A 72,089-nucleotide genomic window follows, 5' to 3' on the forward strand; every position below is an offset into this window, starting at 1 on the left:
AAGATGGGCACATATGTTAGCTAAGGGCCAATCTTCCTCAGCAAAAAGAGGAAGATTGGTGGCAGATGATAGCTCAGAGCTAATCTTCCTCAAACAAAACTACTCTCTTAAAAAATTTCAAGTATACAATACAGTATCATTAACTATAATCACTATGCTGTACAATAGGACCCAAAGGTTATTTGTCTTATAACTACAAGTTTGTACCCTTTGACAAGCATTTCCCTATTCCCCCCCCACCTTCTTCCAAACATCCCAGGAGGGAGTATACCAGTTCTACGCAAAATCTTCCAGACTTTTAAAGAGGAAGGAATACTGTCCAACTCACTTTATGTAGCCAACATTATCCTGATACCAAAACCAGATAAAGACATTACAAGAAAAAAGAACTATAAACCAATATCCCTCATGAAAATAGATGGAAAAATTCTTCACAATTTTTGAACAAACAACTTATCATGAATTGAGTGAAAAAACAAAATATATCATGACCAAGTGGGGTTTAACCCAGGAATGCAAAGTTGACTTAATGTTAAAATCAATTAATATAGTTTACCATATCAACAAACTAAAGAAAAAATAATCATTTTAATATATATATAAAAACATTCGATGCACAAAGATTCATTCAGTACAATAACTCTCAACAAACAAGGAATAAAAGGGAATTCTTTCCACCTGATAAAGAGTATCTACAAAAACCCTACAGTTGACATTATATTTCAGGATGCAAGACTGAATGCTTTTACCCTAAGATCTGGAATGAAGCAACAATGTTTACCTACCACTTCTATTGGAGGTCCTAGACAGTACCGTAAGGCAAAAGAAAAAATCAAACATGCAGATTGGAAAAGAAGTAAAACTGTCTTTATTTTCAAGTGCATAATTGTCTAAGAAAACCCTGAGGAATCTACAAATAAAAGCTACTAGAACTTTTAAGTGAGTCTAGCAACATTGCAGATACGAGGTCAATATGCAAAAATTAGTTACATTTCTATGTCTAGCAAGAAATGGTCAAACTGAAATTTAAAGTACCATTTTCAATAACGTAAACATGGATTTTCTAGGAATAAATTTGAGAAAAGATATTCAGGACTATACACTGAGAAGTGTAAAACATTGCTGACAGAAATCCAAGATTACCTTAATAAATGGAGAGAGATACTGGTTCATGGATCGGAAGACTCAGTTGTCATTTTTCCTCAAATTGACCTGTAGATTTGAGAGAATCTCAATGAAAATCTCAATAGGTTCTTTTGAAGAAATACATTAGTCAACCCTAAAATGAATATGGAACTACAAAGGATATAGAATAGCCAAAACAACTTGGAAATAGAAGAGCAAAGTAGAAGGACTAAAACTACTTGATTCCAAGCTTATCATAAAGAGACAGTAATCCAGACAACGTGGTATTGGAATAGTCACAGGCCAGCGGAACACCATAGAGAGTTCAGAAGTAGACTCACAAATTTATGGACAATAGATTTTTAAAGTAACAGTTTTATTAAGATATAATTCACATACAATACAATTCACGCATTTTAAATGTACGATTAAATGGTTTTTCGTATATTCAGAGAGTTGCGCAACCATCATTACTATTTAATTTTAGAAAATTTAGGTCACCCACAAAAGAAACCCTGTATCAATTAGCAGTCACTCCCCATTTCCTCCTGAATCCTCCTACCCTGGCCCTAGGCAGCCACCAATCTACTTTCTGTTTCAATGGACTCGCCTATTCTAGACATTTCACATAAATGGTATCATACAATATGTGGTCTTTTGTGACTGGATTCTTCACTTAGTTTAATGCTTTCAATGTTGTAGCATGTATCATTTCTTTTCCTTGCTTAGTAATATTTCATTGTATGGATATACCACCTTTTTGGTTATTTATTCATGAGTTGATGGACATTTGCTTCCCCTTTGGGGCTTTTACAAATCATTCTGCTATGAGCATTTGTTTACAAGTTTTTGCGAGGACATACGTTTTCAGTTATCTTGGTTATATACTTGGGAGTGAAATTGCTGAGTAACTTTATGCTTAACCTTTTGAAGAACTGCCAGACTTTGGAAAATATCCCAAGCAGTTGCACTATTTTACATTCCCAACAGCATGAATGTTCCAATTTTTCTACACCCTAGCCAACACTTACCTGTCTTTGGTGATTATGGCCATCCAAGCAGATGTGAAGTGGTATCTCATTTGGTTTTAATTTGCATTTCCCTATTAGTTAATTATGTTGAGTATTTTTTCATGTGTTTATTGGCCATTTGTATATCTTCTTTGGAGAAATGTCTATTCAAATCTGAGAAACCATTGCCTAATCCAAGGTCACAAAGATTTAAATCTACGTAGTCTTGTAAGAGTTTATAGGTTTAGCTCTTGCATTTAGCTCTTTGATCCATTTGAGTAAATTTTTGTATATGGTATGAGATAGCTGTACAACTTCATTCTTTTTATGTGGCTATCCTGTGGACAAATGATTTTTGACAAAGAAGCCAAGAGAATTCAAAGAGGAAATGATCATCTTTTCAATAAATGGTGATAGGAAATTGGAGAGCCATATACGCAAAAAAAAGTCTTAATCGTTGTTTCACACCATATGGAAATATTAGTTCAAAATGGATCATAATAAGTGTCTAAATATAAGAGCCAAAATTATAAATTTTCTAGAAGAAAATATAGGAGAAAATCTTAGTGATGTTGGGTTAAGCAAAAATTTCTTAAATAAAGCATAAACTAAAATAAAAGGCATAAACTATAAAAGAAAAGTCAATAAATTTGACTTCATGAAAATTAAAAATTTTTGTTCCTTAAAAGACACATAAGAAAATAGACGATCCAGCCACAGATTGAGAGAAAGTGTTTTCAAAACACGTATCTGACAAAGTAACTGTATCTAGAATAGACATAAAATTCTTACAACTCAATAATAATAAGAGAATCCAGTTTATCACATGGGCAAAAGATTTGATCAGATGTTTAAACTAACTATTTTGGAAAACATTTTGGCAGGTTCTTAAACAGTCAAGACTTCACCTTCCAGTTGATTCAGTACTCCCACTCCTAGAGAAATGTGAACATACATGCACATGAAAACTTGTACAAGATTCTTTATAGCAGCTTTATTTGTAATAGCCCCAAACCGCAAACAACTCAAAAGCCCATCAGCGGGGGAACAGATAAACAAATTGCGTTATATCTATATAATGGGTGCTACTTAGCAATAAAAGAAATGACAACTGATACAACAACATGGATGAATCTCTAAACAGTGATGCTGAGAGAAAGAAGTGTTAGAAAATGCAAACAAATCTATTGTGACAAAATAATCAGAGGTCTCCTGGGGATGGGGCACAGAGGGAAGAGACAGGGATAGACTACAAAGGAGCAAGAGAAGTTTTGTGTGTGATGGATATGTTCCTTATTTTGATCGTGGTTATAGTTTGAGTAGTATATAACAAGACAAAACTTATCAAATTGTACACTTTAGGTATGTGCAGTTCATTGTACATCACATATCTTAAAACATCGGAAAGAAACAATATATGGTACTTTAATGTGTTTTCACATATAAATGAATTTATCCGTTTTCTTGTTGATGAGTGTCTAGGTTGTTCTCAGTTTTCAATTTAGAAAGAGCGCTGCAGTTAATATTCTTATATGTCTCTCTGTGTACGTACATGTGAGGGTTTCCAAAGTAGGCCCCCAGAGTAGAGTTGCTGGGTCATAGCTATGCACATCTGCCACTTTACTGGATCTTCCCAAATTGTTCTTCAGGGTCATTTCCTTTTATACCACACACCATTAGCAGTGTACGCAATTTAAGCTTGTTCCAATCTTTCCAATATCATGGATCTAAAGTAATAAATTGTTTTAATTTGTACTTCTTTAATTATTAGAAAAGTTGGGCACTTCCTTGTAAATGCTAGTCATTTGAATTTCTGGATACTGACTAAAATTTGGTGGGAGGAATAATGGAGGAACCACCTGAATTTTCTCCCAAATGTAGCCAATTACTTTAATATCATTTGCTGAAAAATTATCATTTTCCACTGATTTGAAATGCCACCTCTAATATGTACTTATTTCTCCCGTGTGCTTTTTTTTTTTCCTGGAGTTTTAATTCTGTTCTAGAAATAAATCTGAGTAACTAAGGGCATTCAGTAAATGACCTGATCTGCTTATCCTTTCCTACATTGGTAATTTACTCTTGCAATTTTTGTAATTCTAGATGATGTTGATGAGGAGGAAAAAAATTTTTTCCTTTACTTTCTCAGGTTCAATAACTGGGGTCTTGCAAATTGAACTGACAAAAGACAGATTAACAGGAGAAAAAGGTTTATTTCATATGCATATGGTGGAGGGGCCTCAGAAATGACATGAAAATCCTAAAGAGGCAGACTGTTACCATTTTCACAAAGGGAAATAAATTTGTGAAGAAATGACAAGACAAAGGAAAAGAGGTTTGAGCTTCTAAGGGTGGTAAATTGTGAGGAGGTAAATATAGGGGGAAACTAAGGAAAGATAAAGGTTATTTATTAAAATTTGTTTGTGCAGGCTCATGTTGGTGCCGATTTTCTGTCTTCTTCATAGCCATAAAACTCCCTTAGGAGAAGAGACTTATGGCAGCCCTCAGTTTTTAGAAGTTTCTGCTCTTAGTCAGATAAAGAATCTCCAAGAAGGCTTCTTTCTGTATCTGTTGATTCTCAATGGCCTTACCTCAAAATAATCCATATGGCATATTTTGGGTGGTGCATTCTAATCCCCTTCAATAAACTGCCAATTACTCTATTTCTTTTTTAACATTCCTGGATACTCCTACATGTTTATGAATTTTAGAATTAGTTTTTAAGATTAAAAGAATTTCCAGAACTAAAAGAAACAACTGGGTTCAAGCAGAACAAGAATTAATAACCTGGGACTGAATAAGCTGAGAAGGATAGTTACAATTTTTACGACTTCTTGTTTGAAACATTTCTGGTTCTTTGGTGTTTTGTTTTTCCAGATTTAAGGAAACTTTTTCTCTTAAGCTACCTATGATTTACAATTGGTAAAGTATACCTTTGTAAACAAAAAGGAAACATTTACTTTTTCTCCCTGTATGATCCCTCCAGAATTTAGAAACTCAAGTGTTCTTTTCATGGCAATACAGTAAGTTACTTGCATAATTTCAATAAGAATCTGTTCTCCTTCTAACAGGGTACAATTGAAAACATTGGCTATGTTACCAAGGCTTTGACTGGAATGTCATAGTTGAGAGAGAGATGCATAGATTCAGACATGACCAGACAGCTGTAAGGAACTGCCTGAAACTTGGCTCGGCTTCCTGGCCTCAGAGGCTTTGAAAGAGTCAAATCTGAGATTCCTTATAAAAAGTTCCAGCAAAGCAGTCTTAAAAGAGCTTATGTGGTCAATCACCATTCTTGCTACACTCATGTAAATAATCAGGCCAAGTTTAATACAAACAAATTAGTTTTACTCTGATTATCTTTGGTAAAAAATGGGGTAATTGTAGAGAGAAAAATTATGTTTGCACCTTTGTAGATATTTAGATTCTAACCCTGTTAATTGTCTTTGAGGTTTTGTTATATACCTGTAAACTGAACTGGATCCTAAATTCTTCTAATTTTCTCAAATATCTGGCTACCACTCTCCAACCGAATGTTTCCTATTGCCTCCCATCCTTCTGATTTGGAATCACTGAGACCAAAGACTGTCCTTGAATCTCCTTGGAAAGGAATATACTAGGTCTTCCTCCCGACCCAGATGGCAGCCAAACCTCCAGGACTTAAACCTTGGCTACACATCTCACAGTGGAAGAAAGCTCCTCCTGACCTCTGGTCCTTTACAAACACTGAAGACCTCTGAATCAAACTGATGAGCAGGAGAAGCAGCTGACATTGACGTAGACTGCTTCCACCCAAGACACCAGATCAAGATTTCCCATTTTAACTAAACATGAAACACTGTCTTCCTCTCTTTCTTTCCTTTACTCTGGCATTGGCCTGGCAAGATAATGCCACCATCATATCTCCCAAGCCATTACTAAGGGAGAGCAACCTTTCAGACAGCTGGATTCATCATCAAAAACTCCAATCTGTTCATGATGCTGGAACCCATGAACAATGCCACCTGAGCAGTAATGGTTTACGCCCCAACAGGATTTAATTTCATCGGTGGTGGTGATCATTCTCCTTGGACCTATAAATGCTTAGATGGCTAACACATAACTGGGCAATGCCCCTTAGGTTATCTAACTGTGCCACTCAACTGTTCTCAAATAGGCTAAGACACTTCATTGGTCAACTCCCCTAATCATCCAATTCGAAAAGACCTGCCAGGAGGCCTTCATGATTCAGGATGTGCTTCTTTCGGCAGGTCCCTACTTCCTTTGTTAGGAGTGAGTACAAATGAGGCTGTGATCAGAAATCCCTCCTTAACTCTTGAAAGTATTGCAGAATTCGCTGCTAAAGCAATAGCTGCCCAATGAAAATCTCCAGACTCTCAGCTCAAAGTAGTTCTTGATAATATGACAGCCCTTGATCATTTGTTAGCTGAGCAAGGATGTGTCTGTGCTGTGGCCACCACCCGCTGCACCTGGATTAACACTTCTGGGGAAGCTGAAATTTAGTTACATAAAATCACTGAGTGCGCCACTTGGCTTAAAAAGGTGACTCCTTCAACAGAGTATTTCTTTCACTTATTGGATTTTGATTGGTTTGGGTCTTGGGGACCATGGCTCTGAAGTGCACTCCAGACATGGGAATTATCCTACCAGTAACAGTCATAGTAATCTCCCTGATGCACTGTATTCTCTCAAAAGCTTTAAATGCGTGTTTGCAGCTGCTAACCATCAAGCAAATGAATGTGAAGTCGTGACCTGTGAATACCACAGGATTCGGCAGAAAACCTCATGACCTGTGACTATAACACGGAGAAACAGTAAAAGCTGCGAGACCAACAGAGCGGTAGCTGAGAGTGGCACTAATGCCTTAAATTTTGATCACATCTTTCAAGTTATGCTAAGAGTCTCATGCAAAGGGGGAGAACTGTTAAAAAAGAAAAAACAGGAACAAAATGGTGTCACTTGTGCTAAGTCCCACATCAATAAATCAAGACTTAATTGCACTTTCAGTCTCTCACAGGAATGTGACCTTTAACTAGTCAATCTGGAATTACCTGGTCGGCATGAGTGAGTAATCTGCCTCATAGATCCCCACACTACTCTTCCCCAAAGGAAGGTGATCTTGCCCGAATCTGCTCTTTGCTAGAAACTTCCTTTATTCCGTCCCTTCTGCCCCTAACAGCCTTCCACTTTGCATAGCTCCTTGGACCTCCCTTCTATTTGCTAGCTGGGATGCTGCTCAATTCATGAATTGTTGGATAGAGCCAATTCGATCTTCAAATTTACTCAGTTGGCTTTTGCTTTAAACACCTTAGCATCATCATCCTCTGAAAATAATGCTAATTTTGTCTTTTTTCTATTACTATATTTCTTTCTTTCTCTTATCTGGGGGACAAAGAGATTAATTAGAACACTAAGGTTCCTTAGAGGATGTAAGACTTCGGTGAATCTTGCAGGAATAGCAGCATTTGGACTGGCTAAGAGGGGAGGATGACAGAAATATAGCCACGCATTGCTCAATGATGGGGATACATTCTGAGAAATGTGTTAGGCAGTTTCATCATTGAGCGTACTTACACAATTCATCATAGAGTGTACTCACACAAACCTAGATGGTATAGACTACTACACACCTAGGCTATATGGTACTAATCTTACGGGACCACCCTCCTATATGCCCTCCGTCCTTGACCCAAACGCTGTTATGCTGTGCATGTCTCTAGATAAAATTGAGCTGTCCTACTCCCAACTAACGGAAGTCAGTTGATAGAACCGCTGGTGGCACCTGGAACTCTACATATTACATCACAGAAAAACTCAGACTAGTAGTGTCTTGGAACATGTTTTGTTCATAGTAAGTGTGAAAATAAAGGAAAACCTCTTTTAAAATGGAGTCATGAAACCCTGAAGGGGGACCTCTCACGTACATACCACTCACTGCTGCCTGCCTAACTGGCAGGAAGATGGACGATAAGAATTATTTTAACCAGGCCTATTTGTATAAAATTCTCTCAGTCCCAACTTCTTATCCGTGATGATAAGAATGTAACTTTTCTGCTGGTGCAACGGAGGACATCTTCACCTAGGAATTTCATCTCCTGCTTTTAAGAAAAGGAAGGAAGATCCGTCCCTGCCGCAGCGACAACGCATTGTCACAACCTTACACTCTTGTTCTTCTCCAATGAACTTTTATTCTAAATAACCCTCCTTAATTTCCTCCTAACACCTAATAAAAACTAACTTTCCCCTTGTCTCTTCCAACTTGCCTATGGTTCACCATAGTTTGCACGTCCAGAATTGCAATTCCTCGGCTATTCCCAAATAAACTCATTTTTTGAGCTTGCCCCCCAGACAGCTTCATTTAGGTTGACATAACAGCTAAAGATAGTTTTAGTCTCTATTAACATCACAACCAAATACTTAAATCACAACCAAGTACTTAAAAGCCTGACATAATTGTAGACTCATAAGTGAAATGTCACATTATCATTTTCAATAAATCAGCATCAATTTAACATTTCGGAGAGCCCCCCAAATTCTCAGCACTCAAATCCAAGACAAGAAAGATAAAAAACAGTACGACTGCATTCTGGTTATCCTATGAATTAAAGTGGAGTGAGTGTGAGTGAGTGTGTGTGTGTGTGTGTGTGTGTTTTAAAGCCTTTTGTTCACCAGCTTCTTTCCCTATCTTACACTGTACTCCCTAAGGACTGTGTATATCATTTAACTTTCTCCATTGAACGATAAACTTCAGAAGGTCTGGCCATTTTGGTTCTACGGGGTTTCTATCTCTTGCGCTTTCCCAGATCATACCATGTATTTAATATGCATTGACCCACCTGTGCAGAAAAGGGACCGTCTAGTCTCATGCTTAAATCAGTACTATGTCACTATCCATCGATCAATAAGTTGTGCATTCTCGGTGACAACTGAATGTTTTCTCTTTCAGCTGAAGTTTAAAGGAGGAGGGGAGTCGACTCCAAAACTGCACACTGGTGTAGCCCCAAACGGAAATACAGCGAAAGCTCGAGCGACCTCTCCCAGCGCAAACGAGTCCACCCCAGCTTCAGGAAACGAAGGAGTATGTGGGGTTGCGGATGACTGGCTTTGGGGCTCATTCTTTTCACTACAGCGCCCCAGGAGCGGAAGGCAAGCCCAGGCTCCAGGGACCACGCAGTCCCGCTGGGGCTGAGAGCGTCTCCCCCAGGGTGTCCCGGACGCCCGGCAGGAAAGAGCGCCGCCGGGCCGCCGACACCTGAGCGCGCGCCCGGTGGGGCGGGCCGGGAGCCCTCTCTCCCTTCCGCCTGCGACGCGCGTTGTCGGTCGAGCCGGTGTATGTGCGGTAATAACACGTCTGCCCCGCTTCCCGCCATCATCCCCGCCGCCCGGAAGGCCACTGCTGCGGTGAGTGGCGGCAGCCGGGGCTCGGAGGGGACCCTCGGCCCGCTGCTCACCACTGCCCTTCGCGCAGGGTTGGCGTCGCTGACCGCCTGGCGGCCGGTGGGTGGGTTCCCTCCGCCGGGTCCGGGGTGGGCTGGGTGGGGTGGGGTGGGGTGGGGTGGGGTGGTCGGTGTCGGGAGGGCTCCGGGGCTGCGGCCGGGCCGGAGGATCAGCGCGCCCGCCCCCGTCAGCCCCGAGCCCTCTGCATTGCGGAGCGAGTCCCCAGCTTGTAGGGACCGGCGTTAGCGGCCAGGCACCCTAACTCGAGGTGGCTCCGTTGCTCGTTTCTCTCTTGTTTGTGGGTGAGGGAAGTCTGAAGTCCTCAAGAAAATGACTTTATTTTCTTACCTTGCACTCGTGTCCTGAATTAAAGAAGTTTGAAGATTGGCAACTTATGACATCACAGGGTGCTGTTTTTTAGAAAACCGTGTACGAGGAGCTCAAATGTCTTTTTAACCCCGGAAGCTCCTTTTTGTGATGGAAAAAGTCTACAGTTTACATGAGACTTGCATGGTTTGACTTGAAACAAACTATTTTTCCTAGAATGTTATTTGCACTTAAGAATGTCTAACTGGGACCTCTTTAAGTGCTAAGGCCGCACATTAATTATCTTCGGAACTACAGTGAGAGAAATTAAGTATTTTTCCCACTGAAGAGAGCTCTATGGAGTTTGATTTGCTGAAGGTAGTGTTCTGAAATTCTGGCATCCAGAATTGACCAACGCTAGTGTGTATCAATTCTGTGTGGGTTTATTTGGGCATTGTTTATTAATTTTTTCTCTTGTAGGTGATTTTCCTTCATGGATTGGGAGATACAGGGTAGGTACCATTATTTTTAATAACAGTAATGAAATGGGGTCATGCAACTCTACTTACATGATCAAAGGTTTAATGTTAATGAACTCTAGGATTGTATGAAAAAAGATTGCTAGTGATATTTCTTACAGTCCAGTAATATGATAGAATCTTTTCTTTTTTAAAAACCTCCAGAATTTCCTCTCATCATCGTGAATTCGTCATTTTTCAACTCCTGTTTCTGGAACGTATTAAAATTGCAAACGCCTCCTTGAGTTGCTGTGGGCATTGGATACCAGAGATGGGTGGAATGTTTGTAGAGAGTGTGCAACTGAGAGCTTTCCGGAGGAGTTAAAATTTCAGGGCAAGTTGAGGAGAACAACTGGTTGATTTTGATAAGAGCAATAATCGCAATGTGAGGTATACGGCATTCTGAATGAAAGCTTAATTATGCCCTTAAGAGAAAAAATCAGTTCAAGGGTCGGGGAGGCAACTCAAAGATTTATTTGGCAGTTTATCAAACACATTTTGTTGTGCTAACTTGAGATGTACAATTTATCTTTCAGTCAGGCTTTTCCTATATTGTGAAGTGTTTGTTTTTAATTTAAATTGTGATTATCTGTTTGAAACTTAGGTAAAACTGTAACAAAATTGCAGAATTAGAGGAAAACTGAAGATAAACAAATTTTGAGTAGGTGGTCAAATAAACTATTAAATAAACTATTAAATCTTCTTTATAAGGGTGTGTTGGGCTAGATTAATTCTTCAAAGTGATTCCTGATATTCTTTTATGCCCTTTAAGTAGAGGTACATGACAACACGGAAAAGACTGTAGGACTCTTTCTGGCAATGAGGTAGTCCTATGAAAATGATAGACTTATATTTTACTATTTATTTTCCTGAACAGGTTTAGAGAAGCTCTCTTTTATAATCAAACCCTTCTTGATACTGAGAGCCGGGGAGGAACTTGCTACCCTGTCACTTGCCCAATAAAGAGAGCTTCTAGGCCTGAAGAATCAGTCCAAGAAAAAAAACTTCAGTGTAGAAAGCTTCTCTGTGGGCCCCCATTTTGACATATTCTGTAGACTGAAGTTAAGAGTGAAAATGAACAATGTGAGATTAAAAATACCAAGAGCATCCAGGACATCTTGACCGAGAATTAAGTTTACATACAAAATTAGCTGGCCAGCCCCATGGCCGATTGGTTAAGTTCACGTGCTCCGCTCCGGTGACTCAGGGTTCACCGGTTCCGATCCTGGGCGCAGACCTGCACGCTGCTCATCAAGCCATTCTGTGGCAGCATCCCACGTGGAAGAACTAGAATGACTTACAACAATTCAGGCGTGAGGAGGGGAGAAGTCCTAAGGCTCTGACATTCATACCGTGTCCCTGGTTCCATTCTAAGCTAGGAAATGCTAACTCTTATGAGGTTCATGTAGAAGAGTGAGCTTCGGGTCTTTTCTCTCAAAATTCTATGACGAGACTAACCAAAGGTGGGAATTCTAATGAGGGAACTTGGCTGAACTTTAGGCTTTGAACACTGAATCTAGGATATCGCTGAGAGTGTAAGTACATGAAGTGGATTAAGTGACGGAGTGATGGCCATAGTGAAGATTAACTGGGCTCCGAAATAGGAGAGAAATCACTGAACACGAGGCTCAACTTATGTCCTATCTACGGAAAGCCCATTAAGGGAAGATCAATTTTAGAAAATGTTAAAGAACAACCAGGTTTAAATTTAGTACCAATACTGAATACTCATTGATTTTAAAGAAAAATATATATGCATATGCTATAATGCTAGTACCCCATTTTAAATAGAAAAATTACCATACCTGACTCACCTTCTCTTCACTGAAAGAGAAATTACTAATCTTAAAAATGAAACTGTCTAATTGCCATTATATTTACATTTCTCTACATTTTATCGGTGCCAAAACATTTAAAATATATCCTTCTAGAAAATAAATATACTACAGAAGATAAAACTAGTTGAAAACACAACCATGTAACGTTTTAAGGCACTGCATTCCATTAGACAGAACCCAAAGTGAACTGAGTACAAAGACACAATGTGAAGTTTATACGTGAGACTCTTCCCTTCTCTCCGATTTTGGACTCCAGTGTTAATCTACATGAAGTCAGCTCCCTAGCTACACAAAACATAACTTCTCAGGATTTATTTGAATTGTTATAAGCAGGTAATTAAGTAAACTAAAAGAAGTCTAACTGAAAATTCAATGTGCAAGTAAGCCGAGATACACTTGATAAGGATTCCATATGCTAATGGCCTTGGTGCCACGCCAGCTCTTTCCTCTGAAGTTCTCAGATTTCATCAATCTTTGTGGACTGGCAGCTCAGCAGCTCCCTCACCTTCACTGAGCCACAAACACGTCTGGGCCATCTGTGTCCTGAAGACAGGGGAGGACATATCAGCATTTCCCCTTCCCCAGGAATTCAGTTGACATTCTTTAGTAAAATACACAAAAGAACAGATTGCGCTTCATCTATAGGGCAATTTCACATTTCGCAAAGCTGTATGGTGCACAAATCTCATCCATACACATCTGAGGTCGTCAATTCATCATCTCATTATAGCAAGAAAGAACAAACATTCAACAAATATATATTGAGTGCCTAGCATACGAAAGGAAGGACACTGATATGAACCCATTCTTTGCCCTCATATTCTATTAGAAGCCATGTGACATATACGCAAAGGAACTCACACAAGGCCAAATAGGATCACGTGTGTGATACACACCAAGATCTAGAGCAGTATAATAAGCAAGAGATCCTACTCCCAAGTAGAATAGCTGGCTAAAATAGTAGAAATGTTATTTCAGCTAAACCTTGAAGAAACTAAAACCGTTTTTGTCTTCTGTTGAAGAAGCAGATAGGAAGAGTTAAACATCTCAAGTAGAAGGAAGGGATTAGGCAAAGCCAAAAACACACACAGTGAGTGTGCAAGGCCGTGAGCAGTCCAGACAGCGACAGCACTGGCTGTCTACTGCACAGCAACTTAAAACAAAGGCAAATGACCAGCCCGGACCAGACCACAGAAGGCTCTGACTTCAAAGCTGGGATTTATCCAGTAGCGTCAGTGGGGAGTCACCAAAACACAGCACCGCTTAAGGAAGGTTAATTTTTCAGTACACAGGACATAGTATAGGTCGAGAAAGCCTCGAGACAGAAAAAGTACATTCTAATAGTTTAACTGATAAAGCCCAGAACTAGAATGATGTCAGTAAGCGGGAGTGCAAGGTGATTTAATAAGTATCTTAAAGTGATCTAGAAAAGTATCTTATAGTGATCTACAGAAGATGAAACAGAAATGAGGAAATTTATGCAAATATAAATTAAAAGGAAAAATCTTCATCAGAAAGCTCATTCGAACAAGTACCTTGTAACCAACGGAGACAGGGGATGGGGTCTTTCTTAAAGAAGAATTCAAAAATCACCCAATTGGGACGGACAGTTTAAGGGCTCATTCTTCTGGAGACAGATTTCGTTTACTCATTCAACAAACACTTATTGCAAGCCTACTGTGTACCAGAAAGCATCGTTAATTCCCTCAAGAACAAAGCAAACAACAGAACAAGCAGGGGATTCACTGTTGGCCCTTAAGAAAGGCATCATCTCTGTCCTCTCTGAAAGAACTGGGACTTGTTCCACTGGAGAAAGAAAATGAGCCTCGAATTTCTTCCCATAGTCAGGTTTCAAGACTCACAAGACATAGCAGGTGTTCAGACTACAATAATGAGATATGTTATTCCCAAATCTTAAAGCACATGCTGCCTATGCAAATTCAACAACATCCAACTCCACAAAGATTTTCAAATATGCAATTCCACTTAGACTATCAACTCTTATCCAAATTCTCAACTAGCTGTTCCTTGACTAAAAAGTTACCTGTAACTTGATCTTCAGTGTTACCCATAAAAAATTATTAGCCCAGCAAGAAACTCCCAAAAGAAAGTCCCCGCTCTGACTGAAACAGTCTCTGCTGTGGTTTAAAAAGAAGAAAAAAAAAACACACTTGCAAGAAAGAAATCGAAACACTCCAATACTCTTTAAGAACAAGAACAAAACAAATCAATAGCAGCCCTCTGATGACACCTGGTGGCCGCTTCTCACAGGAAGTTTCTTTCAGCATTTTAAAGAAATTATTCCAGGAAACGTTAACAGTTCTCAACCACTTCACATGCTATCTTGACTATGGGCAGCACACATGAAGTCTCTCCCCTCATTTCCCTCCTTTTTGTTCCAGTTTTCACTTATTTTGTTCCAGTCTTCACTTCTCTTTTCATCTCTTCTCTCTTTTCTAACCAGTAGACATTAAGGCAGCTTGAGCTTGCTTTCTGTCTCTTTCTCACACCCTCTCTCACTCACTCACACACACACACACACACACACTCACACTCACAGACATCCTCTCTCACTGGTACAAGGCCACCCACACAGGAAACCACCTTCTCCCTGCCTCCGTCCCACGCCATCTCACCCTTCACCCCTCCTAGACTTACCCAAATTAGTGGTGCAAGCAGTGTGCAGTTAGCACGTGTTGGCACCAGGCCCATGGTAAAGTCACAACAGGGGATAGTGTGCAGCATGGCTGGCGTGCACACACGTGCATTTATAAAAGCTCCCAATGCTCTTTTGCCCTTTCCCTTTGAGGAGGTCAAAAAAGGACGAACTCCAGAAGTTGTGGAGATCCTACAGCACAGTCTCCTCCTGGAAGGGCAAGGTAGGACACGTAAGACTTCCTACAAGCCTATTGCGAGCTGAGCAAGACAGGAATAAACGGAAATTAGCGGACTGCTCAGATCTCTTTCTTAATCTACCATTTTCAATTGGACCTTTTATCGAAAGTATATGTCTTATACGATTACCTGATTTAATAAAGTACCACCAAGTCCATATATAGTCTGTTCAGGAGAAAACTGTAGTATTCGTTGTCGTTACAAAACACCATGTGCATAACCTAAGGGGAACCAAAGGGAGCTGTGCTTTATGTAATCCTCCTCTCACCACACTCTCCCATCAGAAACATCACTTTGTAACAGAGACCACAAAATAAAGTATCTGATCCTACAAAGAAAGAAATCACTCTTCTATGAAAATGCTAACAGTCACAAGTTGAATAACTTCTTCCATGACAAAAGAGTAAAATTTAACACCCTAAAAACCATTTATTGGTAACATCAGAAGCAATTTTACCACAAATGGATGTGTAACATAGTTGTTTATTCACAATGGGATCAGCTCCTGAACACTCGGGTCCAGCCAAACCCACCTCCATCAACGTGCCAGGGACAGGCTGCATTGCATTCCTAAGGGTAAGTCTGTTAACTCTACCTTCCCCCACTAGGAAAATGCCTGTGGCGATTCAGAATGAGTCCACAAATTCTCTGACACTCCCTTCAAAAGGTGGAGCCTAATTCCCTCCCCTTGGTGTGGGCTGGCCTTGGTGACCAAGTGCTTGCAAGGGACAGAAAACAGTGGCAGTGAGGGTTTTCGGCTCTGGAGACACAGTCACAGAGGTGCCGGTATCCTGCTTGCCCCCTCTCTTGATCACTCCGCCCAGGGAAGTGGGGGACCTGTCGCAAGAACACTTCTGCAGCCTGTGCACATGGAGGCCCAGGGGGCAAGGAACCGAAGCCTCCTACCAAGAGCCAAAGAGGAACTGGGGCCTCCTGCCAACAGCCATGGGAGTGAGCTGCCTGGAGAGCAGCTCCTCCAGCCCCAGGCAAGCCTTCAGATGATTGCAGCCCCTACAAAATCCTGACTGCAGCCACGACCAACTGGGTAATGAGCCTACTCCACACCCTGACCCACAGAAACTGGGGGATAATAAATGCTTATTTGCTTTAAGCCACTAAGTTCTGACATAATTTGTTACACATCGGTAGATAACTAATATAATGCCCTCTCTCTCCTTTGCACCTTGGCAAGAGTAGATAGGGCTCAAGTTCACCCCTCGTTTGTATATATTTTACATAGATTTCCTTTCCTATACCCTCCAACCTTTAACAAGAATGTTCTATACTATCACAATAGTATTAAGGTACACGGGAGGAGGTCCACGAAGTATACTGGTTGAAGAGAAGAATTCCCATCAAACTTCTGAAAGATTTCAAAACTTAATAAACTGACATTTACATTTATGCCTCTCCCACTACCAAAACCAGACTTGACACGGCTTACAATGAAAAACTGGGATACTAAAATCAAGAATTATTAAAGAGCTAACTAACAAAGACATGAGGTAGAGAGTTTCAAATTTAGATTTGTATGGAATAAAAGAAATGTCTTCATGTTTCCTGAAAAACCTCATTTTGGATGAAGGCATTCATTCTTATTGGCCCCTAGAATCATTTATAGCAAACAACTTGCCTCAAAGATAACAGCAGCCATGAGTTCCTGTCCAGCTAAGCTCAGAAATGTTAGCAACCTCTATTTCTACTCTTCCCCAAACCTGATGGGGCAGCCCATGCAGTAAACACCTATACAGCCACATGCCACTGGGGCTGAATGAGTCACAATCCTTTTGGCCACACAGAATACAAAACTTCCTCACCCTCACCTAGCAGGAGGCATTCAAACTTCGGAGATGTAGGGGCCTCTGGTCACAGGACTCACATCTGATTAAGTTCCACCTCCAAAGCATCTCACATGCCATGTCTAGCCTACTTCTAAAAATAACCTTCCCCAGCCAGAGTCCAAGGACAAACCCAAGACAAGCTAGAACTATGTGCTCTTAAGCCCAAATGGTCAGAGTAAATAAAACTATCGACAGAGAGAAAAAAATTCGCACTCAAGTCAGAAGAGAATACTGTTCCTATTCCAGGGGATACCCATGTTCTGTTTCAAATACCTAATTTGATTCTGCCTGCAAGTTAAAAATTAGAATATTTGCTTAGTGCTTAAGTTAGAGCTAAAACAATCATTAAAAAGCCATACTAATAGGGATCAAGCCATGGTGACTGTAACAGAATAAACAGACCTCACCCCTTTCATTATCAAAGAGTCTCCCCTTCCCAACACTACTCGTGAGGATGTAGTAACAGCAACATAACGTGACAAGTCATGGGACAAAAATAAACTGTAACATTAGCCCAGTTTTCTTACTTGGCTGTTTCTTTTATTAAAATGTTCCTACACTTCAAGTACTATTTTCCAAATACATTAAATTGATCCAGTAATAAAGTCAATTTTATGGCGATCTTAACCACCTCTGACAAAGCTATCTTGTGTAGTAGGAAAGATTTTACACAAAAAGTTAAAATCCAATATATCTCCTTTCAAAATGTATTTTTAAAATTAATGCTTTGTTAATATTTCCATCTAATTGTTTTGATTTTTCTCAAAAGGAAGAAAATTCTTATTGGAACAGGAAAACAGCATAAAAAAAGGAAAATTCTATGAGTAAAACAGAAAATGAAAAATTTCAATGCCATTAAAAGCAGACACACACGATCATTCGTGTCGTATGCCATTTGAAAAGGTTGTTTTATCATCAATGTAACTAATCACAATGAAACCATCTCTTACAACTAAAGACATTATAACGAATTTTCTTCACAGCTACAGAGAGACGGGATTTGCTGTTTCACATCAAATAGAACAGGCTACATAAATTCTTCTTCCTATTTATTGTAAAATATAATTTCATCTATAACATCAGTCATGAAATATTAAAACAAACAACAGACTTTATATCCTTTTCTTAATTTAGTTTGAACGGTCTATTCGCTCAAAAAGGGGGGAGGTTTGCAATCACACACATCTCTAGACTCTTTCACCATCTCAGCAGGTTCTCTCTATAAACGTTATGCCATTCATTCGAGAATGCTATCATTTTTCTGTAACTTTCCTGATCCCCTTTTCCTTAGTTTTCACCTAGCAAAACTGCATTTCCATTTTCAAGTTTTCCCTCTAAATTCTCCTTCTGAATTCCATTTTGCTGCTTTTCACTAAAGCTCTGTCAGTGTCTCTCACATCTCACTGTCAATTAATTGTTCTAAGTGAGAAAAGGGCAAAAAATCTCCAAAGTTTAAACGATTGTTCTTTGACTATTTTAACATACTCCTGTTTTAACTGATCTAACACAAATTACAAAATTAACTCATCTGAAGTTCTATCACTTTTCCTTTATTTACCTTGCCTGCTTTTACTATCCTGCCTGCTGGTATAGGGTGTTAATGATTCAAATCATAAAAAATGGGTAAAGGAAGTCAGGAGCGAAAACAGGACTATATATGAAGTTAGACTCTTCAAAAGGAAAACCAAAAAGACTAAGTTTCAATGTGCTCACTGTCTATAGTGTATAAGACTCATCTACAAAGTTCTGGAACACCTGAAATAAGCAACTTGCTTTTCAACTTTAAACACAGATGTTTTAGAACAAATTTAAAGTATTAATTTATACACCAAGGGACAAACTTACCAAAATGACGGAAGAAGTTAACATTTAAATTATATATAAATCCAATGGTTTAGGCAAATTCTAGAACTTTAAAACCATTTGAGAGGGGAGAGAAGCAGCACGTGGGTACTTCCTCAGCTACCAAGGATCGCCAGGGCACCCCTCCAACAAAGTACTCTTTCCTGCTGACACTGATAGGAAATGTCCCCAGGACAACATCTTACATACTCTCAAGTGAACAAAAAGATATGGGCAAATAAAAGGAGAAGAAGAGGAAAATGCGAAAAACTTCCCTACTGGAATTCTTTCCTCAATACCTGAAATTTAAGTCACTAATCTAACAACGCTTCCCCGGGGCCGGTCAAGCCTCATTATCTTCTTCACCCTCGGATCACGGGATTATCAAATTCTTTCTCTACCACAAGTATCAGTATTTTCCAAGATTTTTGTATCTTAATGTCACGGTCATTAGCACTTCCTTAGGCCCATTCCTCACTAACTTTAGAAGCACATCCTGCTTAACACTGTTCAAAAATTATTTAAATACACTGTTTTCGTTGTCCCTCAGTCACAAACAAATGTAGATATTAATCAAATAGAATACTAATCTGTGATAGGAAAAAGCTGTAACCAAAGCCCTGTTAGACACAGTACGTCCGCTAGTTCCTGTGACTGCATCTATTTCTATTAGAATTTTATGGATTAAGCACTGAAGATCCTAAAAAATAATATTCATTATGTGAACAGCATTTCCCAGGTATGATAGAAATATCACTAGTGGCGTTTAAAATAAAGTTATCTACCACATGTTGGGATTTTTAAATAAGTATGTATTATTCAAATAGATATTAGGAAAAAATAACACACCAACCTATGACTCCACATGTATTACTTCTTATGACAATGCTAAGTTTAAAAAGAAAAAAGTGAGAAAGGGGCCGGCCCTGTGGTGTAGTGGTTAAGTTCGGCACACTCCACTTCAGTGGCCCAGGTTCGTGGGTTCGGGTCCCAGGTGCAGACCTACACCACTCATCGGCCATGCTGTGGCAGCATCCCACATGCAAAATAGAGGAAGACTGGCACAGATGTTAGCTCAGGGAGAATCTTCCTCAAGCAAAAAAAGGAAGCTTGGCAACAGACGTTACCAAACAAACAGAACAACAAACAAAAAACAAGAGTGAGATAAAATGCTGTGGTATAAAACACAGCAAAAACAATGAAGGAGTAGGGAAATGACTTAAGTTTGGAAAATGCCACATCATACATACCTTATACATTTGCTAATTTTTCAATTATGTAAATTCTAGGAAATCAATAAAAACTAATAATTCTTAGCCCTAAGATCATTATTAAACGAGAGTGCTCTGAAGATCAGTCTCTCCTCCACTGCTGGCAACCTTCACAGTTGGCATCACAAATCCTCAATCACCAGTTTTCACATGAGTAGTAGCCTCCTTCAGATTACACCTCTAAGAAAGTACTGCAGCCTAATAAAACGTCCCAACTCTGTCACATCACACGTCTACATTCTGAGGAACAGATAACAGAATTATACACGTGGAGAAGGAAAACTGCAGAATACTAATTTTCTACATACTCAGAACCTGCCTTTCCTTTGAGATTTGGATACAGTGGCTAGAATCCATCTAACAAGAAGATAATGCCCTAATACCATACTGGTATAAAACGTGCACTTACAACTGGCCAAAGCACAACAGAAGTCTCTCTCTCGCTCTGGTAAACTTCCACGGCAGGTGTTCCTGGTCAGCAGGCGGTCTGTTGCAGGCCGACTCAGGGATCCTGGCTCCTTCCATCTTGCAGCTCTGCCCTGGAGCTTCCTCGTTCCCTGCATTCAGCTGACTGAAGAAAGCAAGCCTGGAAGCAGCAGACTCTTGATGAAGTATCATCGAGACGTGCTCTGAGACAATTCTCCATGTCCCAACCAGCTCTGCTTCCATCTGCTGACCTTTGACTTTCAGTATCTGGTCAGACATAACTAACAGTAGTCTTGCAATCTTGACTCAAAAGCAGTGTTGGGACCCAGGGCAGACTGCCCCCAAAATATGCTACAATGGCACACTGATTATTTTGACTTAGTTATTTGAGAAGCAGCTGATGCAAAAATTGCACTTTGACCCTTTCCATTTCCCCCTGAAAGCAGCAAACGAATCTCCCATGTGAAAAACAGCTTCCTCACGAGGCTGACCCAACGGCATAAGGGTTAAGTTGGCGTGCTCTGCTTCGGCGGCCCAGGGTTTGCAGGTCCGGATCCCAGGGCGGACCTAGCACCGCTCATCAAGCCACACTGCAGCGTCATCCCACATAAAACAGAGGAAGGTTGGCACAGATGATAGCTCAGGAACAATCTTCCTCAAGCAAAAAGGGTGGGGCTGGGAGGGGGTGGAATTCAGGGCGGAGAGGCCTGTATAAACACACCTTGTTACTTTTTTACTAATTTACCACCACAAGTCCAAACTCTGCTTAGATTGCTTACTAATGAAGCACCCAAACCTAAGTATCTTTGTCCTGTCAAATCCTCACAAATTTAGTGTTTCTGTGTGTAAAAAGTATAAAAGCTGCCTGCTTTGGTCACTTCTGAGCGTTAATTTTATGATCTCCCACGTGTACGCATTACATTCGAGTTTTCTCTTTAATCTGTCTTGTGTTCATTTTACTATGAGGCCAGCCACAAGAACTCAAGAGGAATAAGGGGGAAATTTCCCCCTCCCGGACAGGGGCATCTACCACTTCCACTCATACCTGCTTCGCCGCAAGGGAATATGAAAAGTGAAACCTGGAGCTGTAGAACTGTATCTTATGGAAGGACAGAACTGATTTAGATGGACAGCTAGCCATCTCTGCCACATACCAATGGCCAAAAATTATCATATCGCTTGTCACTCTACCATTAATGAAGGCTTTTCGAGACCTTCGACAACCTTTTCTGAGAAATGCAACTGTCCCTGGAAGAGCATGCCTGGACTTACTACCTCCACGTCTGTAACACAAGGGAACCACAGACAATACCAATCATTTATCAGTTTAGCTAATCAGCCAAACATGAATCCCTTGGTCCCACCCATGGAGAGATCCTGATTAAGAGAGTCTGGGGTAAGGACAAGGATCTGTAGTTTCAGAGAGCTCCCTGAGTGATTCTGATGAGCCAGATTTGGGACCCCATGGAGTAAAGTCCCTTCTAACTTCAAAAAAGAAATAATATAAACCTAACATATATTTACTAGACAGAGAGCTGAAGTGTGGAGAAGAGGGGAAAAAAGGAGAAGAAAGGTGAATCAGGAAGGAGAGTAAACAAAGTGCACTCAATAGGGATGTCAACAATCTGTCATGCAAAATGACTCTGAGGAATGTCACTTTTAGCAAACACTGCCTCCACCTCCCACCCTGAAATCCTAGGGTGTTAAACACCACCCATATGGAAAACCAGATTACAGACCCTGAAGATTCTTAATGAAAACCATTTGGTCTCATTTTTTGAAAGACTATAATTCCTACTACCTCTCCTCGAATGATCTAAATTGTCTAAGCTATTTGTAAAAGTAGATTACCACCTTAGTTTAAATTCTAATGGTTTTATAGTTATATGAACTTCTATAACTGTGATTTCTCATTCTAGAATAATTGATCCAATAATACGCATCAAATTCTGGTCCGGAATCCACGATCAGCAGAAATCACAAGTGAATTACACACTTTGAAAGAAGTGGTTTGTTGCTTGCTCTAGGTTTAAAACACAAAGTTTCCATTATCCTTAGTAACTGACAAGCATGCTGGGCTTTGGCTACATTTGATGATTACACTGCTATTATTCCAAATGCATCAAACAATAAATATCTTTTTCCTATTAGGCTTCCTATTACCTTACTTGCTTTTATTTAAAACTTTTTGTGTTTTTGTTTAAAGGGGGGAAAAGCATATAAGAGAAAATAAAAGAGAAATAGGAACATGAAACACATTGAAAAGCACTGGCAATTAAGACTGAGATTATCCAGCTTCAGCAAAATGCATCTGAAACTAGAAGAGCTGAAGTACTTAAAATTTGTTTTAAGAAGCCTATGTTCGGATCTCCAACAAGCACTACATGTGTCTCAAATGCAGACATCCCTGCTATGGAAGGACTCTCCTGGCTGTCAGCTTAGTAAGGGGCTGACTCTGCTGGAAAGCATGACATTACACAATTACAAATGCTTGACAGTTCATGTGGTTTAGACAATTTGAGCACTCTGAATTGAATACCAAACAAAAACAGTAGTGCTATTTGGTTTCATATCATTTGACTTATGGCTTCTGGAACATCTTTTAATTTTTTCTGTATTTGTTAATTTTAAGGAGTGACTGTCATACTACGGTGGCTTAAAATAAAGTTTACAATATAACCAATGTGTATCTAAGAAATAGTCCTCATAATATGAGATAATCATGATACAAAAACAATTATCAAAGGCTAGAAAACAATAGGCAAAGGGAGAGTCCCCAAAAGTGCCCTTTTTAGCAACCAAACTGCCTAAGCAAAGAAGTAAGATTTCCCAAATCCTATGGTGTGATCTTACCAATTTCTAATGAACTGGAAGATGCAATCCTTAAAACTAAAAACAAAATGCAATTACTTTTCTGCTTTAGGGACTCAGCATCTGCTAGAATGACACTCATATACGCTGGTTTAGAAACAAACCTACTAAGATAAAGAAAGCAACTTCAAAAATGCGGGTATATACAGCCTTCCCTCTCCACAGTCTTCCACACTCCCATTCCTATTTTGACTTTTCCTTTTTGTCTCGAAACTCCAACACTCTCAGGCATAACAGACTTGTCTGGCTGTCCTCTCCCTCTGACCAGGTCTGACAGAGTGTTAGGAGTCAGCCAGCCTCTACCGTTTTCACCTCTGTATCCACACACACCTTTCCTCCCCTAGGAAACAGGAGTCGTGGTACCAACCCCCAAATGCTCACTGTGAGGCTCAATCCTCAGTTAACTGAGGATAAACTCAGTACGTAATGTCCTTAGACCAGTGTTTGGCACCTGGCAAGTGCTCAGCAAGTATTAACCATCATCATCATCAAAAACAATCTTCTGTTTGATATCCCTACTGCTGAAAGTACTTTCAGACCATAATGCTGCCAGAACATATCTTCTCCACCATCACCCCCACCAGATCTTTTTCATACAAACTGAATAGTCCCTGTGTAGACAGACTTCGCAAAAAGAAAAGACATAAGTGTATGTTTTTTAAAAATTTGGCAGGTACAAAAAATAATTTGAATATGTGCGAGGCACTAAGCATAACATAAGAAAACCCCGAGTACAGATCACAGTTTAAGAAAATTAAATTCAGGGGGCCAGCCCCATGACCAAGCAGTTAAAATTCTGCACACTCAGCTTCAGGAGCCTGGGTTCACAGCTTCGCATCCCAGATACAAACCTACTCCACTCATCAGCCATGCTGTGGAGGCATCCCACACACAAAACAGAGGGAGACAGGCAACAGATGTTAGCTCAAGACGAGTCTTCCCCACCAAAAAAAAAAAAAAAAAATTAAATTCCTATCTTTCAGTTCCGTTTCGGGATCCCTATCACCTTCTCTCTTCTAATAGAGCTACCCACTAATTTGAATGTGTTTGTAATTAATCTGCTTTATTACTTTGCCATATCTGTATTCCTAACAGTATGGACTTTTGCTTCACATGTTTCAAAACTTTAAAAAAGGAAAAATACTATGTGCATTCTTCTGGAAGTAGCTTTTTTTCCTCAATATGATATTCCTGACAATAATCCTCAGTGGTGCAGGTGGCTAAAATCCATTCAGTTGCACTCCTATAGGAATACAATTTATCCATTCTCCTCGGATGGACACTGCTTCCAGTTTTTGCCTTTTACAAACAGTGCAACTGTGAGCATTCTTGTCATGTCCTCAGGCACTCACATACATGCGTTTCTCTGGGGCACCAGTTTGCCAATTTTAGCATGCATTAAACCACCTGAACGGCTTGTTAAGACTGAAAGCTGGCTCATCCCCAAAGCTTCTGATTCAATAGGTCTAGGGTGGAGCCCCAAATTTTGCATTTATAATAAGTTCCTGTGAGATGCTGAAAACACAATTTAGAAGCACTGCTCCAGGATAAAGACCCAGGAGTAGAATCACTGGGTCAAAGTGTACATCCATCTTTAACTTTACTAGGTAATCCCAAAGTTATGGTACCAATTTACAATCCCACCAGTTGTGTGTAAGCATTCCAGTTATTTCCAACCTTCCTAAACAGCAGACATTGTCAGATTTTTACACTGTTGCCAACCCAATGTTATGAAACTATACACCACGTTGGTCCTAAACTGCCTTTCCCTAATTGCTAATGAAGTCGAGAATCTCTGCATGCAGGTTTCCTCTTCTGTGAGATGCCTACTTGGGTCATAGGCCCATTTTTCTATTGTTCTTACTGATTTGTCACTGTTTACCTTTCTAGATACAATCCTTTCTCAATAATATGTACTGAAAATATCTATTCTCACTTGTGACTTGTCTGCTCACTTTCTTGATGGTTTCTTTTCATAAACACAAGCTGTCAAATTAATGCTGTCAAAGCGGTCAATCTTTTCCTTTATGGTCTACACCTTCTGTGAACTGTTTAAGAAGCTCTTCCTTGTATTAGACTCACACAATTACTGTCCTACATTGTCTTCCAAAAATTTCATACTTTTGCCTTCTGTATTTAAGCCTTTAATTCACCTGTAGTTGATTTTTCTGAACGATATGAATTAGAAATGTATCCCACTCTCAAGAAGTTTCCTATTGGCTAAGGCCCACAGATATGACCAACTATAACTTCAGAGAGGATAATGATTCCTGTTAACCCCTACCTTATTGAGGTTTATTCTGCTCTCTCATCGAGGCAAACCAAAAACTGGATAATTTCAATACGGAAAACTTGGAGGGTTATTAGCAAATTAGTGAGACTATGATCCCCACCCCACCATACTCCAGGAAGAATCCTTAAAAATACCACACACACAAAAAAAGAGGCCAGCCCTGTGGCCAAGTGGTTAAGTTTACACACTCGGCTTCAGCAGCCCCAGCTTTTGCCAGTTCGGATCCTGGCTGCAGGCAGAGCCATGGCACCGCTCATCAGGCCATGCTGAGGCAGCATCCCACAGAGCACAACCAGGAAGGCCTACAAGTACAATACACAGCTATGCACTGGGGAGCTTTGGGGAGAAGAAGAAGAAAAACAAAGGTGCAAATCGTAAAAACAAAAAACAAATCTTTTTAACTCTAAATTTAGTCTTATTCTAAAAAACTGAAAGTTGAGCATTGGGGAAAGTGTGGCAAAATGAGCATTCTCAACAGTACCGGCTGGAATATAAATCTATACAAACTTTCTAGAGGGTTATTTGCAATATATCAAAAGCCTTAAAATACATATCTTCTTTGAGCTATCAATGACTCTTTACAGAACTTATCTTAAGGAAACAACTGAACAAAACACATATTTAGGAATATTCACCATGGAACTCTTTATAATAGAAAAAATTGGAAACAGCCTAATCTCCAACAACGCAGGATGGGTTACAGACGTAGCTGCTGCAGCACATCCATATATGGTCATGCGCCATCTAAGGACGTTTCAGTCAACAGTAGATCACGTAGATGATGGCCATCCCATGAGATTCGTACCACAGAGCCTACATGTGTAGGAGGCTATGATAGAAGAAAATTTTATATATTGAGGTGTATGGGGAAGCCGTTCTGGTTTAAATGCGATTTGGACTAAATTTTATTTAAACCAAAGAAGCCTGACTTACAGCCTGTCAAATGTTCGTTGTATATTGTCCCAAAATAAAGAATGTACTCTTTTTTTTCAATATTTCTTTTTCTGCTTTATCTCCCCAACCCCCCCCCCCCCACAGTTGTATATCTTAGTTGCAGGCACTTCTAGTTGTGGGATGTGGGACGCCGCCTCAACGTGGCCTGATGAGTGATGCCATGTCCGCACCCAGGATGCGAACCCTGGGCCGCCGCAGTGGAGTGCGCGAACTTAGCCACTCAGCCACAGAGCCGGCCCCAGAATGTACTCTTTGAAGGTAAGAACCAATGCCTCTCTTCTTATGACACCAGTACTTTTTGAAGGTGAGTGTCCTTTCCCATGACACTGGGGTCATGCTGACCCACTGTGCATGTACTAATCTATAACAAAGTATCTCCTTGAACCCTTGAGAGAATGTACCCCTGTCACACTTGATGTATGTCTGTTTGGAAATGGTATATAATGGTGCTGAAAAATCACTCTTCTTCACAGCACTTACGAAGGCTGCACTCCCAGGCTGCAGTCCTCAGCTTGGCTCGAATAAAACTCCCCGCTGTAGAATGACTATTGATTATTCGTGTCAACAGCTCGACCATCTAGGTTTGTGAAAGTACACTTTATGATGTTTGCACAATGATAAAATCACTGACACATTTCTCAGAACGTATCCCCATTGTTAAGCAAGGCATGACTATAGTGGAATACTATGATGATTACATAGCTGTGTTAATGTGGAAAGATGTTTCTAATAGTCTGGTAATTTCTAAAACCAGTTAACAAGATGCACATATGATATTCTTTTATTCTGAAATATTTATGGAGAGCCTTGTGTATGCCAAGCACCAAGCAAGTGACTGGTAAACAAAAAGAGATCTGTTCCCTGCTTCTAAGGAGCTTACAAGCTTTGGAGGGGGATGAGGGGGAGGGAGACAGGCCACATACATATCTTCCAACTGACTCCTGTTGGCATATTAAAGGGATATACGTTTTGAAAATACAGACCATTTCTATGTGTCTGTGTATCTATGTAATATCTGCAGCACCTCATCAGCATAGTCTACAAAGAGAACACACACACTCAGCCGTATGGACTAGGAAGTGGGTCAACAAGAGGATACTTGGAGCAACTGCCTTGTGATGAACTGAAGCACACAAATCTTCTACAAAAATGCTCTAGGGAGAATCTTAAGAAACGCAATGTAGTTATGGAAAGTCATCCACTGGAAGACAGATGCGAGACAGATCGCAGAACCACAGAAAAAGAATTGGAACAAAGAGCTTCCGCTGTTGACAATTCAAGACTAAGACTGACCAAGATCAGGTACAAGTTCTTGAACAAATAACTGTTCTTCTACAAGTCTACAGCTTTACCCTTCCCTACTATGTTGGGATCTAACAAATAATAATGAAGCCTCCAAGATAAGAAAGATCTCATAATTAGGGTCAGGCTCAAAGGATTCTGACATTCTATATCCATTTCATTTAAACATCTGCACTACAATCAGTAAACTTACGAGAGTCATTAATTACAAAGGGAAAATTTTTTTCTTTGGAGCACAGAAACATGTCAGACACCTCAACCAAGAGATCAAAAGTTAACATTCACCAGCGATAAGACCTATCTACATCACACATGTGCCAATATGATGCACTGAGAAGGGAACAACCTCACCACTGTGGTATTCTTGTCACAAATGCTTAACCCTCAATTTAATCATGAAAGAACACCAGATAAATCCAAACTGAGGGACATTCTGCAAAATAACTGACCGGTACTCTGGAAAAGTACCAAGGTCACGAAAGATAAAAAACTGTCACAAATTGGAAGACACCAAGGAGACACCATAACTAAATGCAGTGTGGGCTACTGGACTGGATCCTCGACCAGAAAAAAGACAGCACGGGTGAAACCCGAATAGAAGACTTTAGATTAACTCTATCAACTGCCTGGTTTCAATAACCGCACTATGGTTACATAAGAGGCTAACAAAGGGACGCTGGGTGTAAGGTATATACGAATTCTCCGGGCTATTTTTGCCATTTTTTTCTACTTCTAAAATTATTTCAAAGTAAAAAGTTTGTAAAAGTAACTTCAGATGAATGATAAAGAGATATGGGGGATCACTCAATAACTCTTACATAAAAATATGCTACCTCCTCGGGGCTGGCCCTGTGGCTGAGCGGTTAAGTTCGTGCGCTCCACTGCAGGTGGCCCAGTGTTTCGTTGCTTCGAATCCTGGGCGTGGACATGGCACTGCTCACCAAACCACGCTGAGGTGGTGTCCCACATGCCACAACTAGAAGGACCTACAACGAAGAATCTACAACTATGTCCTGGGGGGCTTTGGGGAGAAAAAGGAAAAAAAAAACTATGCTACCTCCTCCAATAATTGTGCTAAAAAAAACCCAGTAATTGCAAATAAGGCGTAAACCAGAATAATCTGTAAGTATTCACTAAAACCCTGTGATTGGGATAATCTAGAGAGCCGACTAACTTTCCTAGGGCACTGAAGTCTCTCCAGATAAATAATCTACCTCATTTTCCCTATTAATCTTTTTTAATTCAATTCAACTTATATTTATTTAACATCTACTATGGGCATGGAACTGTGCTGGGGCCTGATAAGATTTTGATACATTAAGAACATTTCAGTACACAAAATGACAAAGAAAAACATAGAGTAACAAAACTGGAAGGAACTTTTCACTCCCATACAATCTAGCAATCAATACCGGCACCCTTTTTAGTGTGATTGCTGCTAGGAGCTCAAGTGCATCCCCTTCAGCATAAGCGGTTCTGACCTCTACAATTATCTCCAAAAATTATCCCTGAAGATGCCAAAATGACTCTAAAACATACTCCATTTCTAGTACTTTTTTTCCATCTAATCATTATGTTGTTGGTGCATTACAGTACACAACACAAAATTAAAGAACTTGATTCTCTGAACGTCAAGGAAGGGTCAAGCTGGTATAAACCCACAGACGTTTACTTACTATCCTCTTAGAAGAGGTCAAAGGCAACATCACAGAAGGCCGGGGTTCTCAAAGTGTGCCCTCAGAGTCAGCAGCTTTAACATCACCCAGGAACTTGTCAGAAATGCAAATTCTCAGTCCCAGTCCAGACCTGCTGATTCAGAGACCCAGCCCAGCATCTGCGTTTTCACAAGCCCCCCCAGCTGACTCTGATGCACCATCAGTTTGAGAACCACTGATGGAACAGCAGAAAGACTGGCCCCGTGAATCTGGAGGCCTGATTCCAATCCTTGCTCTGCCACTAACACCTCTACAATGCATTAGCCGCTCAGCTTCTGTGGGGCTCAGCCTCCTGATCAGTGAGGGAACTGCAATAGCTCACTACCACAGTCCTTACACCCTAATTTGATAACCATGAAAGCATTCATTTGTATAAGGCCTAAAAGTGAAAACACCACTGCAGTATTTCACCACGTATTTCTCTCTTTCATCCAAATGAAACAATTAAAATTTCTTCTTGGCATCCACCAGCCTCTGAATCAGACTTAACATAGCTACAATAATTTCTTCTGATTTTAAATAAAATTCTGTTTACTACTTTGCTGTAGCAAAAGCCATATAAATGCTAATTTTACAGTTTCCTATTTAGTTCTCTATCAAGTCTATTTTGGAGCAATTCCTCATAATAACAAAAATTCCAAGAAACCCACCTACTACAGACTGAATTGTGCACCCCCCCCCCCCCCCCACACACACACAATTTTGATGCCGAAGCCCTAATCACCAATGTGATGGTATTTGGAAATGAGGTCTCTGAGAGGTACTTAGGTTTAGATGAGGTCAGAACGGTAGGGTCTCCAAGACGGGATCAGCGTCTTTAGAAGAAGACGAAGAGAGACCAGAGTTCTCTCTCCATCTCTGCCATGTGAAGACACAGCAAGAAGGTGGCTGTCTGTAAGCAAGGAAGAGCCCTCACCAGGAATCAGCACCTTAATCTTGGACTTAACCTCCAGAACTGGGAGAAGTAAATGACTGTTGTTTCAGCCACCTGGGGTTATGGTGTTTTCCTAGAGCAGCCCACAATGACCAACACACTCACTCAAAATACCCCTCTGCTGTGGGCATAGTTCAGAAGAACTGTGCTCCAACCTCGCATAAAGAACGTGTGTGATCAGACCACTGAAGTACTCAGCAACTATGAAAGAGAAAGAATTTTAAAACGTACAGATCTAGATACTTCCATTACTAAGAAACACAGCTTAATTTCATCTCCTAGTCATGGATTTATAAACCGCGATTCTTCTCACAGCCTGTGGAAACTATGACAAAAACCTCTCAGAGGAGATGTGAGAAAGAGGGAGAGAGGAGAATCAAATAAGAAGAGTCCGTTTTATAAAGGTTAGAGAGTTCTCTTCGAACACAAACCTAGGTAGCACGAATGTGGGCAGAAATGTCCCATCAATCAAGTGAATACCCACTAATCCTTGAGACCTAACTCAAATGCTGTATCCTGCAAGCTCGCGCCACTCCTTCCCAGGCAGTCAGACATAAATTACTCTGTGCTCCCCTCTCTCCATTTCAGCACTGAGCAAAAGGCACTATACTTGTTTATGGATCTGTCTCTTCCACCAGACCTTGAAATCATCTAGGGCAGCGTGTTACTCTCTCCAGCACCTAGAATGGTGACTGGCATGAAGCAGTTTGCTCAAGTGGAGCCACTCTGCTTGGCTGAATACAAGAGGAACTCTCTGTGCTATCTCACAGCTTTTCTGCAAATCTGAGATTATTCCAAAATAAACAGGTTTTTTAAAAAAGGCACCAGGAGCCAGTGTATTATCAGTAATAATCACACCTGCCTTACATGTCACGCAAGAAGACACCAGCTACTAGAGAGCCTTGCCTCAGTGTTTTTCAGACGTGCCAGCAGGAGTCAGTAACCTTACATGTAGCAAACTTGAAAAACAATGAGTAACAAACACTTGAGACGCTAATCCTGACCTTAACTTTGGTCAAACTGTTTAACTTTAGTCTCAGTTTGTGAAAAGGGACTAGTAATTCCGACCCTACACGGCTGCCGTGCTACATGAAGTCTACAGAGTATACATCAAATGAGCTCTCCTAACGATGTTCTAATCAATACGTGTTAGTGACCTTCCCCAGGCAGTGCTGCATCTGGACTAACGCTTCACCGCAAACCAGGTGCGTACTGTAACTAGTTCCACCGGCACGGACTGTAAAGTCCCGACACAATCACCATTCGGGCTATGATTACCTAGAAAATAATCCTACATATGTGTCCACAGATGCCAACCCTGCCAAGATGTCCTAGGCCAGAACCCCCCAACCCAATAAACAGGCTATTCAAAACTCAACGCAACCGCAGGGGTCAGCAGCTCCTGGCACCCACCTCCCCCCGACTAAGCTCCAGAAAGCGGGCACGCACACTCAGGCCGTGCTCGCCCACTAGGAAGAGGTGGGTATCTCCAGGGACGATCCCTCTGCTGCCAACAGCGACGTGCGGCAGCCTGGGGTCTCCCGCTAGTTGCTGAGAGCAGCTGGACCCTGAGTGGCCAGGACCGTCCCCTTCCAGGCGTGGTGCTCTCGGGCACCAGCATCCTCAACCGAAGGAGGCGCGGGTGGCAGCAGCGCATCGGTGCGCTGGGGAAAACAGGGCGTGGGCGGGCAGCCACGGACACCACCGCCCGGACTAGAAACCCACACCGGGCAGCTCCCCGCCTGGGCGCCCGCGTTCCAGTCGGAGAAGCCAGGCGGTCAGAAGCGCCCCGACTGCGTGCAGGGGTGCGTGGGGCGCCCGGGGAGCCGCTCCCGAGCCGACAGCCCGGGCCCGCGGGGAAACGGAGGCCCGCCGGGTCCCCGGGAGCCCGGCTCGCGGAGCGAGCAGGTGACGGCGGGGGCAGGGCGGCTGCGACGCCGCGCGGGCGGCGGGCGGGTGTCGGGCGAGTCGGGGCGGCGCCGGGAGGGACCGGCGAGCGGGGGAGGGGCGGAGGCGGGGCGAGGAGGGAGGAGGAAGAGCCTAGGGCCCTGGCGGGACTCCCGGCGCCCAGCTGCCCGGCCCGAGCCCTCAAGCCACCGCCCCCAGGCCCCGCGCAGACGCTGGACGGTCCCCGCCTCCAAACCTCCCCCCAGGCCCGGCCAGAAAATAACTTCCCCGTTTGCCGACGGAATCGCTCCTGCTGGCCCCTCTGACGGACTCCTCCGGCTCGTCGTCTTCCGGAGATGAAACCGGAAGTCCCACCCCTCCCCAAGAGGAAAACGGAAAGCCGAAGGAGTCAATCTAAGGAAGGGGAGACGCAAACATGAAGATATTCAAAGAGATAGTCAAAAAGAAATGATATACTAAAAAACTGTTTTCATAGTTAATAGTATTACAGGTACAAAATTAGGTTCTGTCTCATCTACCATTAAAATAGTTTTAAAAGCAGTTATTTAAACAATAGACTGAAACATACATTTAATAGGCATAGAACATGAATGGATCATTTTAAAACAGAGAGATGTAAATTTTTAAAAATTAGATAAAGAAGTTTGGCCAAAATAGTTCATCAAAAACTGCCAAAAGCAGATTATGAGAGTTTCCATCCATTAAATGAGAAAATACCAAAAATCTAATGCTAATGGTTAGAAGGTGCAGTAAGCTGGACACCACTCACAAGTGTCAAATGGGTCAGACTTTCTGAAAAGCAATTCAGTTGTATCTAAGAACAACTTTAAAACCTCATCATTCACTTTGAAACCCAGTATGTCTACTTCTAGGGGCCTGTCCTAAGAAAATAATATGAAAAGGTTGCAATGATGTATACAAAAAGATGTCCACCACAGGGTCATATATAAAAGTAAAAAACTGAACAACCAACGTAACAAGCATTAAAAAATGGTCATATAAACCAACATATGCATGCATACGAAGTATTATACTGCCATAAAAATATCTACCAAGAATATCTAATGACAAAGAAAAACACTTCTCACATGATTTTAACCAAAAGCAGATTTTAAAATATTATGCATAGCACATTCAGTTGTGTAATACCCCCCCAAAAAATCAAAATATTAAAGTGGATATGGGTAATTTTTTTTCAGATTCATTAGAATTTATTAATTCCTCTCAATTTCCTACAACGAGCATATAATGCCTTGACAACAAAATTTAGAACTATTTTTAAAGAGGTTTGGGGGCTGGCCCGGTGGTGCAGCAGTTAACTGTGCACGTTCTGCTTTGGCGGCCCAGGGTTTGCCAGTTTGGATCATGGGTGCAAATATGGCACCGCTTGGCAAAAGCCATGCTGTGGTAGGTGTCCCACATATAAAGTGGAGGAAGATGGGCACAGATGTTAGCTCAGGGCCAGTCTTCCTCAGCACAAAGAGGAGGATTGGCAGCAGATGTTAGCTCAGGGCTGATCTTCCTCAATTTGGAAAAAAAAAAAAAAGAGGTTTGGTTTTTTTTTCTTTCACTTCATATACTTCTGGTACAAAATACTAAGCTTCTAACAAACCAAACCTTTCACAAATAACAGCTACGAAGTCTGGATAAAATACTAAAAAAATAACTATGTGATGGCTCTGGAGACTAAACAAAAGCTGGAAGTTTTTAGTGTGGAGTCAAGGCCCAAAGCAAGCAAATGTCAAAAGGTAATCCAGCACGCCTCCCCTTTTGGGAGGCTTTACCCAGAGGATATCCAGGGTCGGAGACCACTGACGAAAGACAGGCAGCTAAATCACAAGGGAAAAACCAGTTGTACTTCTGGATCAGAGGGAAAGTGTCCGAATGCAATGATAGCCACAGAAGAGTAAGAAGTAAATACCATAAAGGAGAGAGCTAAAGGAACACCTGAATCTATGAATAAACCCAGAAAACATAAACCATGTATGAACAAGAGTGAAAGCAGATTGCAATTAAACACCAGGAATGAGATAGGAGTGGCTGACTACTGCAGACATGACAGATAACGATGTGGTCGTAGTCAAGTCATCCGCCTGCTAAAATGAAAACACCAACAATATTTAAAGCAACACAACAAAATCCAGAGACCACACAACATAAAATTCAAAATGACCAAAATTACTTGAGTTAGGAAGAGTCAGAAAACCGTGTCCAAATCTCAAGCAAAAAGATGTATGGCAAACATGATGGTCAAAATGATGGAATTATTTTAAAAGAACCATACAGTAGCTGTTACAACAATATTAAGTGAAGTAAAGAAAATATGTTTGAAACAAATGGAAAAAAAAATAATAAATTTCAGCAAAGAAATAAACATTATTCTTTAAAAAGCCACATGTTAATGTCAGAAACAAAAGATAAAATATTTAGAATAAAAAAAGGGGCTTAATAACAAAATGGAAATGACAAAGTAAAGAATCAGTGAGTTTGAGGACAGATCAACAGCAATCATCTAACAAAAAGAATCTAAGGAAAAAGACAGAATTAAAAAAAAAAGTAAAGAGGGGCCAGCCTGGTGGTGTAGGGGTTAAGTTCACGGACTCTGCTTCAGCGGCTCAGGGTTCATGAGTTCAGACCCCGCATGAGGACTTACAACACCATCATCAAGCCATGCTGTGGCAGCATCCCACATACACAATAGAGAAAGAATGGCACAGACATTAGCTCAGGGCCACTCTTCCTCAGAAAAATAAATAAAAAATAAATTTAAAAAAGAAAAGAGACTCTCAGGGTCCTATCTGAGGACTACAAAAGGTCTAATGTATAACTAATTAGCTAGAGTCCCAGAGGAAAAGAGAGAGAGAGAAAGAAAACGGAGCAGAAGACACTTCTGAAGAAACAACGGCTTACTCAGGAATATCCAGCTTTGGCAAAATAAAGAAGTCAGTGGACCTTCTCAGCAGATACAAGTATAAAACTGCATAGGACTGTCAAAAGCAACAATTTTATGATTCTGAAAACCATATTCAGGCAACGAGTGGAAAATGCACTTTATCCAAAGCCCTAGGTAAGAGGCTGAGAAAGGAGCACTTGCCTGGGAGACTACCATCCCCGCGACTTGGTGAGAGAGCATGCTAGCTCTACCAACACATGACTGGCACAAAAAGAGGAGCTATGAGCTAAGGTGGTGGAGGGAGGAAGCTATTTGGAGCAGGCAGCAAACCTCTATCGCTCTGTCAGCCAGAAGGGACCAAAGTTGGTGGGAAGCAACCAAAGAAATCTCACAACATTGGTCCACAGAGGTATGAGCCCAGTCTGGGCAACTGTCAGACTAGCAAGAAACTCAGCAAGGAGATCCTATAAATGAAAGGCCAATAAAAGGACCAGATGAAGTTCCCCACACATGCCTGGTTGACTAAGCAAAGAAACTTCGAGGGAACGTGGTAGACAGTAAAAGCCCCAGAACAGAGGCTTGGTAACTAGGTAAACTTTGAATGTGCCCCCTGTACACCCACAAACAGAAAGACAGATGGCAAAGATCATAATGGGCTCAAGGTGTTTGACTACAAATTCTGCCCAAATCATTGTGTGACCATTAATTCTTACATTTACAGGGGAAACACCCAGAGAGTAAAGCAAAATACAAGTAAGCAAGCATTTAAAAACTGAACATAAACATCAGTGTCTGTACACCACAGGGAGATAAAATTCTATGCTTTTAAGACCATGCAAGTTAAGGGAAAAAAAGACATTCTAGAAAAGTGCATCAAAATCCAAACTTTCCACATCACACTATACAAAATGTCTTATTTTCAACAACAACAAAGAAAGAAATCATAAGCTGTGTTTATAAGAAAATATAAACTATGGTCCAGATTCAGGAAGAGAAAAACGTCAATGGAAAATTGGCCCAGATGTCAATGTAGCAGAGAAAGTCTTCAAGTATCTCCTGTAAAGAGGTTCTAAGAACTCTTTCAAATTTTCAAAAATTTTTTAAAAATATAATAACAGTGATTCCACAAATAGGGAATGCGAATAAGGAAATGAGAATGATAAAAACAACCAAACAAATGCTAGAGATGAAAAGCACTATAAGAGAAATGAAAAAATTATTACATGGGAAAACAGCAGATTTGAGAAGGCAGAGGAAAGAATCAGTCAAATTAAAGATAGAATGATATTAATTATCGACTCAGAAGATTGGAAATGAAAGAAAACTTTAAGGAAAATGAAAAGAGCTTCAGAGACCTATGGGACAATTTGAAGTATTTCAACAAATGTGCAGTAAGAATCCCAATAACAGAGAAAAGAGGGAAAGGGGTAGAAGAAATATTTTAAAACGTAATAGCTGAAAACTTTCTAAATTTGATGAAATACATTGATCTACAGATACAAGAAGCTTAACAAACATGAATAAGTACAAACACGAAGACAGTCACACCTACAAACATCATAGTCAAATTACTAAAAAGAAAAAGACAATAAGAAAATCTGGAAAGCAATCAAATCCACCACATACAAGGAACAGCTACATGTTCAACAGGTGACTTTGCATCACACTGAGGAGAAAAAAATACAAATAAGAGCTGACTTAGAAGAAATAACAGAGGCCGAAAGCCAGAATAATAATACAGTCAAAGTGCTGAAAGAAAAACCATCAATAAAGAATCACATATCCAGCAAAACTATACTTTAATAATGAAGGGGCAGTAAAGACATTCCCAGATAAATAGAAGATGACAGAATTCATGTCAACACAGAATAAGGCAGTAAAGGAGGAACAGACAAAGAAAACACAGGAGACGCAGAATAATAAAGAGCAAAATAGTATAAATCCAACCAACTACATTACATTAAATGTTAATAAACACTACAGTTAAAAAGAATTATCAGATTGTATTAAAAGATCAAAACTATGTGCTAAGCATAAAAGACACAATTAACATTCAGAGACAAATATATTCAAAATATAAAACCTGGAAATGATACTCTCATGCAATCTGTAACCACAGGACAGCCAGAGTGGGTAGATGAATGCCAGATCTAAGAACAGATTTTAGGAAGAAGACTTACTAAAAGTGAAGAGGAACAAAGAAGTGAAGGCATAAATACCGGATAAATACAAGTAAAACTACTTCCATTCTCGTTTACATAGAAAATCCTCAGGATGTAAAATACACACATACACACACACACGCCCACACTAGAACAATTAAATGAATTTAGGAAATTCAAAGGATAAAAGGTTAATAAACAAAAATCAATTGCACTTTTAAATATTAACAGCATGCGATTTGATTTAAAATTGTGCAAAAATAAATTTAACCAAAAAATGTGCAAGGCCTATGCACTAAAGACTAGAGAACACGACTGAGAGAAATTAAAGAAGACTCGATGGCAGTTTCTTAAAAAGTTAAACACAGAGTCATCACATTACCCCAGTCATTTCCCTCCTAGGTAATTACCCAAGAGAAATGAAAACACGTGTTCACACAAAGACTCAGACAACAGCACATACGACAAGATATAGCAAATTAATTTACAGTGACAGAAAACAGGTCACGGGTTCCCTGTGGCAGGCAGGAAGAGGTGGTGGGCTGCAAAGAGGCATGGGGATACTTAAGGGGGTAAGAGAAATGTTCTTTTATCTTGATTCTGTAGATGGCTTCAGAGGTGTATAGAACTGTCAAAACCCATCAAATTGTGCACTTTATATAGATGCTGTTTATTGTATGTAAACTATTCTGCAATAAAGTTTTTGAGCAAAAAAATAAACAAAAGAATAAGTGAGTGAATGAACAAGGGTTTTAAAGCAAATAAGCATTATACACCTGTTGAAAAGGAAAGAATAAAATTTAAATGGTGAGGAAACTCTGTAAACAAGTTACACTTTTTAAAAAATCTCTAGTTTTGTTTCTTCTAATTTGTCTGTTTTAAGTCTTAAATCTGTCTTGAGCATAAGGGGATAAAACCTTAACAGGTTATACTATAAAAACCAGTCATAGAAACAAATCATTTAACTATGGCTATATAAGGAAAATGACCTCATATCTCATAGATTGTTTTTCGATCTGTAGAAATAATTCAGTTTTACTGCTGAAAGCAGTACCAGCTATCAGATGGAAAACAAGTCAATTTTATCGTCTGATTCATCTTGAACACATCACGTCTGCGTAGCCCACAGAATCACAAAATGTAAAGCTATTACAGCACTACAGTAGAAAAAGCGTCACTCCCTAACAGACTCAAGAGTATAGTCTACACTTGCCATCTCCCTGTCCAAAACAATGCTGGTGGAAACAGACTCCTCCTGAACAAGAATTGTCACAATAAGTAATTGCACTATGAAACTGAATGACTGCGTTTTTATTACCATTTTCATACAGAATTTTTACATACTTAAAATTCTGACCAGAAAGGTTAGATTAGAATCACCTGGGCCAATTTGGAAATGCTAAAAGATATGTATGGACACACACAAAAACACACACTTACACACTCTCTCTCTCAGTCACACACAGACATGTTTGTTAGTATATATATTTGTTTTTAAAAGGTAAAGATAACAGTAACATTAATAACAACAGATAGTACCTCTCTCTATCTAAATATAGAAACATATCGCAAATGTATAATACTGTCCTAGTTTTGCTTTACTGCCAAATAAACAAAGCAATTAATTCAGAGGGTGTCACTGATTCCTAAACTCATCATTCATGAACTTGATTATTAACGAAATTAATAATGAATAAATAAAACTGATATACCTAATTTCTTCAAAATTGATCACAATAAAAAATGCCTGCTTTGATACTATAATTGAAGTAAGTTATATAAGAACAAATGGATAATATAAGCCTTGTCTATTAATTCTTAAAACATAAACCATTTAAAAGCATTCCTGAAATCAGACAAAACAGTTAGACCACATCAGGAGAGCAACGAAAACAAAATGACCTGAATCGTGATGCAGGGAAACACGAACACCTCAGCTATCAAAAACTCACCAAGGCAGCAACATCACCCACCAAGCCTTAGCTAAAAGTAAGAAACCTGCCCAAAAGGGCTTGGAGCGGCAAAACATATTTGAAGAGACGATGTTTGAATTTAGGTACTGGGATTGAAGGTGAGTCTCTAAGTTCCTTCCTCAGATCCATCACCCCTTCCTGATACTTACTGATAAACCTGATTCATTGGCTTCTTATCGATGGCAAATAATGGAGAGCAATTGTGCTACTCTAGACAAGATCACTGATAGCAGTGAAACGGGAAAAGGGAAGAAAAACTAGAAAAAGCAGACAGAAAAAATTAAAAGTAATCAGGGAACATTCAGATATTTAAAAACACCCTTCTCTGGGTCAAAATGCCCAGAGGACATGATTTCTTAGAGCCCAACATGACAACGCACAAAATAATAATCCTAAGTCACTGAGACAATATTAAATCAGGTTATGGAGAGGTTCCAAAAGTTGAAAACTAGGAAATTAATTTTTTCAAAGGTTCTCACGAAAATGATTAAATTTAAAAAAAAAAAAACAAAAAACAAGAACATCATGAGACATAAGTCCCCAATGATTCGGGTCCATCCACCAAGCCATCTAAGCAGTTATGGCTGGTGGGCAAGGCCTGCGCGTGCTCCATGGCTGTGCTCTGCTGTCCTCAGGCCTCAGGCTTGCTGCCTCCTCCAAGAACCAGACTGCCAACCCTGACACTGGATTAGCCCTCTGCCTGCACATTCCCATCTGCCCCCACCACAGTTCTTACTACTCTGCGTTACAACTGGCATGTGACCTTCTTGAGCAGAAGAAATAAACTCTTTCACTAGCATCCCAGAACCCAGCACAGTACTCAGCATATAGTAGGATTTCAGTAAATACGATTTTTTTAAACTTATTAAAAAAAACTTAAGCTATGCTCTATCTGCAAAGCATATTTTGATAATAACAACAGACACCCAAAATATGCCACAAGAGCATAAAGTAAGAAGTTCCTGTTGACTGCTAAGATTAGAAAGTCTTCACAGAATGGACAGAGTTCCAACCACACATTCAAGCTCAGGATGAATTTAACCAAATGGCTAAAAAAAGTACAATGGTCCCCCCCTTACCTGTGGTTTCACTTTCTGCAATTTCACTTACTTATAGTCAGCAGAGGTCTAAAAATATTCGATGGAAAATTCCAGAAATAAACAATACACAAATTTTAAATTTCTCGCCATTCTAGGTAGCGTGATGAAATCTTGTGCCATCTAGCTCCCTCTCACCGGGGCCGTGAATCATCCCTTTCTCCACCGGATCCACGATACCCGCCTGTCAGTCACTCAGTAGCCCTCTTGGTTATCAGAGCGCCTGTCAAGGTATCACAGTGCTGGTGTTCAAGTCACCCGTATTTTATTTAATAATTTCCCCCACGTGTAAGAGCAGTCGTGCTGGAAACCTGGATATGCCAAACAGAAGTTATTGCTGTTACTCTCTTACTTTGCCCAATTTCTAAGTTTATCACAGCAGTGTACATGTCGGAAAAAACGTATATGCAGGCTTCAGTACTATGCAGTTTCAAGCACCCACTGGGAGTCTTAGAACGTATCCCCCCCACATAAGGGGGGACTACTGTATTTCGGGAGACAGGGATACTATAAGCACAAGTAAAAGAAAACGAGAGCAACTGGGTAACACATAGGTTTTCAAAAATGGCAGCAGTGAAAGGTAAGGCTGGAAAGACAGGCAGGGCTGCAGAGGAGCCAAGAGGGGTTAACATAATGGAACTTAACAAAATGGAGGTTAACATTACGGAGCTTCACACAATGGCATGCTCCAAAGGTCACACGGACACTTAGTCCTCCAGAGTGACTCCCTCTCCGCAACGTCCAGCAGTTTCATTGCATGTAGAATACATTTTGCAAGTAAGAGACAAAAGAAAGACAACAACTTTGCTATATGATTCCTCATGTCAACACTGTTTTACCCTGGACCAAATCAGAGAGTTGATACCATAAAAAATACTTCAAAACACTACGTGATGTTACGAGGAAACTACTGGCAAAACTTACTTTCGGGTGGTGATTATTATCCAAACCACACGTGATAAAATACTACTCATCATAAGAAGTGGTACTCTTATAATACAACTGCTATGCAATTTTTTTAAATTCTTCAATTTTGAAATCAAGTTGAAAGTATTGTGTCAAAAGACAGTGAAACAACTATCATTAATCTTCAAAACTGACAAACAAAAAAGACATATAAACAAGTGCCAGGATAATAAAAATGGCAGTGTTCATTTTTTAGAAGAAAAAAATAAATTGTACTAAAATTATTAAGCTAACAAAGCAACAGAAAAATATGAGCAGAAAAATGACAGTTATCTGCAAAATTCATAAATGCGTCTTTTGTATAACCATAATGATCATATTTTATGCTGTCATTTTGCATTTAATTGCTCACCCTGGTACTTTTCTTCATAGAAGCCATCGATATCCCACAGAGCCAGATGCTGAATTGCAAAAACATACTGTGACCATGGACTTATAAGAAAGTTACTTTGCTGAGCTGTGGTGTATGACAAGTTAATTTTTGTAATTACACTTCTTCCAACAATATATGAAGCTACTGCCTATGATTAGCCTATATTATTCAAAAGAGGCAAGAAAGTATTCTCTATAAAATACTAATCAGATTTTTTAAAGACTTCAGCTGATGTGAGAAAGTTAACTTTTCAAAAAGCTTTTCTATAAGACGGCCAAAAGTAAAAATCACCACCTCAGCTGAAATATATAAGCAGATTAATATGTTAAGGCATGACTATGTTTTCTGAATGTTATTAATACATAATGCCAAGTTATTTCAAGCCTTTAGGAAACGTCACATGCTAACCTTGGTCTTTTGATCATTACTTTTAGTTCTGCTATATTATGCTAAACATAGTATTCAAAGGATAAATCCATTAACCGTCATTTAGAAAGAAATGGCTATTGCACAATAATCTATCCGCAGGGCGTAAATTGTTTTAAATTTAAAATATTTGCAATGACGGTCACTGTCACATACTCAATAGTAATAAAACAGTAGGACATCATACATTGCTAAAACACAGGCTATTCCCTATAATATAGTATCTTTGTGCACATACTACAAAATTTGGCAGCTATTATGTTTTGTTTTATTCATTAAAAGAGAGCAAATGACATTTCCCTTTTAATAAACTTCCCCCATGTTGAAGCCAAAAGAGTTATTTAAAGATTAATGTTAATTATCAGGACAAAACAACCTGAGCCAAGTTTTCCAAATGCCTAGGTCAAATCTGCTCACTGGAGGAGGATATTTAAAAAATAACTATGTAATATATTTTTTTTTAAAAACTCTATCACTTAGAGACTTAAAATTTAATAGAAGTTATGTTTTAATTACATAATACTAACAAAATGGATATTTTCACTGCATTATACAAAAGGAACGTAAGATACTAAAATGCTCTAGATAAATCTGAAGTTTTCCTCAGGATTTTAATAAATATATAATGACCGATTTTTTTAATGTGTAACGTCGTTCCCACGTCATTTCCTAATCTAAAGGGGTTTGTGTTTGTGAAGGTGTCAACTCAATGTATATTCAAGACTTAATAAAAAGTCCTAGAATTTTGAGAATCTTGGAAATCTTTTATTTCAAATCCCTCGTGTGTTTTTTTCCTAACTTGGACTGCAATTTGAGATATGCTATTTCACGGTTCCACGTCTGCTTAGAGATCACCAACTCAGACACTGATCGTACAACAGGAGAAACATAAAGCACACAGAGCTGAAACACAATCACCAATAAAGCAAATACCTGGCCTTTCGGGTCCTCTTTGTTCTGACCCCTGCTATTTAAAAGGGAATGATAAACTCTGCAGACGTCATCGGGCATATACTAAGAAGGAACATGCTCAAATCCCAGCTATTTGTATTTTTCTTTCCCCTGCCCAGCCTCGATCTTCCTCCCTGGTCTACTTCATTCATTCTGCGTGCTCTCCAGCCACCTCAAATGGTCCAGGGACTCATTGCCTTTATTTCCAGTCTCTACCTTACTTCTAATCTCAGCATCTCTTCCTGGATGACCTACAGATAGCAAACACTCAATACAACCAAAAACAAATTCATCTTGCTCTCCTCTCCCAAACCTGCTTCCATGGAGCTAGTCTGCCAGCTCTCTACACAAAGATCAGTGCTCTAAACTATTCTTAGTTCCTCCCTCTCTCACCTCCTCCTTCACTGGCCCTTAATCCTGTCCTTTCCACATCAAAAATGTCTCTCCACTCTATCCTCTGTACTCTACTTCTACTGCCTTATGTGGAACGTCATCAACTCCAGCCTCTCGCGTGCCTCAGTGGCTCCAGGGAGAGAGCCTCCTCTAATGGGGCCTCCACAGAAAAGCCTCAGTTACTGAAGCGAGCTTCTCACACAGCCCCTGAGGACAGTATTCAGTGTCTGAATAGCTGTGCGAAAGGGAATGGTACCTATTAAGGAAAAGGGACAACACCAGAGGGTGGGAGATCTGACAGCTTTGACGGTTTCAACTTGACCATAGGAAAAAGTACCAAGTAAAGCACACAGCCTTCAATTCAAAGCCCTTGACAAACTAAACCTTGTCCTCTTTCGGCGCTTCTCCCTCTTTTAGGCCCTGCTAAGACCCACATTAGGCTGCTGACTGGTTCTCAACCAGGTGTGCCTTCCAACAAGCTGCCCTCTTTGCCTAAAAAGCCCTCTCCTCCTACATCCGCACAGAAAACTCCCATGGGTCTTCCACGTTGCTGTGATATTTTCTGTGACTTCTCCAGGCCAAGCTAATTACTCCGCCGTGCACCTCTGGCACTGACAAATGTTCTGTTACAGCCAGTATCTTGGGACTGACTGCTGGGGTTACTGAAGATTACAAGGACAAGAAGTGGGATGGTTTACCTTTTGTGCCTAGCACAAAGACTTTTCAAAAACTTCATTAATTTTAAATGAAGTGAATTTGTTGGAACATAAAGCATTTTGGGAATTTAAATAAACGGAAAATAATCATTTTCTTTAAACTTAAAATGTTTGACAAGAAATGAAAAAGGTAACAAATTAGTTCTGGAAAAATGCAAACTAATTCCTATACTCCCATTCTGAATCAATCTTACAAATGGGACTAAAAAGAAGGAAGGAAGCGCCTGTCTGGTTTTTCAAGTAAGAGAAGGCAAAACCAATATGGCAGCAAGGTAAGGTTCTGCCTGCTCCACAGAACCCATGGTACAGAATCCATGTTTCCGACCTCTTGTTGTGCAGAACTCTCACGTTGCATGTATTAAGGCTGGATTTAAAGACTGTAGAGTAGTCTTAATAATCTGTGCAGAGACAGCATTTTATAGTTTCTAAGCCACGCTCACACACATTATCTCATCAACTACTCAAAGACACATCATTTCTCCACTTGGAGAGGAAGAAACTAAGGCCATTTTCCTACAACTAATACATAGAGGCTGGAATATGAACCCCCAAGAATTCTAACACTAACTACATTGCCTCCCTAACAACCACATTTTAAAGATGTCCAATACAGGCCTCAGAACACTAACCCAGGACACATACATGATGCATGCCAGGGCCAAACCACTCACCTAGCGTTCTTCTGAAGTTCACAATAAAAAACAGAATGAATGAACATTAATAAAATGGTTCACTTTTGGAGCCGTCCCAGTGGTGTAATGGTTAGTTCATACACTCTGCTCCAGCAGCCAGGGGTTCGCAGGTTCCAATCCTGGGCACGGATCTAGCACCACTTGTCAAGCCACACTTTCGCAGTATCCTACATAAAATAGAGGAAGATGGGCTCAGACGTTAGGTCAGTTGACAATCCCAAAGTTATTAAGTGTACAAGCAAAAAGAGGAAGATTGGCAACAGACATTAGCTCAGGGCCAATCAACCTTACCAAAAAAAATATTTCACTTTGAAATAGACCTTAACGAATAACTTTGCTTTAAATTATAACACTACATATTATTACATTTTACACGTTACTACATATTCCATAGACTATGTAACATAACATAGTCACAGATTCTAGCAACTAGGACGTGGAATCTTTTGTATTGGGAGGGATAGGGCTAAGGAGGAGTTGCATTATTCTGCCAACCAAAATAAGCAAGATTACAATTGGATACTAATTAAAATCCAAATTTAATTTTGAAGTTTTGTGCCCCCTCTCCATGAAATGGGTCCATGAGGAATGGACAGAAACAACTCATATCCACTTGTCTAATTCTGACAGGACATCAGATAAAATAACAAGAGTGCTACTTTAAAAGACTCTGCCCAATTACCCAGTAAAATGAAGGATTTATCACATTCATTGAACTTGGAACTATTCCTTCTTATACAACTAAGTTTGACTGCTCTGACTTTTATTTTCAGAGACTGTTTTTCCCTTCTCCACTCAGGTTCACTACATTGATTTAAAATGCAGAGGGCAAAACTCAAAGACAATGACTAACTCATTTTGATTGTCAACTTGTAAGCTAGTGAACATTAGTAAACATATTAGATACTAAAAATACAGTAGTAAAACTTATAGCTCTTTACCACTTAAAAAGCATTCTTATTATCTCATTTGACGCTAGCATCACTGTGAGGTATAGTTACAGAAATATTACTCAAATTTTTCAATAACACTCAGAGAAGAGAGGTGATGTTGACAATCCCAAAGTTATTAAGTGTACAGCTGCCTCGGCCCATGAGGACAGTATTCACACTGTCTGAATAGCTGTGGGAAAAAGAATAGTACCTATTAAGGATAGAGGGGGAAAACCTAAATTCAGTAAAAACATTATAACATTTCCCCAAACTACACTATTCAATTATTTTAGATATGATCATTAGAAAAAAAAATGAAGAAAATGTATAATTACACATTTCTACTCAGTAAGAGAAATCTGAATTAATTAGAATTTTAAATTGAAAATATTAAAACAAAAATCAATACTCCTACACTAGAAAAAATGAAAATTAGAAATCTCATACCACACTGGAAAAGTTTATACCATTTCTTCAATTTCATTTTTCTATTAATGTGTGTAAACTCTGTAGAACTAGCCAAAGTAATTAAATAAAATAGACATAATATCCAAAAATCATGAAAGTTTATACATTTTGGTAAACTTTTAAAAGTTAAAATTTATCTTTCCTAATTGAAAACTGGGTTAAAAATCTATCACAAATATACAAGTACAAAATTGCAGTGAAAGTTCCATCTTTGGTATATTCACATGAACAAACAAAATAATTATCACCTCTTTGAACGGAAGTTATAGACTTTTTCAGGTCAAAATTCTGTTAAAATATAACTATTTGAAGTGTTCAAAAATTTGCATTAATGTTAATATGGCAACATTTTAATGTGGACAATAACAGAAAAACGTCATTCCCTCCACAGAATTCTGCCTCTAGAAGTACATTTAACAAACTTGGAGGAAACAGGATGCTTGTTGATAGTGACAGGCTTATTTCAAAACCCAATTATATCTGTTCATTCCCTTTTGCTAATTAAAGCAAAAGGCATCAAAATCTCTCCTAACGATGTTCTAATCAATACGTGTTAGTGACCTTCCCCAGGCAGTGCTGCATCTGGACTAACGCTTCACCGCAAACCAGGTGCATACTGTAACTAGTTCCACCGGCACGGACTGTAAAGTCCCGACACAATCACCATTCGGGCTATGATTACCTAGAAAATAATCCTACATATGTGTCCACAGATGCCAACCCTGCCAAGATGTCCTAGGCCAGAACCCCCCAACCCAATAAACAGGCTATTCAAAACTCAACGCAACCGCAGGGGTCAGCAGCTCCTGGCACCCACCTCCCCCCGACTAAGCTCCAGAAAGCGGGCACGCACACTCAGGCCGTGCTCGCCCACTAGGAAGAGGTGGGTATCTCCAGGGACGATCCCGATGCTGCCAACAGCGACGTGCGGCAGCCTGGGGTCTCCCGCTAGTTGCTGAGAGCAGCTGGACCCTGAGTGGCCAGGACCGTCCACTTCCAGGCGGGGTGCTCTCGGGCACCAGCATCCTCAACCGAAGGAGGCGCGGGTGGCAGCAGCGCATCGGTGCGCTGGGGAAAACAGGGCGTGGGCGGGCAGCCACGGACACCACCGCCCGGACTAGAAACCCACACCGGGCAGCTCCCCGCCTGGGCGCCCGCGTTCCAGTCGGAGAAGCCAGGCGGTCGGAAGCGCCCCGACTGCGTGCAGGGCTGCGTGGGGCGCCCGGGGCGCCGCTTCCGCGCCGAGAGCCCGGGCCCGCGGGGAAACGGAGGCCCGCCGGGTCCCCGGGAGCCCGGCTCGCGGAGCGAGCAGGTGACGGCGGGGGCAGGGCGGCTGCGACGCCGCGCGGGCGGCGGGCGGGTGTCGGGCGAGTCTGGGCGGCGTCGGGAGGGACCGGCGAGCGGGGGAGGGGCTGAGGCGGGGGGAGGAGGGAGGAGGAAGAGCGAAGGGCCCTGGCGGGACTCCCGGCGCCCAGCTGCCCGGCCCGAGCCCTCAAGCCACCGCCCCCAGGCCCCGCGCAGACGCTGGACGGTCCCCGCCTCCAAACCTCCCCCCCCCGGCCCGGTCAGAGAATAACTTACCCGTTTGCCGACGCAATCGCTCCTGCTGGCCCCTCTGACGGACTCCTCCGGCTCGTCGTCTTCCGGTGATGAAACCGGAAGTCCCACCCCTCCCCAAGAGGAAAACGGAAAGCCGAAGGAGTCAATCTAAGGAAGGGGAGACGCGCGTCAGGCTGAGAGCCTGGCGGCGTCTGACCGGGAAGGCCACCTGGCACTTCCAGCGGCTCCCCGAGCGGGTAACCCCCGGGCGATCCCGCCTCCTCCCTCTCCATCCCTCCTCACTCCACCCCTTCGCTCGCCCGCCCGCGGTAAAGAACCCCGAGGGCGGTGCGGGAGAAACGGACGCGCCCGGGCCGGGCGGGAGCCGGAGGCCTGCGGGCCGGGCGGCCGGCCTCCGCCTCCACCGGCCCAAGCGATGCCCGGCGCCTCTGAGGCCTCCTCTAACGGAGCGAGGTTTTCCTGCTGTGCCAGGCGCGTGCGCACCTCCGGGTTAGGAGAACAGCCTCTGGATGCTCCTAGCAGGGGTCCTCAGAGTCGCAGACCCTAGGAAGCCACGAGCCGAATTCGGATTCTAACGGGTTCTAATGAAAAATGCAGGAGGATCGGGGTCCAGTTCTCAGAAGAGGGGGCTGGGCTGCGCTGGGCTGGGCTGGTGTCTGGCTAACACAGAGGCTGAGGGAGGGATGCGCTGGAATGAACATGTGGAGCGAGAAGAAGCCCAGACCAGGTTCTTTGTGTGTCTGTGGCCGACTGCCTTCCTCCAGCTGCAAGTGCAGAGAACGTGTGTCACCACAGGGCTCTTGCACTGTCCAGCACACACTCACGCAAGGTTTATTTTTATGAATACAACGTAAAACCAAGAACATTCCCAGTCCTCGTTATCTTCCATAAGAGCATCTACCAAATCTAACTGACAGTCCAAACCTGGACAGTCCCAAACCTGACATGTTGCCCTCCTTCAATACGATGACGTCCCCTCCTGATCATGTCACTATATACTCCCAATAAGTATACTGGGTGGTCATCTTTATCCATGTGCATATGCTTCTTTGGTAAAATTTTTTAAAGCAAATACTTAAATTTCTCTATCCCCAACCTCTTTGTCTTCTTATTACTAGTTAATTGGTCTTCTGGCTAATCACTGGGCGGATTTCTGTCATCCCTCTGAATGTAATCTATCTGGAAAATACTTCCTATCTGGCTCCCAAACCACAGCAAGACCCAGGTAGCCACATGGCTTGGGTTTGGGTAGAAAACGTGGACCCATCAATGAGAGCTGGGGAGACCCATCATGACCCGGGGAGGCAGAAAACCACGGCTCTGGACTCAGGCATCCCAGGGTTGGAATCTCCTAGATTCAATGACCTCATTCGTCCTCCTCCTCTCCTCACCTGGTGGCAGCTGAATAATTGACCAAGACACTGCAGGTCTCAGAGATTCAGCAGGAATGCAGATCAGCAAATACATCTTCTTATTTAGTGACTTGGTAAAACTGATGTTCCCTTGCTCAGAAATGGTTATATTTTACAACCAACTTTTGTTAATTGACTACTATGAACACCCTTGTTAAAATATAAATTGGCGTCAGAAACCTCGTGTACAGTTAGTCCTTGGGACCTCTGCCAAATACATCAGGTAGGTCCACGGAATCCGAAAACCTCACAAGATTCAACCAAATCTGGCGAGCATGGACTGTGCTTAAATAGTGACGAGTACCAAACACCTGCGAATATTTAACCAAGAGGACTTGATGTTGTCCAGCACCAGAGAAGAAGTGGCTCCTTATGGATGCCTCAGCGAGGCTGATGCCACAGGTGGGTCCCGTTTCTGTGACAAGAGGCAGGGTAAGCTGGCCCCATGATCCAGCCGTTTTAGACATGACGCAGCAAGCTTTAAAACTGACATTTCAAGCACCCACAAAGAGATGGAATGTGTGGCACTTTGTTTTTATTTGGAATCATAAGAGAAACATTTTTAATAAACCCTTAACTTCTTCTCCATTAATGCTATTTAAATAGTGAATTCATAAAGACTGAAGTGATTTGTTTACTTATACTTAGCTGTAGAAAACTTACGTGCTTTTGTTTATTTGTTTACACCATCAAATCCAATCAAGCCAAACAAGATGGTCGACTGAAATGACTGATGAATGCAACCTGAGCTGACAGCTTCAAATTTGGGATGTGTTACTGATGTCAGGTTGATCAGTTCTCTGTCTAAAATTGATGCTATTTAAAGCTTTGAACAATTTAGATGTAGTCACTGAGTAAAATCCCAACGGGGTGAGAGAATTCCATCAGGGCTGATTCTGCTGTGGTGAATTTCCACGTGCGCAGGTGTCAGAGGGAGAGTGGCCTCTCCCGATGGGGTAGTGAGACAGAACAGGATGCAGGAGGGGCGGTGGGCTGGCGTCACTCACAGCAAAGGTAAAGAGGCTTAGAATAAAGATAGACGCATCTTCTCACAAGGAATCCCAAATGGCATAAGAGTGTGAATATTGGTCATTTCTGTTTCAAAACTTTTCAAGAAAGGAAAAAGTGAAGGGGAGGCAAGAAGTGAATATGTATCACGCTTCAATAACTCATCTGAAAATGAACCCCCAGGGAAATCATGGTAGCCGGTGGGGTAGACCAATGTTTTTATTAACAATATAAAAGGAATGTGTGGTGAAAGCAACGGTGACATAAGTACTGACAGTCAGTGGATGAATGATTATGTGTCCTGAGCACCTCAGGACACAGCAAACTAGAGCAATTCCACCAATCAAATGGCAAGAGAAGTCTAATCGAAGAACCATCCTTGTGCTGGAAGGGCAGAATGAGTCCAGTCCGGGGACTACTGGGGCCAGACTTGGGGAAATCAAGTTGTTGAAGGTAGCTGTGACTTTAGAGAGGTGTGCAACAGAGACATTAAGCCATTTCCAGTGTCTCTACCTTTAAAATAGTTTATTACTGGTCCAAATGTCCAAAGACGTATTAAAGAGGGAAAATATTGTTTACTGGACAGAAATTCTCTGGATATTTAGATTCTATTCCTGTCCAGGGATGTGAGAGAGGGGATATGTCAGCAGCTCAGATGTAAGCTGGAAGGTTCCCGTCGTTGTTAATGCAGCTTAGCCGTCTCTAGGAAAAAGGCAGCAAATAATTGGGATCCTTCTATGTAGTTCCACCTAACAAAAGAAGAAATAAAGAGAAACTGTTATTTCCATTCAAATAATGGAGGAAAAGTAGTCTACAATTTAAACAGGAAGATTTGATGACATAAATTCAATCTAAAATATGCAGCATGTCGGAAGGTTACTGATGTGGACACCCTGTGGTTTGCACACTGAGAGATCAGCCCCCTCAAGAACCTGCTCACTGTTGATTTTCTCCTTCTGCGCGTGCTCTCCATCGTCCACAGTGCCCAGCGGGAGCCTCATCACACTCTTTTGGATAACATCCTGGAATATATTGGCAATTGGTGTGGTTGATCCATCCCGGATCATATCTGGTTCTGTTCCAAACACTGAAACACAGGAAAAGAAGGCATTGAATAAATTAATGAGAAGACTACCCCCAGTGATCTCCGCAAATGTCGTGTTCACTTTATCTTTCTTTCTTTTTTTTTTTTTTTTCCCACCATGAAATTTGGTGGCTGGGATAAGTAAGCGTCTTGATATCATGCAATTTATATTCTAAAATAGTCAATAGAGTCAAGAAGAAAACTGTGGTTGCCTTATTTACTATTATCTACTTTCAAAAAATATTTTTAAATAATATTTTAAAGTAACGTTAGACTTACAGAAAAGTTGCAAAAGTAGTACAGAGAGAGTTCTCATATATTCCTTACTCTGCTTTCCCTAATGTTAACATCTTACATAACTATTGTACAATTATCAAGAATAGGAAATTAGCATTGGATAATATTATTAACTAGACTCAGCCTTTATTTGAATTTCACTCTTTCCCTTCTGCTGTACCAGGATCCAATGCAGAATCCCACACGGCATTTTGTCATTGCTCCTTAGTCTCCTCTTGTCTGTGACTGTTTCTCAGTCTTCCCTTGTCTTTCATGACCTTGACCCTGCTGAAGAGTACTGATCAGTTGTTTTGTAAAATGTCCCTCAGTTTGGGTTTATCTGACGTTTTTTCACGATTGGAAGAGGTCATGTGTTTTTGGCCAGAGTACCACAGAAGATGTACCTACCTACTTTTATGGTTGCTTCACGAATTAAGTATTAGAAACACTAATATTAAATATTAGGAACACATTTCTTTGGTGTTTTGTGTTTCTTTTGTAACCAACATATGAATAAATCGCTGTACTCAACTTTCACCTGAATGTTGCAGTGTTTGTACTCAACTTTCAAGGTATCCCAGGAAACAGTTTTAATGGATATCCTGGGGTCTAGAAAGAGATGAGTTGAAACCTTCTAGGCTATAGGGAAAGTTGCCAGAGATGGAGTGGGAATGAAAAATAAATGAAGACACAAAAGAGAACATGCCGTGTCTTCTGGATCCACAGAGCAAGGCGTGAATGTGAATAAAGATGATGTACACTCGTGCATTGCTTAACGACAGGATACATTCTGAGACATGCATCGTTAGGTGATTTAATTGTTAGATGGTTTAATTGTTGTGTACTCACACAAACCTAGGTGGTATAGCCTACCACACGCCTAGGTGATATGGTGCTAATCTTATGGGACCACTGTCATACATGCAGTCCGTTGTTGACGAAAAACTCATTATGTGGCAGACGACTGTCCTTTGTTGGCAGGACTGGTTTAGCACACAGACAGACAAAAAGGTGCCTTATGCATTCCTGCATTTTCCTGTATTTCATGTCTTTACTGTTGAATTTGACATTTCAATCACACATCTCTCTTCAGCTGGCATTCCATTTAACTTCCTAACTCTTCTTCCTCTTTTCTTCACCCCCAAATTTTACTGGTAAAATACTGCTACAACTGAGGGCAGTGGGGATGATTGTGTAGAGAAGTATGGCTCTCGGTGTTGGACTTGTCCTCTAATTTTTGACGTCTGTGTCCCTTGTACTCATAGACGCAGAGAGTTAGTGCTCCAAGGAGGTCTGGAGGCCATTAAACCCAGAGCTCTGTGACCGGGAAGAGCAAGTCCCCACAGGGCAGCCCGGTGCCAGCTTGCTCGCTCCACTACAGTTTAGCTTCTTCATTTTTAACCCCAGAGGACTTCCTTTACTTTCGTGCAAGTTCAGCTGTGCTTTTAAAAGTTTTTATGTATCGGCCAATATTTCCATGAGTTTTGCAGAAGGAGGGTTGGGAGGTTTCCAAGTCCATCATTTTCCCCCAAATTCAGGTCTCCAGAACGTGAGTTTGAACCCTGGCTTCGCTACTTCTAGCTGAGTGCCCTCCAGCAAATTATTTAATCTCTTCTCGCCTTAATCTGCACCCCGGGGAGGGCTGTTGGGAGGATTCATGAGACAGTGTGTGTAAAGAGCCCTGAACCACACCGTTTACCGTCAGTAATGCAGCCCATATAAAAGGAGAGTCCACAGTGAAGTTTTAAAAGTGTCTGCTTTATCTACAGCCCCACCGGGTACCACCCCTTGTTCCCAGTGTAAACCAGCAATCAAAATAGCATAAGTCTAACCTGTTTTGATGGCTCTTTTTGCTGCAAGATACTGATTATCTTTAATATTTGCGATCCATGGGTGTAGTCCTAGTGCCATAGAAACAACCATCTGGTTGGAACGATTTCTTTGGGAAAATATATATTCAAGATGCTGCTTTACCTAAAGGTAACATTTTCAGTTGTAAGAGAAAATTTTGAGTAGCTCTCATAGCCTTGTATCAAGAAACTGATTGGAATCCCAAGCTGACGCATTCAAGCGTTCTGATTTTCCCTCAGCTCTTCCAGAGGGAGGATGCGGAGTGAGCCGGGTCTCCAGGACGGAGAGCTGCGCCCAGTGTGAGGAATGCTTGCTCTCACTCCCACCCCTCCCGAGACCCCCCAATCCCCCCTCCCGTCCCCACCCCTCCCCGACCACAGTGTCTCACTGTTAATGTCGGCTTATTATGAATTTGGGTAATTATGAAACCTTGAATGATATTGTGGGTAATACAAATATGATGAATGTTTGAGGTAATTATGAAACACAACACAAGTAGAACTTCTCAATTTGAATATCCCTCTTTTTGGACTTATCAGTATCTTAAGGAATATTTTGGGAACATTACACACTTGGAAATTTCCAAAAAGTGGGAGCAATTTCACGCTAAGCTGTGAAGGAGGCTCATTGACAGCATCTTTCTCTCTCCCCTGGGCTCCATTCCGGTTGCCATTATGGAAATCCACCAGAGAAAAACTCCATACTCTGAAATATTCATCCCTTCGACAAACATTTAAGGCACACCTGTCACGTGGCAGGAACTGTTCTAGGTGCTGGGACATAGCTGTGAGCAAGACGAAGACCGTCCTGCGCTCATGTAAAGTGTGTGCTGTGAGGAGGAGGAACAGTCCATCCAGAAAGGGAAGGAGGGAGGAAGATGGAAACAAAAAGACGGAGGGACGCAGAGGGGAAGGAGGATCTTTGAGAATGTAATTAGCGCTAAGACGACGATAAAAGCGGACAGTGGATGGAGAGAGGGCGCCGAGGTATTCCTTGAGCTCCCTTCTTCAGAGTCTACCTTCTGTGCAACTTGAGGTACACTGATGATAGGTCGATACTTCAGGCACGCACCTCCTTCCAGACACAAACATTTTCATTAAGGTGGCTGCTTTCAGGGGGTTCATTTCAGACATCATGGACGAACCAACGCTGGGGGTAAAGATTTTCCGGCTCAGTCCAGCCGTAGACAAGTAGCTTCTCCGTCTGTGTGTAAAACCCATCTTGCCTTTTTATGCACCATTTAGTTTTCAAAAATTTCCCATCACTCCAACTCCAAATGGTTATTTGTCTGATGACTGTAATTGCATATAATTGAGGGAAGAGATTTTTACTGAACAAAAATCCTGTTGGTTTCTTGACATTTGTTCCAGTCCCTTCTGTATTGGAAAAAAGTGATACTTCAATGCTAACAACTGAGTTGCTCACTACTGTGTGGCATGTGGCTCTCAGGAACGGCGCTGCTGGACAGAAGAACAATGCACGTTTGTTACCTGTGTTTCCACCACGGACATGTTCATGTGAGGGACTAGACGGATTGAAAATTTTCCTACAACTCGGCCAGGTATGACTGTTTTAGCTCCAGGCTCCTCAAAGGCGCCCTCAATCCCGTGAATAGAAAGAGATGGGTACCTCCATAGGTGCATTAGAATTTCCTCCTAAATTGAAATAAAAGTATTTTATTATATGAAAGAATGTTTAATTAAAACTCAGTTGAATTGTATTGCTTGCATCACCAATTTCTGTACATCTGTGACACGGTTAATGGCAAGCTAATTATCGCCTCACTTAGATATGTCTGGACAAACAGTACAAGTGGACTTTCCCCTCAGGACACGAGATCTCTGCTGCCTTCGCCTGCCCAAGCCACTCCCATTGGCGAGGGCCCCTCGTCGCTGAAGTTTGCAGTTACTAGATGGCAAAGGGGCCCTTTCAGAAACTTGGGTTCAGTTATAAATTTCTATCCCAGTCATTGCGATGATAATTTGTGTGCTAAATGTATTTTATTTTTCAGAAGGCTTCAAAGAACTCTGCAGATGTTTGAGCCAGTTTTCAATCTTGCTATGGCCGCTGTAGAGCTAGTCTGAGGAAGAGCTACACTTCATGATAAGAAACTCTATCGCTCTCTTCTGCATGCTTCTCCCTCTCTTGGCTGTTCCCCCAGGAACCAGCCATAGCTAGCAAACACCCTAGCAGGCAAGCGTTTTAGAAAGGAGGAGGAGGAGGAGGAGAAGGGAAAAGGAAAAAATCTAAATTTGCCAGTAACGCTTTCGGCTTTGGGTCTACTTATTACACCAAGGCAGCAGTGACGTGGCAGTCTACAGATTAGCCCCTAAGTCTCTTGGTTTTGTCTAGAAAAATGAACAATTAGCGTCATGGAGCTGGAATAACCTCAGACTATTCTCAATCTTTAAACAGTTAGGGAGCCCAGCTCACCGGCTGCAGGCCGGCTTGGGATTGAGTCCAGAAAACTGATTTGGAAAAACGCATCTGTGAAATGAGCAATTGCTCCACGGTTAGGTGCCTGAGTCCGGTGCCAGTGGGACCCCAGATAAAGGTCTGCTTGATCTAGACCACAGGGAAGTGGCCTTGAAAGTGAAAGTCCCCCTTGGAATTAACATCTGCTTTCAGTTCTAAGATGTGCAGATAAACAGGACACAGTAAATTAAGCCTTGGGAAAATATTTGTTACCATCATTCTTTGTTCAGATTATCCATCAACTTGTGATCATACCTTGGTGTCAAACAGAAATTTCTTAACCTGGCTGCTATTCCGGTATTCTTCTAGGTCCAGGTCAATGGCTTCGTACATTTTTTTTTTCCTCTTCAGTAAGAGGAGCCACGTGGTCATAGATTCCAGGGATCAGAATATGACCCGATGAGTCTACAAGGCTACCTACAAGATACACCCAGGAAACAAAGCCACACGGAGTCACCGGTATGCTGATGTTCTGGCCCTGGAGCAGGATCACTGGGGACTCTCCTGGGCTTGCAGCAGACCTTGTGACCGGCTCTGGTCCCCACAGCAGGGCCACTGACAGCAACTCACATCCCAGAGGTGATGGTCAGAAGAAAGAGCTGGTCACCAGGCAAACTCAGCCTGACTTGGACCCGCGTGAATGTCCACCTTGTCAATGGCGGGATGAAAACACACGGCTCTGCAGTAAATTCCATTGGGTATGACTTACCTGCATTATATCCCAGTTCTCAACTCCACCTTTATATCATAAACAAGCTTCTTTTTTTTAAATTTTATCTTATCCTGAGTTAAAAAGTAACACGTTCATTATTAAGAAACTTTTTTTTTTTTTTGAGGAAGATTAGCCCTGAGCTAACTACTGCCAATCGTCCTCTTTTTGCTGAGGAAGACTGGCTCTGAGCTAACATCTGTGCCTATCGTCCTCTACTTTATACGTGGGATGCCTACCACAGCATGGCTTTTGCCAAGCGGTGCCATGTTCGCACCTGGGATCCAAACCCGCAAACCCCGGGCTGCCGAGAAGCAGAACGTGCGAACTTAACCACTGCGCCACTGGGCCGGCCCCCAAAATTTTCAATATATATGTTTATATATATATATACACATACCTGAGAAACTGAAAACCATCATTCCTTCTCAATTTTTCTCCTCCTACATACACCATAATAATATAATAAATACTCATCTTTAATCAAAAGCATCATATCCCTGAGGTCTAGTCTATGAGATATACATCATGACCACAAAAGCCTCCACAGTGAATAAGAAGATACTCAAATCTGTTCTTTATGAAAGAGTTTTGGACCGATAGCAATGGGAGAAAATCATCAGTGACTATCTATAAAAGAAACAGAAGTCAAGATTTAGCAAACACTGCTCAATATCTTGAGAAAGTACTTATCAAAGATACAATGCAACTAGCAAGTAGACGAACAGAAATGACAGGAAAATGTCTCCAGGGCAGCCAACTTAATCCCCATTCAAGTAAAGACACTTCATAAAGATACGCTTCATATTCTTGATGGGACAGTCTTTCTTGACAATATCAGAAAATTACTGCGAAGCACTGTACTTTCAAATCTTTCTGTTAAAGTCGATAATTACAAAGCACAGAGTTGAAGGCTCTATGAGGATGGATGCCTTCCACCTAGTGATTGGACACCTGCTGTGTTCTAGGCCCCAGAGGAATGAATACACAGGACAGCGCTGTCTCTGACCACAAAAGGCTAAATATCAAGTGTGACCCGACATGAGCAGACCACCAGGTGGCTGGCTCTGTAGAGACACAATCAAAGCCAAGGTAAACACTCTACCAAAATCTACAGTAGTGGGGACGGCAGTAGTGCGATACATAACGGGCTTCCCAGCACTCTGAGAATGATCATAGACAGCAAAGCCCTGAGGTCTGAGGGTGTCAAGGGAGCAAAATGTGAAGCGATGTCATCACTGTTCTGGTTTTCAACCACATCCTCCTTGGGCCCCCTCTCCTGGTCCTCCGAGGACTTTGCCCAGACTTGTGTAATCCCACTTTGGGGACAGTACTGCAGATTGCTGTGCATGCATCAGCCTCCCTGCAGGTCCTGAGTTATGGAATTCTCCTCATTTAGCCCAATCAAGCATGTTGTATACTGAGTAAATGACACAAACTCATTAGTAAAATTCAAGTCAAAATAATAAGCTGAGCACTGAGCGATTGGGACTGTCACTGATTGGCAGTCCACCCTCTAGCACCCTCACCAAAATCAAAACAAAACATCAAAGTACCGCCAATAATACAATCACTAAGTCTTCCCTTTAGGGTATGTCCCTCAACTTCTGCTGGCATTCTTGTGTGGAAGAACAGAGCTGCAAAGATGAATAAGAGACAGACCCTGCTCACAAACCAGCCAGAAAGATGCAGGGTAAAGAAATAACTCTGGGTCCACGTGCAAAGAGCTCTAAAGAGGGGCAAACCGTCAGGAGCACAGAGAGCACACGGTGAACCAGCCAAGGAGGAAGCGTCAGGGAAGACGACGGCATCACAGTGGGGCCTCAGAGGTTGAGTAGGAGGCGACAGGCACAGTCTCAGTGGTGAGAAGAGAGATGCATGTCTGAAACATCCAGATTGACAACAACGAAGACCCGAAATACTCTAGCAGCCAGGATGCTCAGTGTCCATCTTATGACACTGAGCTGTGACATTTTTCCTGTCAATTTAGCTGGTGTTACCAGACATTACCACAGTGCGTGTTTGTGTATTGGGGGATTCAGATGTCATTAGCAAATTAGGCTGTGATTTGAGCAGCGCGGGCTCTCCACATGTCACTGCACATCTCCCGTAGAACTGCCCGGCCCGGTCCTCGGTGTAGGTTTCCACCTCGGACCCTGTTTTCTCAGGACACAAAGCAGTCATCCCAGCTGCTGGCTCAGGCTGTGCCAGCAGACACACATCCTGACAGGAGAGAAGCGACATGTCCTCCTTTTCCTTCCCTTTACATCCTACGGCGCCGTGATAGTTGGTGCGTCCTTCGGGGCTTCAGAAACAGTTCAGACCTTCACCGAGCCTTTCCAATCTAAAAACTTCTTGCCTTTCCCCTCACTTTCCACCAAGGGGGTCATCTCCTGCTATGTTGATGAGTTAGATCATTACAAGAAATACTTGAGCTCACTGCCGCAAAGTCTACAAATATCCCACCATTCTTAACCATCAATGACTCCTCTCCTGATTCCATTGAAAATTCATCTTGATCCTTGGTTTAGCCTAATTGTCTCCCTTCTTCCTCCTCTCTAGAGAAGTTTTATTATTGATTCCAAACGTCATGTTCTCTGCTAGCAATCTCCCCTCCCCTCCCCCATCGAATTCCTTTCACTCATTCAATCTCTTCATTGTTGAAACAACAGCCTCTCCTGAACCCATTTCTCTCTAGTTCTCGCCCCACGTCTTCCTTCCCCTTCACAATGAACCGGAAAGATCAGTGTTCATGGAATTACCAGCTCCTCACTCCCCCACACTTCAGACAATGGTCTGTGTATTAATCAATCTTGATAATATCACAGCTATCTCCCCATAATTAAATCCAAAGAGTGTTTCTGCATCTTTCTATTACTTGGAACAAACGCAGAACTGGGCCACGATTTTCTTTTGGAATGATTCCCTGTCCTCCGTTTCTCGACATCTCAGGCTCCTGACTGCCTGTGAACCAGCTCACACTCCCTGGTGTCCTTCACAGGGTCCTTCTCACACAGCACTATTGCGAAAGCTCAGGACTCAATGTGAGCCCTATTCTCTCCATTGACCCTACGTTGTCTCAGTACTCTTGTGCATTTCTTCTATTGCTTCAATGCCTTCCACTGTTATCTCTATGATGACGATGTCTAAAAACCACGTCCAGATCTTATTTCTGAGCTATAATGCTCCAGGTGTATGTTATAGGCACCTTAAGCAAACATATTTCCAACGGAAGCTGTTAACTCCCCCTCGCCAACTAGACACCCCTTCACCTCTCGGTCTCCGATCTCGTCTGATGACTACAGTTGACATCCAGGGAGTGATGTTTAACGCAAACTCTCAGAACCACCTGACAGAACAAGCACTGCTGCTGCCAGCACACTGAGCAGTCACCCTTCATCTCCGCCCCAGGATCCACACACGTATTCCTACTCTATACTCCGTTTCAGTTCAAAACGTCAGGTCCTCCGAGATCCCTTTGTTCAAACTGCTGCTGAAGTAAGCCTTCCCTCCCCGCCTGTTGTCTGGTGACTTTCCCTTCAGGCCACTGTGGAACAAATTAGGACATTCTTTTGATTGCATATTGTGTAACCTTTGAAATTGTCTCAAATAATAGTAAAATGATTATAATCACAGTGGATATTTGACAACCGAGATATGAAAGTATAGAGCAGAATCCTGATTTTATAAAAACAAATGCATGTTGACCTCTGCAGGGAAAGTTCATCCTCTGTCGCACCAAACAGCATCATCCCAGGGGATGAGACAGTGAAGCACGAGGCCTGTGCTCATTAAAGAACAAGGTTCCTGCCAGGAGGCCAGTAAGTTTGTTTTTCCATTGTTTCACCTCACAGTTAGACGCTTTGCGTGCCCTACGTGAGCAATTCATTTGATTTTTTTTGTTTCTTTTCCAGATTGGCGCCTGAACCAACATCTGTTGCCAATCTTTTTCTTCTTCTTCCCCTTCTTCTTCTCCCCAACCTCCCCTCCCCAGTTCATAGTTGTGTATCCTAGTTGTAGGACCTTCTGGTTGTGCCATGTGGGATGCCCTCTCAGCATGGCCTGATGAGCCGTGCCATGTCCCTGTCCAGGATCCGAACCCTGGGCTGCTGAAGCGGGGCACGGGAACTCCACCACGTGGCCGTGGGGCTGGCCCCCCAACTCATTGAATTTAACATGTGCTCTTTCTCTCTCTCTCTCTCTGGGTTGTCTTGTTTCAGTTTCGATGGGCTGGGGAGTAAGGTGAACATCCCTGAGGACTCCCCTTGCTGAGTGGACATGTGTGGTCCTGGTGAAAGCCCTCACCCAGTGGGGCTCCTAGAGATGTGACTCAGGGCCACTAATTCCCTTTTGGTGCCTGGCAAACTGGGACTCATCTTCCTCTGTCTGCTATTTGCTCTGTATTATGTCTGCTCCTTTGGAAGACAAAAATTTGTGTCCAAAGGGAAAGTTCCAGAAATGCTTCCAGGGATGATGATGGGACTTTGATTTCCAAGTGAGTATTTCTGGCATCTGATTCAATTCCGTTGTCCTTAATCAAAAGCTGGCTCGTTCTGGATTGGTTCCATCCTTTCACAGCGATAGCACCATCTTCTACGGTCATTACCAAAAATGATCATTTCGTTTGAAAGCTCTTCCCTTAGAAGCCACTGCTGTGTTAGTACTTTATCAAGTTAAAACACTTAATTTTACATGCCTGGGTTTCTGTTTTGGTTTTTTGGTTTTTGAAAGCAGCTGAGCATGTTTGAACTGAAAATGAAAAGTATTTATTATGGAAGTACCCATGCTACCTCATTAGGATAGAATAGGACATATCATTTATTTGTTATAAGATGCGAAAATTCAGAAGTTTTCCCTTGATCGGTAAAATTGCCCCTCTCAAGAAAGGTTTTTTTCTTTATGTTCAGTAACTTATTTTGGAGACCCACGGGGTCATGTCCAGTGAGATAGTTCTGTTGGAGTGAGGATAGTGCTGCTACAACCTGTCCTTCGTGCCACCTGCGACATGCCCTACTCTGCACCAAAGACCAAGGACGGTCCTTCTGAAGACAGGGCTATGTTTGCATTATGAGTTGAGAGATGCTGAAAAGACCTCCTATGGTTTCCCTTATACCCTACACTACACAAATAGACACTTATGCTTTTAAGTCTTGACATTTCATCTCGAGTGTCTGTTAAAACGTGAGTATCTAGGATAGAAAGCGGCTGTCCTCCAGAATCTTACCAGGGTTTCCTGCTGGCCACTTTGGAGGACAGAGCAGAGTGACCCACTAGGGGAGGGGCGCATGACTGCCGGGCCTTGGGGAAGAGCTGACCGGAAGCTGACTCACCAAGGACTGTCCATGCTTGTCTTGGTTTGCAGTGACAGCAGCTGAACGCAACTTAAAGGATTTTAATTTGCATGCAGCTTTGCACAACAACTTTCCATCTTACTTCATCCTCCTTGCTTCCTGTGGCATTTGGGGATAGGATAGTTTCAGGGATTCACTGAACTCGTTTACAGTGTTCAAATAGTCTTGTATGATGTGTGCGCTTGTTAATTGAGGTATAATTGACATATACTTTATATTAGTTTCATTTGTACAATATAATGATTTGCATGTATCGTGAAATAATCACCACGATAAGTCTAACTAACGTCTGTCCCCAGACGTAGTCAATATTCATTTTCTGGATGAGGACATGTTGTGTTTTAAGGTGCAGAAGAATCGGTAATGATGTCATACTTTTCCGTATGCAACTTGATGAATTTGAACATAAGTGTCCACCCATGAGACCATCACCACCATCGAGGCCATAAACATATCCATCATCTACCAAAGTTTTCTCCCACCCCCTTTACTATTATCATTATTTTGCTTTAAGAACACTTAACAGAATATATACTCTGTTAGAAATTCGAAGTACAAAACACAATACCGTGAGATTGCTACATTATACGCTAGGTTTAATTTTTAGAGGAACCTCCAGACTATTTTCCATCATTACAGTATTAGTTTACGTTCCCATCAACAGTTGCAAGGCTTCCTTTTCCTCCACAACCTCACCAACATTTGTCACCTCTACTTTTTTTGATAATAGCCGCCCTAACCGGTGTCAAGTGATATCTCCTTGTGGTTTTGATTTGCATTTCCCTAAAGATTAGTGATGCTGAGCACCTTTTCATGTGGCTGTTGGCCATTTGTGTGTCTTCTTTGGAAAAATGGCTATTCTACTCCTTTGCCCATTTGTTAACTGAGTGCCTTGGTGTTTTTGCTATTGACCCGAGAGATGAAAAAAGAAAAAAAATGTCCAGGCATTATGGATGCTTCCCAGTTGATGCAGATGATTTTGTCTTTATGGTGATGACAAAATATCGTGTTGTGTGCTTTTTCTTCAGCAGTTATCATAAGACTAGCAGTAGAATGGCAAAGCAGATAATCAGGATCTCCCGGGTTTCCAGTTTTACAACACAAATAAGACGAGTGGTAAGGAATTCTTGATTATTTCAAGGAAATTATTGAGATCACAGTCCGTGGAATGTAGGACTGACAGGTCCACGAGGAAATTAAAGTGAGGACATGGTGATCTGGCATCACTTCCGATCTGAAGGAACAGGTATCTTCTGTATGAATGTTTGAAGACATATTGGAAATCAGGAATTTGTGGTGGATGAATACATTTTCTGAAGGGTTTATTTCTTTATTTAGGAGGAAGATTACCCTGAGCTAACATCTGTGCCAGTCTTCCTCTCCTTTGTCCGTGGGATGCCTCCACAGCGTGGCCGATGAGTGGAGTAGGTCTGCACCTGGGATCTGAACCCGCAAACCTCAGGCCCCTGAAGCAGAACACACGCAACTTTAACCACTCAGCCATGGGGCTGGACTCTAACTTATTTAGTTGTGAACATGATCGTTTGGGTTATGTAAATGTCAGGACCTGGGAGTGAGTCGCTAAGAGTGGGGTAGTTGATAATGTCACAATTGATTTAGACCCTAAAGAGGCTAAGAGCAACAACTGGCCAATGGGTTAACCAAAGGAATAGTCAGAAAACACAGAAAGGATGGGAATTGGGATCTATAGTAAGCTGGGGGATCACGTGTCCTCAGAGAGAGTGCCAGGACTTGCACAGATGAGAATGGCAAGAGCAATAAAAGAGAATAAAATCACACTGAAACAAGGAGGGGGTGTTACGAGACGGGGGAGGAAAAGTGATCTGGAGCAGTCCTGAGTTTTGACCTTGAGCTTTCTGTCCTTGACCCAAATCTGCTTGACGATGTCCTGGGACACAGGTCAGAAGAGCTCCAGAGGGAGAGAGGAAGGGTGGAAGTACAGGGAAACTGAGATAATTGTCCTAAGAAGCCATGCTTCATTTCTCATTTGGGTCCAGTTTCATGATTACTTTTACAGGACGAGAGGAAAAGAAGTGATGATGGTCAAGTCTTCGCAGAGGAAGCTGCGTGATCGTGGGAATCAACCCAAACCAAAGCCCGGATTAAGAATTCCCATCTCTTTGAGGATGCGCAGTTACATATTCAGAAGGCCAGTTACTAGAATGCCATCCCACCCAGCAGTGAGGGGTCACTGGGAGAGCACGTGGCACCAGCCCCAACAGGTCTGCTGGCAGGAGAGAAGTGGCAAGCCCTTTGGAACTTGCCGTAGCCTTGCAAAATTGCACCTTGCAGCAGAGGTGAATTCCTGCGGGGTGCGCTCGCATGGGGTGCCCCGTCCAGTCCCATACACACCCCTGCCCTTCCTCAGATTTGGCAGAGATGATTCTGGGAACTGGTCTGGGCATCCCATAGCTCCACGGCCAACAATTGCTGGTGACTGTGGAAGATCTGAGCAAACAGGAGGGGACGGGGAAGAGGGCGGGAGAGAGCGATTGTGGACAGGCTCAGCAGCCAGGCAGAGAAAGTGAGCGCCCAAGAAGGATGTGCTGACAGCACCAGGAAAGAGAGGAGACGCTGGTGCCCCTGAGATGGAGCCCGGCACTTCACTGACGTCTCCTTGAAGGGTCCCACGTTTTCTTGCTTGAGCTCTTGCAACTTCAAGACATACCAATCCTTTTCTTTTATTAAACTCCTCTGTGGGACGTAGGAAGCATAGACAGGGATTTCTTGTGGAGGAGAGACTGGATTTCAGCTGAGTAGAGCAAGGAGGGCTTTCCGTTTCACGGTGCTCTCGCATTTTCCTTTCCGAAGTATATTATTTATCTGCGCTTGAAAGTCACAGAGAGTTACCGATTCGCGGGATGATTCCGTTGTCGCCCTCACAGCGACACAGTAAAACCTACCTAGTCGGAATGGATCATTCCTTCTGTGCAATACTCCGGTAGACTCCAAAGATCATTTCAAAAGCGCTGGTATATCTCTGTTCTCAAATAAGAGGTCTGCTTCCAGGTCTCCATTTTTCTGCTCTTTATTGCATGTTAATTCAGAGTTGCAAGGAGGAAAGACCACATTTGCCTCAATCTTTAGATCTCTATGTGCTGGAAATGGGATTCACAGAAATGGACAAGGCCTTTGAGGGATCGTGCTGTCAACAGAGACCTTTTCCGGCATCAGCAACGTGACAATAAACCGCTGCTTGTTAGGACTTGATTGTCTATTGGAGGGATGGAGCTTGCAGTATTATGGAAATCCTCTTTAGAATTGCTTACCTTCACGTGACAGATTTATCAGTTTCTGAGAGTGATGTGTTAAAATAACCTAGGGTGGCGCAGGGCTTAAACTGGCCCACTCCACTTTGGAGGCCCGGCATTGGCACGTTCGGGTCACGGTTGTGGACATTCACACCGCTTATCGGGCCATGCTGTGGCAGACATCCCACGTGTTAAATAGAGGAAGATGGGCACAGATCTTAGCCCAAGGCTAGTCTTCCTCAAGGGAAAAAAAAAAAAAAACCGAGGAAGATTGGCAATGGATGTTAGCTCAGGGTGAATCTTAGCCCTTGGGCATCTTCAGCTGTGGTCATTTGCAAAATATGTAGACCATGCATGTACTGGGCAAGCCCAGGCAGGACAGCGCAGCCGGCCTCCCGCCTGGGTGCTTGGGGCTGCTTGTTGTGGAGCCTCTGCTGGAACCGTCTGGGTGGATTCAGTGCAGAGAATGATGACAACGGACTGCCTTGCTTCACCCTCAGAGTTTCCCCTGAGTTTTCTCCATCTTGACATGCAAAGCAGACACTGTCTGGAGCCCTCGTGTTCCTCTGGGACTCGGGCTTCCCTCTGCTCCTCAGCCTGGAGAGGAGGAAGCCCACGTGTGGACTTCAGGAGATTCCTGACCGCGTTTTGTGGGCTAGCACGTCCTGGGCTTGAAGTCCCCAGGGAATGAGCAGAATCCAATCCAGGTAGGACTGCCATGACCCAGACCCTTCAGGAAGGCAGGTTATGGTCCCCTAACCAGGCAGAGCACCATGACCAGCCGCGGGGTTTGTGGAGGGCGAAGGGAAGATGAAATGGGTCCTGGAAGAAGGTGCTTATAAATACCAGCTACCGAGAGGGAACCAGCTGCAAAACCGTGCATTTGAGGAGTATGAGTATTATTTCTTGATTCTGTTTGGAATAAGTTAGAGTGCATGATATATTTGTGTGTGAGTGAACATATATATATAGCTCTCTCTCTAAAATTTATATCAAAGTAACATAAAGACTGATGAGATACAGGTGCTGCACATGTGGGCCTCTTTTTGCTGGCGATCAGTTCATTTTTGGCCATTGGAAGCCCAAAGAGGCAGCGAGTTATTGTCCTCTGCCGTCTGGTAGGCTCATGACAAACAAAGCGCTGCAACCAAAGGGTCGGCTCTCAGGAGCCTCACGGCCCTGTGAGGGAAACCCCTTGGACACGGTGTCTTCCTCCTGGGCCTGGACTAGCCTTGGGACTTGGCACTTCTCTTTCTCTGTGGCGGGAAGGTACAGCCGGCTCCGGCTTCCATTTAGAAAGTCACCTTCCTGGATGGCTGTGCCATACCAAGAAGGGCCTGGGCTGCTGGGAACCAGCATTTCTCCTCAGCTGCTGGCCGTACTGAGGAGGCCTCCCTGGCAGGGTTCACGCTGCTGTGTGTCTGGGTGACACTTGCAGCCATCAGAAAGGAGGGGAGAACTCAGAAGGGCCAAGCACTTCCTGTGGTCCTAGTCTTACAGGGTCTTTCCCGGGGTGGGGTGGGGGGGGGGGCGTTCAAAATGCCAGGTGGTAACCCTCTAGCTCCTGGTCACCGGGTGGGTTCTTGGAGTGAGCTCGGAGCAGTGTCTGCTCACCACCAGACTGGAACCATTTAAGTGTTTTAATTTTGTCAGGCTGTGTTTACCCGTCATCCGTTTGCTTGCGTTCCCTGCTGGACCCCTCAACCACCCTCCTCTCACGACTCATCTCTGAAAGCTTCCAACGGGAAAGGTTCACACCCACACCATAAACGGAGCATAAGGCTGGGCAAGAGAACACAGCCCTCCGAGGGGCTGCATGGTTTATAGGCTCAGGTCCTCCTGCCCCGTTAGGATGAGTCAGAAACAACATGCCTGAGTGTGTGAACAGGTGATTGCCTGAGACCACACACCTCAGAACCACAGGGGCCCAGATGTCACCCTGGGCAGCGAGGGAGAGTATAGGTCATTCTTTGGCCAGGATTAGGGTATCTAATGTTTGCAAAGCAGACTCCACCCGTGATCCGTCAGACCCTGCCAGGGAGGAGTGGCCACGAGGTACGGGACAGAGAGGCCGAGGCATTCGAGGGAATTTCTGCCCTTCCAAGAATTGCAGAAGGAAGTGCACGGAGGCAGGAAATCCTGGTGGACAAGGAGCAGTGATGCGTCGGGAAGGATGCCCAGATGTAGCCTTCAAAGCTGCATCACAGATCTGTCCCCCTGGATACCAAACTTGCAGGGAAAGGAATTCAGAGCCGTGGACCAGGATCCCAGAGGATTCCAATCCAGGTGAAGGGTGAACATGGAGCCCCCAGAGGGGCCGGGGGAGGGAGGGTCCTGCCTGCCCTTAGTCCATCTGCACATGACCTTCTCCGGCCTTGACCCTCCACATGCACGTTTTGAGCTTTTACATCGTTCTCTGCACTTAGAGCTGCTGCTGTCCAGAGCCTCATTAGAAAACGACAAGTTCCTAACATCTGGTGAAGAGGAACCTCCACAAGAGAAGCCGAACACGTGGCCTCTCCTCCAAAGGGGTGGAAAAGCAGCCACTGTCCTGGGGCAGGTCGTGGTGCTGGCCCGTGCCATTTTAAAGACACCCGCATTCCAGTGGTTGTTGCTCTGCCTGTGAAAGTACCTCCACCCTCTAAATGCCAGGAGCTCTGGGTGCTGTCTCTGCTCCTGGCCCACGTGAACCACACTGAAATGAAGCCGTCCTCTGAGTAAGGGGGGGCGCGGAGGTGTCCCTCAGTATCCAGGGAGGGGCCTGGCCCTTCTCCCTTCTCTCACATACAATAAGCCGAGACCCTGCAAGATTTCTTCATTCCAGGAGGAACGCGAGAGTCTGTGTCTCCTTGACACGAGCACAGGAGGGGAAAGAACCAGACCGTGACTCGCAGGCTGGAACAGAAACAGGATTTTAACATCAAATTCAAAACTAGCACTAACTACTAACACGAAAGAAATACGGCCCCTTCCCAAGTGGTAAACAGGCGCTGGGGTGGAGCTGCCAGGCCTGTGGGGTGGGGTCGTCCCCTCCCTCTTGGGCTCCAGGGCTCCCAGGAAAAGGCTTAGAATGTTCTTCTCCCCATCAGCATGGGAGGAGCCGGCCTGGGGCCCCGCGTGTTTCCCAGCCGCGTCCCCGCCGCTGAAGAGCAGGCTGCACTCGAGCTGTTGGAAGGACCGGGATCTGCCACTGTTGCTGGGTTCTGCGTCAGGGGTCTGGTGACTGAAGAGAAGACACTGATGATTGGGGGGGTCACACCAGTATCCCAGCCCAACACCTCAGCCCCACTGCATTCTGCTCCAAACCTTGTCCTGAGTGTTCAGTCAACACTACCCCATTGTCCCTGACATGGGAGCTGGCATTTCGCTTCACCCATTTCACAGAAGAGGAAGCTGAGTCCCACAAAGGTCAAGGGAATTGTCCCTCACAGGCCTGGTCAGCAGTGGAGCTGGGATCCCCGTGCCGGCTGTCCATCTCCCTAGGCCCGTGCTTAGCCCGAAGCTTTCCGGAGCCCCTGGCTTCAGTCCCTGCCTGTCTGGACACTCACCGAGCCCTGAGCTGAGAGACGCGCGGTTCTTCTTGGGCAGGAAAAACCGGCGCATCTTGCCGGCCCTCTCCTGTGGGGGCTCCAGGTGGCAGGACAGGCTGTAGCTAAAGGACAGAGGGGACTTTTCAGCTACCGGGAGCCACACCTCAGGTGACCCTCCCAGAGACGGCCAGCAGTTGGAGTCCCAGGGCCCCACGGGTGACCATGCGACAAGCCCCGGGACTGACCCGGAAGCCACGGGCACGGGCTCCCTGGAGCTGGCCATCAGAGAGAGTCCGCCTTGCCCTCACCAACTCCTGCCCCGCCTCACCTCTCATCCTCGCTGAGGGGCTCCATGGCCTCGAACCAGGCCCCAAATCGCTCCTCAGCCTCAATGTGGTAAAGATGGACTGCCTCCTGGAGCAGGAAGATCTGCTCGGTGACTTTGAATTCCTGGGAGAAAGGACATGATGCAGACGGGGCCTGGGTGGGGGACCGTGCTGGGGACTCAGACAGGTGAGAAGAGGGTCAAGGAGCTGGTCTGGGGTCTTGGCCCACATGGGAACCCTCCTTCCCTCCAATTCCGTGCAGGACTTGCTCGTTCTCACAGTTGGCTTGAAATAGCTCCTCCTGCAGGAAGGTGTCCTTGGTGCCAGCCCCTTCCCCCACGCACCAATGGGACGGCTTTCCCAGCTCTGGGTGCCGAACTCTCCCAAGGAAAGCAAGGCCCAAGGCATCGGGCCAGAGAAGGTCTTCCCCGGAGGAGTCTCTGATTGCCACAGCCCCACCCTCCGCACGGGGAGGCCACAGCTGCTCACCTCACTCCTTTTCTCAAAATTGATCTCATTTCCCTGGAAGGCAGAGAGCCAAAGCCCATGAGCAACAGCCCCCTTAGCCCATAGCTAGCCCCCGTCTCCACCCTTTCTCAGGTTGCACTACCAGCAGGGTCGACCAGGGAGCAGGCGCTACCAGAAACGGGAATGGGTCCCGGCCAAGACTCTGAGCTCCAGAGCAAGGAGGCCACGGGGCTATGGCTCAGGGACATTCTAAGACAGCCCTCTCTGACAGACAGACAGACTGAGGCCTCAGGCAGGAAGGGATGCTCAGCCACTCGTGTGCTTCCTGCCTTGGAGGGGCCTGGCTCCACTCCCTGCAGGGGCGGGGCCTGAGGGAGAGGCTGAGTCCAGCTCAGACACACCCTCCAGCAGCTCCGCAGTCAGGCAGCCTGGACTGGCGGCTCACCTGGATCCTATATTCACTCATCACTAAGATGGCCATGACACCCAGCTCCCGGGGTGGCTGTGAGGCCCTCACGAGAGGACTCTGCCAAGGGTTGTGAGCTCAGGCCTCAGTGCAAGTCTCTCCTCCCAAATCTCCGAATCCTGATCCCCAGCTCCACCTCCAGGCTCACTCACCTCCAGGTAATCCTCCATGTTGGTGTCCAGCAGCAGTAGGTAATTGAGGAATGTGCCAAGGAAGGGGATGAGCCCCTGTGCCAGCGGGGTGGAGACGGTGATGAGATCCCGCTCTCAGGAGCCGTCAAAGACCTCTCCTCCACTCCTCACCCCAGCCTCCTGCCCAGCCCAAGCTACCCACCTAGGCGGCCTACCCCCAATTTCCTCCTCTTCTCTCCTCCAGGAACCCCAAACTCCTCCAGGCACCTCCCAGCAGCCGGCTCTGGCAAAACCCAGGGTACGTGGTCCCCGCCCCTCCCTGTCCCAAATCCGTTGTGCGCCCATCCGTTCCAGGCCTCCTCCTGGTCACTTCCAATGCAGGCATTTCAGGTCTGTGGCACCAGGAGCAGGGCTGGAGGAGAAAGGCTCCCTCTCTGCTGGTAGAGACCTCCGGCTAGGAAGGGGAGTCCCCTCTCCTGCGACTCCTGGGCCCCTCCTCCACAGGCACCCTTACCTTCTGGGCACCTGTGGGGCCCGTCTCCAGGCTGGTCAACATAGAGGTCGCCTCCTGCCAGGGTGTTGACAGGGCCAGTGAGCCGACGCTCCCCTCCAAGTGTCCTCCCAGACCCCTCCCAGATCGGGGACCCTGGACATGTGGCCCCAGTCACCTGGTGCCCCTGCGGCTCCCGCCTCCAGGGTGCTCTGATTCCAGAGCCATCCCAGCTCCAACACTCACTCCTGTGTGACCTTGGGCCCGCCCAGGCCTCCCTGAACCTGTTACCTCGTCTGGAAGGTTTGACGAACTCTGTCTGCCTCCCACAGTCTCCTGAGGCCCAAGCGTCATCTGACCGTCATCACTGCTCTCCGCTCAAGCCTGCCTCTGGAGCCAGGTCCAAGCTCCCCACATTCCTCCCCACCCTTGAGCCTCGGCACCCACTGTGAGGCCTGCACCACGGCTCATCTCCCTCTGGCTCCCAGATGAGGAGACCAAGGCCCACACAGGGGCAGGGACTTGCTCAGGGGGCCCCAGAGGAGAGGCTGCTCCCCCTCCCAGCCACAGGCCCCTGTCTCCTCTGCCTTCACACCACCCTCTGCCCAGCCGCTGACCACAGTGCTGTCCTCGGGACTCTCAGGCTGTGTTCGGGCCCCCAGCTGGGCCGAGCCACGGATGGAGGGAGATGAGGTGTCTCAGGAGGCCTGGTCAAGTGGCTTCTGCCAGCCCCAACGCCCAGGAGTCTCTGATCCCAGGCCGAGGCCAAGGCCTTGCTAAAGCCCTCAGCTCCCTAGGGTCCCCTCAGGGAGTTCCCCTGCACAGAATTCTTTCTTCATCCGCTCAGGATGGGGACCCCGAATGCCACGTCTGACTAGCAGGGGAGGGGGCGACCAGGGCACTGCGGGGTGGCATTTCCTTTCTGTTTTACGAGGAAACTTCTGACGTCTGGGCGGGAAGGATCCCTGAAGAAGCCATCAGTTCCCTGGGCACTTGCCCTTGCCCTCCGGGGCACATGTCATCGCCAACAAGGACCTGGGTGAGCATCCCACTGGGACTGTCTGCAGCGCCCACTTTAGGGGCCAGAGTGGGGAGTCACCGAGGGGACACAGATCTGTCCCAGGTCCAGTGTCCGTCCCAAGGCTGGGAAGC

General features: G+C 43.3%; 2 protein-coding genes and 1 long non-coding RNA gene across 3 annotated transcripts in view; all 3 read right to left on the minus strand.

The window, feature by feature from the left end:
* Positions 1-12,531: 12,531 nt before the first annotated feature.
* On the minus strand, positions 12,532-15,100 carry LOC138915597 (uncharacterized). Its single transcript, XR_011421626.1, has 2 exons — positions 14,893-15,100; positions 12,532-12,777 (listed from the first exon to the last, which is right to left on the minus strand). It is a non-coding gene; the product is annotated as an uncharacterized lncRNA (long non-coding RNA).
* An 11,561-nt stretch (positions 15,101-26,661) lies between these two features.
* Positions 26,662-45,228, minus strand: LOC138915582 (uncharacterized). The gene is made up of 2 exons (XM_070222325.1): positions 45,108-45,228; positions 26,662-32,879 (listed from the first exon to the last, which is right to left on the minus strand). The coding sequence occupies exons 1-2, from the start codon at positions 45,152-45,154 to the stop codon at positions 32,357-32,359; spliced, it is 570 nt and encodes a 189-aa protein (XP_070078426.1). The 5' UTR covers positions 45,155-45,228; the 3' UTR covers positions 26,662-32,356.
* Positions 45,229-62,819: 17,591 nt separating this feature from the next.
* Positions 62,820-72,089, minus strand: part of LOC138915578 (ral guanine nucleotide dissociation stimulator-like) — an 11,142-nt gene continuing 1,872 nt past the window's right edge. Inside the window, exons 4-9 of the mRNA XM_070222322.1 lie at positions 70,962-71,015; positions 70,469-70,543; positions 69,872-69,904; positions 69,385-69,506; positions 69,075-69,178; positions 62,820-68,749 (exon numbers count right to left, since the gene is read on the minus strand). Coding sequence (XP_070078423.1) covers positions 68,592-68,749; positions 69,075-69,178; positions 69,385-69,506; positions 69,872-69,904; positions 70,469-70,543; positions 70,962-71,015 — 546 coding nt within the window. The 3' untranslated portion in view covers positions 62,820-68,591. The remainder of the gene's footprint in view (positions 68,750-69,074; positions 69,179-69,384; positions 69,507-69,871; positions 69,905-70,468; positions 70,544-70,961; positions 71,016-72,089) is intronic.

Source organism: Equus caballus, chromosome 9 (assembly GCF_041296265.1).
Source record: "Equus caballus isolate H_3958 breed thoroughbred chromosome 9, TB-T2T, whole genome shotgun sequence".
Taxonomy (NCBI): Eukaryota; Metazoa; Chordata; class Mammalia; order Perissodactyla; family Equidae; genus Equus; species Equus caballus.

Excerpts from the sequence above, each read along its gene's own strand:
- LOC138915582 (XM_070222325.1), bottom strand. The coding sequence starts at position 45,154 with ATGTTCATTCATTCTGTTTTTTATTGTGAACTTCAGAAGAACGCTAG. Across the intron at positions 32,880-45,107 it reads GAACTTCAGAAGAACGCTAG|ATTGACTCCTTCGGCTTTCC; the intron begins GTGAGTGGTTTG and ends CCCCTTCCTTAG.